The sequence below is a fragment of the Equus przewalskii genome, chromosome 24 (assembly GCF_037783145.1).
Source record: "Equus przewalskii isolate Varuska chromosome 24, EquPr2, whole genome shotgun sequence".
Classification (NCBI taxonomy): domain Eukaryota; kingdom Metazoa; phylum Chordata; class Mammalia; order Perissodactyla; family Equidae; genus Equus; species Equus przewalskii.
In genome coordinates this window covers 2,503,356-2,575,444 of record NC_091854.1, presented here as the reverse complement: position 1 = coordinate 2,575,444, position 72,089 = coordinate 2,503,356, and the positions used below count along the sequence as shown (strand labels likewise).

Sequence of the window (72,089 nt, the reverse complement as noted above, 5' to 3'; positions counted from 1 at the left end):
TCTCAAGAGGGTGAGGAGTCTCAGGACCAAAGGGGTGCACCCACCTGGAGCTTATTCCCTACCCACGTACCACGTTCTAGGTACTTGGGCCACCACATTTCTTTGCCCATATGGCTCTGAGCCTGCTTCTAAGACCAAACTGGTCTTCTTCTCTGTGTCTGTCCTCCCTGCGAGACTGTGCTGCCAGAATGCACACTCCCTGGGCCCAAAGGGTGGCAAAACAAAAGAATGGCATTGTGGGGGAGGAGGTTTTGATGGGATTTGGATTTACAAGTGGAGGAGTCCGCTATCCACACACATGCACAAACAGCAGATAGAGCCAGGGCTTGGAAGAGAAAGGGGTCGGGTCTTCTACAGACTGATTTTCTACTCTTGTCCTGCAAATGTTAGAGGCAGGTAAGCTCTTGCCATTACTTGCCATTAGCAGCCTCCTTTTCTGTAAGAAACACGTATCTGTCTGTTCCTCAGGACTGTGTAGATGGCTCTTTCTCACTAATAAGTTCTCTCCGGATTTTCTTATCTACTCCTTCTATACCTACATATCGATAATTCCAAGAGCTATATCTGTACCAGATTAGATTTGTTTCCCAGGTTTACAGAGATTTAGATCTCTTTGGGGCCCCTTTGGTACCTCAAGATTAACTTACTCAAAATGGAATGTGCTCCTACCACCTCCAAATCTGCTTTGCTCTCTCTGTTCTCTACCTTGCTAACCAGAAACCTAAAATGCTCATGAATGTCTCTCCATCTCCCCATTTTCTTTTATAAATATCCACTTAGTATCCTAATTCCATGCATTGTAACTTTTTAATATCTGTCAACTGTGTCCACTTTCCTAACCCCATGGGCTTTACCTTCATTGCCACTTACTAAATTCAGGAGTGAATCATTTAATCAGGTGGCTTCTGTAGGCTCTTAGCTGATGTTATTTCCAGCTCTCTCCCTTGAAAACTATTCTCCATACTGCCATGACTGATTAAAATCCATCAGTACTTCATCATTTCCTTCCAAATAAAATCTAAACTTATCATGATTCTATAAAATACTCTTTAGGATTGACCCTAGCCTGACTTTCCAAGCCATTTTCCCAGCTTGTACACCTGCTACTTTTCTTATACAGAACTGTTTGCAAGCACCATGATCTGGAAGGCCTCAAGACTCCACCCTCCTTTTTCTTGTTTCTTTCCTCCCTGCTAACATCTTCTGAAGCTTTGAACACAGCTGGTACATCCTCCATCCCTCCTGTCTGAGTTATGTTCTCCTCCCATGGTGCTTCCCTCTTTCATAGCCCACACCACACTATGATGGAAATGATTCTGCTGAATATCTCCCCCTCTAGGCTGTTATCTCCTGAAGGGCAGGGGTTCTATCCTGCTCATCTTTATATTCTCATAACCTAGTATAGTTCCTGTAATTGAATAGTACTCTATAATTGAGTAAGCAAAAGAATGAATGACAAACTTACAGTCTGGTGGTAAATTAAAACTTTAAATTGGGTAGACTTCCATTAGAATAAAAACCATGGCATTTTTATCTCTGTGACTTGAAGCAAATTCCTTAACTTAGTAGAGACTCAGTTTCTTTATTGCTAAAAACAGTTGATATGAAAATTATGTGAGTTAGTAAGGCTTAACTGATAGGTATGCCTTTCCCATTGATATGGATAAAAGGCAGAGAAAGTTAAAATTACTTCAGTGCTTTTGGATCTGTGAAATGGAATGGAATGTTGCTAATTCTATGAGAGCTGGGAACTCAGCAACTCAATTTTGATAATTTTCAAAATTACTCCAAAAACTTTATAGAGAGCTTTGTTCAGTGGTATCCTTGAAGTTGGTATATTTAAAGCAATTCTCTTACTTATTTACACTTAAACCTCTGATTTAGTTAGGTTTAAAATTATGAAGGTCAAAAATAAGAGAGTTGAATACTAATAGTGATAATGCCACTAAAAATAAGATTAAGGTAACATCTCTAATAAAAATGTTTTAAAATCACTTTGGGACACATTGAAAACTTATTTCCAATCATGTAGTAACTTTGCACAGTTGCAAATAGCAGCATTAGACAGATTTGCTTGGTGGTGAGTAATAGAAGGGAAAGGTAGTTCATACTGCTAGCAAAAGTTCCCTTCAGTGATAACTACAAATACGGTTATCATTTTTCGTGTTTGAAAAGGGTTACCTAGCACATTTAGATGATTCTAGTTTCCCAGCAGAGACATAGCAATCACTGTCAGTAGCATTTTCTTCAAATACAAAGGACAGCGATGTCTGTAATCATGTTTCTAAAAATTTCAGGTCCTGCTTGGATTTATTTGACTGCACACACTCAAAGGGAACTTCCTTTGATGTTTCTGTTCACCTCAAAGAAACATCTACTTAAATAAACCCTTTTCTAACAGTTCAGTTCTTGTGACTAATCTTGACCTTTGGCATGTAATCACAAAATCAAAGAACTTTGGAAATGAGGAAGAACCTCGTTGGGAACTTAGTGCTTATATGGATGAGGAAATTGAAGCCTAAGAATTTTATAGAACTTGCCTTAGGTTGCACAGTTGCTATAGCGTCAGGATCAAAACCCAGTTCTTTCGACTTTCAATTTGATATAACTGGGCTGACTCCGACTCTAAAATGTTTTGGAAGTTCTAAGTAAGTGGATGGAGAAAGTTGATATTTGTTTCAGTAGGAACTTAAAAAATACTCTGAACAGATGGATAAACCTTTCTAGGGACCAACAGTCCAAGTCAACAGGTTCAAGGCCAGTAGTAAACTTTAAAAAATTCTGGGCTAGAGGTGTTCTTCAATAGAGGCCAACCTGAGGAGAAAGGACAGGCACAATAGTTGGGCTTTTGATGGGTGGCAGATTTCAGCAGCACATTGGCTCCTGAATAGCTGCAAGGACACCAAAAGCCAATACCAGACTGAGAAAAGGAGCTAGGGCTGGGCTCCTATTCTAGTATGTATTGGCTTGATTTCCAGAAGCTAGAGGCCCAGCAGAAGATATTAGATGGATCAAAAAGATGTGATGGGTATTAACTTGGTGATCGCAGCCAAATAATCTAAGGTCGTCAAAGCTCTGTCCTGCTCTAGGCACGAAAGACGTGGGGGAAGCTGGGCAATTTCCTAATCCTGTAACAATGACTTTTGGAAGGAGCTCCCAATCTACTATTGGGCAGGATCTCCACAATATAGGAGCTGAGCAGAGCTAAACTCCAGGCCCTATCCCTGGCCAGACTGTGTAGGGAAAGACTAGGCAGCGGTGATAACATCCCAAATTCCTTCCTTTCTTCCAGACTGCCTCCATCCATGAAAAGTGTGCATACTGCTGTTGGTTTTCATCTTCTTTCGTATGTAAACACATGACACTCTTCTAAATTGCATGGCGCCTTTTTCAGAGAAAGGGATGGTATTTGGAGGTGGAGGCACACAATTCCCTCTGAATTAAATCCCATACACAGTAGCTCGGGCTGTAGATTTCATTTTAAACAATTCATTTTAGCACCTAATGATGTTCATTATTCACTATTGTAGTTTTTAGAAAGAAGTTGACCACCTTTGACGATGACTTGATTCCCCCAAACTGGAATACTATGAACCTTGAATCCCCTTATGGGTACCCTCCACCAATTAACATGGACTCAGAGTTGAGAATCTCTCTGGGGAATAAAGTCTACGCTGTGTTATTTGCTTGTGAACCCTAGAACCAAATATAACGTAACTTTCACAATCTAGTTACTTGGCCTAGTGGCTTTGAGTGAAAGTTTATTGCGCCATCACGGACATGTTTATGATCAGTTTTAGCCAGTGCGGGCTATAAAGGTACCTTTCCCTTGACATAGTCAGTTAATTTTAAAACGCCTTGGGCCAAAGCTCTCTGTGGGAAACAAGCTTCTAGAATCTCTAGGTAAAGTCTTTGTTTATGTCTCTTTTGTATTGTGCTATTTCACTCCATAAACAACAAATGTGGCTGACTTTTTCATAGAGATAGCTCTATGTCCTGATTTTCAAAGAATGTGGTACCTTGGATAAAAAGGAATCAAAAGGTGTTTCCTAACCTTTTGTTTGGCATCAACATGAACTTACTTTTTATTTGACAACCCTCTTAAAAAGTATCCTCCTCAGAGGTCATTTCATCATGACCATTTTTCTAAGTCACAGAAACAAAGAACCAGATCTTTAGAATTACTTACCATCTGGTGACTAGTTTCTCCTGAAATGCCTTCCACCCATCCATATTTTAATGTCTTTCTTTCAATCATGTGTAGTACCTCAGCCAAATATATTGGTTTATCAGTTATTTTCCCAGCTTCTCTAGGCAGCATTTGTTGTATGAATATTCATTCCCTTTCCCTCTAGATCTCCCTCTCTTGCTGATGACAGCTCGGCAGTTGCTGAATTACTAGGTCTATATTTTATAGGCAGCACAAGAGGTTCCTGGACTTAATGTACCCAGAGATGTAAGACCCTCCCTGTGTGAGAATCTGAAAGCTCATTTTATTGCTGTTGCTATAAACTGGCAAAACACCAGACACAGACACCAACCTGGCTTTAGAAACCAAATCGACAGCTGTAAACTAATGAGAAAAAACGTGTAAAACCCTTTTCTTAGTTAAAAACAAAAACCGGAAAACATATATATATATATATATATATGTAGCAAAGTTTGCACATACTCATGCTTATAAATACATAAACTACACACACTGCAACTGTGAATTTAAGCCCCAGAAATACGTTTGCACAACCCATGTGCACAATCACTGCCTCATATTTTTAGGAACAGGGTCAGTGCACAATTGTAAAGATAATTTCACCATTGGTTTTAGCTAACAGTCACCTGCTACCATTTCAGAGCTGAGTAATGAGCCTGTGCTGTGGCCTATTGTGGCCGTGGGGTTACATGGCAGGTTGTGGTGCTTTGGGTGTGTGATAAAATATGAGTGGACGGCTCAGTGTTCTAGTTCACCCCAGAGCTGCCAGTCACTCGTCAATCCCTCAGGTCTCATTTTTAGGACAAGTGGATAAATACAAGGAAACATTTAAAAAGGTGTTTTCTTTAAATAAAATAGAGTTGCTAACACAGATAAGCGAATTGGCAACACATTGGACTTGGCATCAAGCTAAACATTTCATTACAAGGTTTACACCTGACAAAGCTTTCATTTTGATTTTTGAGTTTCATGTCTTTAAAAGGAAAACTCAATCTGTATATTTCCACTTTTAAAAATGTAATATATATATTGGTTCTCTTCTCCTTTTCTTTTATTCTAAAAATATTTATTGAACTCCTACCGTATAGTCACCATTTCATCAGAAATAAATGGAAATACATTTAGAAAATCCTTTAAGATCTAGAGCTTATCAAATGTGAATGAGGCCTCTGATCCAACTGTCGTTTTACTTTCTGTTTAAGGGAAAAGCAAGGCGATTCCAGCTATTTCACCTCAGTGTCATTTTTAGTTGCCATGACCTTTTCTTTCTACTATTCTAAATCGGTGGCTTTTTGAAATATTAAAAGTATAATATTAAGATTGGCAATGTTTCTAGTAAAGAGTTTCTAAATTCAGCTGTACAAATGTGATTCACCAGAAAGAGGAAAAATGCCAGTTACCAAACAGAAGTTGTTGCTCATGTTCAAACCACACGCCTGAATGTTTGTGTTTATTAAACAGAAATCCAAACATCTAATTTTAGTTTCCAGAGAAAAATAAAAGAAGAACTTAACTTAAAAGTGGGTCAAACTTTCTAAATTAATTTTTTGAAAAATAACTCCACAAGAAATGCTTTTAAAATTCAGGAGGAATTAAAACAAAAGAGGCAGAGGCAATATCTAAATTTACAAATTACCAAATTTGAATTAAAAAGAAATATATCCTTGAAAGAAAATATTTCCTTTTTTCTATTTTTTCCTCACATATATTGCTCTACATTACACTGGAATTTTAAGATAAATTCAATGTTGGTGAAAGATCTGGAATAGAAACCCTAGATCTAAAGAAACAGAAATCTATCAACTACTCCATCACTTGGGAAAGTAAAGAGAGAGACTGGATGGGTCTACCAGTATCGAGGTCCCGTCTGCCCTCAGCCAATGTACTGAAATTGCAGCTTTCTCTAGCTCGCAACACCCTCTGAGGGAGGCAAAACTATAAATTAACGTCTCCACCTCAGTTCCAAAACGTTCACCCTGGAAACAGCTTTGCCTGGGCTTTTCCCCATCTTGCTGCCAACTCCTCTCCCATTCTACTGGATCAAATGCAATAAAGGGTTTATGTCCTTTAACATAAATATGACTCAGAACCTCCTTTGCCTCTTTCAGATTGCGACTACTGCTTTAGCAAATTTATTCTAAGGAAAAATTCTGAGCCTCCCGGAATACTATACAATTTTACATCTGTTTCTACTGTGATAGAAATTGCCATTTGCCCAAGTACTTTTTATATAAATGCCCTCAAATTTCTAAGATGGTACAGTATGTTCCACCCACTTTTGTGACAGATGGAAGAGACATTTGGAGTTGTAAAATGTCTGTATGAAGAGCAGAGTCTTCTAATGTTGTCATTTTACCTCAAAATAATGTAGTTTTCTCTACCCCAGTAAGGTGCTGAAGAATAAATCAATTTTTATTGAGCTATCCATTGCTTATAGCGCTTGTCCTTTTTTTACTTAGAAGCTCCTGTTCTGTTTCAATGTACTTTTGTCCTAAGGTACTTTCAGTTGTCTACTAATAATGTCTTTCTAGATTCTGCTTTAGCTAGGATCTCATTTCATGTCAACTCTATCTTCAATCTTGTTATTCTTTTAACATAACCCACATTTCTTGCTATTTGAAGATGTTTGCATTTGAGTATCACAGATTTACCCCAATCAGAACATGTCAAAGCACATTCACCATCTTCCTGACTATTCATACTTAAATAAATCTTTGCTACTTTTGACCCTTTATCATACTAGTATATGTATGTATATTTGTATATACACTAACATGCTATATATATATATGTATGAATTTGAATTTCCCTTTCTTCTGACTTCCAATATCTAATTAATACCAAATCCTGTAGATGTATTCCTTGCATTTTATCTGCTCTTTTCCCCATGTTTACAACTATGACTCTTATTGAGGCCCTAACTGTTTCAGACCTGGACAATTGCAAAATCTCCAAAGTATTCTTCATGATCCTTCCATGCCCAGGACACCACCTTCAGAATAATCTTTCTAACATAAAATTTTCCTTATGTTACTATGGTGCTCTAAAATATTCAATGGTTCTCCATTACTTAAAGAAGAAAATTCAAACTCTTTCTGCTGAAGCAATGGCTGCCTCTTCTCGCACCATTCTTCATGTCCATCTAAACTGAAAGTCATGTAGGGAAGGGGAAGAAACGTTAGAGTGGGAGTTAGGAGAACTGGATTATATTATTTACTCAGTTTCTACCTGGCATATAATCACGGTCAAATAATGTAATCTCTCTGATTCTCAGACTCATTTACAATATGAAGGGATAGGACCAAAAGTAATGATCACAGTACATGAAATTTCTCCTCAGTCTTAAATTCTAAGATCGTAAGATTTGGATTCTACTCACTATTCTTAGAGTATCTTATTTAACCTACTTTTCCAGTGTAGAATCCATGCTCTGCATACCTGGTACATCACCACTTCCTTCACCTGGAATGTCTTTCCTTTGTCTTATTTCTTATTTGAATAATGCTCTTCTTTTAGCGTCTGTCTTAAGTTCCAGTATACCCATATGAAAGCTTTCCAGATTATCACAATGAACTCACCATTTCCTGAACTTCACCATATTCTATAGCACTTATTTTTCTTATCATTGATTTTCAACCCCTGTATCAACCATAACACATATGACAGATAATATTTAACATGTTTCCCACTGTACATAATTTATAGTTGCTAATATCCTGGCCACTCCTTAGTACATCCCGACCATTACATTTCAGTATTTCAATACTGTTTATTATTCCCATTATCTGTATAGAATCCAAATGATTATTTCATAAATCTGCTGGTCACTAAGCATACTTGTTTTCATTTCCAACAAATTTGACCATGTTTTTTGGCCTCAGTCATACTCTTCTATCCAGTTGCACTGCTTTTGTTCTCTTCTTTTTGAGATGGGCTTAAATTCTCAATAGTCGACATGTATCACATCAGTAGTGACTGCTGGAGCTTTGTGTTAGGAAGCATTCTGGAGTTACCTCTGGGCTCAGCAGGAAAGAGTACCACAATGGATCAGCAGTTGTTCCTCTGGTGTGGAGGTGGGAAGTGGCACCATCATTGCCATCCTTGTACTAAGCCATGGCCTTCAGTGTTCTACTGCCCTAATATATGGCATTGTCTAGAAGGCAGTGGGATAAGGTAAAAAGGGCTTTGGAATTGCCATCATAAGAGTCTGGCTTAGTTAGAATATCGGCTCTACCATGACCATTGCATGACTTTGGCAACTAACGATCTCTGTGATCTTCAGTTTCCTGATTGTAAAATGGGGATTTCATACATAGTTTTAGCCATGCGGTAGGATTACTGAGCATCATTTAAAATAATATTTGTGAAACTATTCTGTAAACTGATGACATAAAAATATCAGACATTTCTATTTTTGCCTTCTATTGTCACCGAAAGTTTAGAAAACAAGGGATAATAGCATAATCTTATGTCTCAATAAAGCAATACTCGCATGTTGATACGTTTTCTTTCCCTTGCTTTCCCATATATCTTTTTACAACAGATAGTTATGGTTAAAATCATATTAAATATATTTTATCCTAGTTTTAATTTAACATTATATCATAAGTGGTTTCTCTATTTCCACATGATTTTTTACAAAAACCATCATTTTAATGATTGCATGATGTAATCATTTAGTGGATGTGACATAAATCTCTGAAACAGTCTTGCTGCTCCTATTAAAATTGTAAATATATCTCTTCTCTATTTTTTTCTTGCTTGTGAAATTAAGCTGGTTATTTGGTACAAATACATTCAGTCCGGGAATACCACCTTCATTTGTGGATTTCACATCCATTTATTAACCACTTACTACCAGGTACGGAGTTAGATTTTAGGGATATAGCGGTAGACAGAAAAGTTATGGCTTCTGTCCTTATAAAAATGTATAGTCTTATGGGGGAAGGCAGGACAGATATTCTAAAAGAGGATACAAATAATTATATAATTACAAACTATAAATAAATGAAAAAAAACATAGTGTTATGAGAAGAAACATTAAGAGAATTGAAGGGGGGGTATCCATTTTATTTATTTATTTATTTATTTATTTATTTATTTATTTTGGTTAGGAAGATTGGCCCTGAGCTAACATCCATGCCCATCTTCCTCTATTTTGTATGTGGGATGCCTGCCACAGCATGGCCTGATGAGTGGTGCTTAGGTCTGTGCCCAGGATCTGAATCTGTGAACCCCAGGCTGCCAAAGTAGAGTGCATGAACCCAACTGCTATGCCACCAGGCTGGTCCTGGGAGTATCCATTTTAAATTATGTGTTCAAGGAACACTTTTCTGAGAATGTGTCATTTCTGAAGACAGAACAATGAAAGAAGATAGAATACTGAAAACCTGAGAGAATATAATTCCAGACAAAGAGAACTGTATGTGCCAAGGCCTGAAGTGGGAACACAATTAGAGGGTTTAAGGAAAGTGGTCAGAGATGACGCTGAGGTGAGATCATGAATCGTGTTGGGCATCGTGCTATCATGGAATGTGGATTTTATTTTCTGTGTAATAAGAAGATTTGATAGGTTTTAAAGAGGCAGAGGGATGCCCAGCTTTGTCTAGCTGCTTTTCAGAGAAAGGCTGGAGATGTGCAAGAGTAAATGAAGGCAGAACAATTGAACTGATTGCAGGAGTCCAGTTGAGAGAAAACGGTGGCTTGTTCTAGAAAGTGGAAATAGAGATGGAAAGGAAAAGATGAATTCAAAATATCCTTTGGAGGTAGAATTGATAGAACTTACGTTAGAGTGGATGTAGTGGTAGAGAAAAGGGGGATTGCAAGAATGACTCGTATACAAGCTGTGGTGGCTTTATAGTGTATCAACTCGGCTAGGCCAAATTCAGTTCCCAGAATTCCCTTTGGTACGTGTTTCTGGTTAGGGTAGATTCTTGTGAGATTTGGAAAGCAGAAGGGAAGCAGCAGCCATTTTATAGCTCACACACGTTATGCTAATCTGCTGACTCACCTCCCTGGCATGAGGCAGGGGCTGGGCCTGCAAATGCTCAACTGTCCTCTGGATCCCCTCCTTCGGCTTCTGCAACTCTTGGGCCAAGTCCATAGTAACATGATGAAGGGCCCTGGCTTCTGCACGTCACCTGTACCAACAAAGTCAAAGGTAACAACAAATCATGAGTTTCACTCTGTTTTTGAGGGTTTCCAGCTTATGCCTGTGGCTTCCAGCTTACGCTTGATATCCCATGTTACATCCATCTTCCCTTGATGACTGCCTGCACTATGGACTTCAAGCCCTAATATCAGACACAAAGACAGCAGCCTTACAGAGACAGCTTAACCGGCTCTCACAATTGCATAAGGTTAAATCCCTTTATACGTAAACGTGTGTGAGATACACATATGTATACGGTTCTGCTTCTCGAATTGGACCCTGACTGAATCACGTAAGAAAATCCTTTTTTCATCTTTAAGCAAATTGCTTTGCTTCTGAAAAATTCCTGGGTGTTGAGGGGAACAAATGCACTTTTATTTGTAGAAAAAATTTCCTATGATAGTAATGCTTTAAAGATTTTAAGAACAAAGTGGGCTCCTACTAGAAGTGCCGGAAGAATAAGGTCAAGTTCATGAGCTTGTTGTACTCCTAGAAGTGCAGAAAATTTTATAACACTGGTATGTTAGCCAAACCTGTGCAAAATGATAAGAATAAAAGTAAAAGAAAAGAGAGAGGGGGTGGAAGGAAGGAAGGAGGGAAGGAGGAAAGAAAGAAGGCCTGGTGGCACAGCAATTAAGTGCACATGTTCCGCTTCGGGGGCCTGGGGTTCGCCAGTTCGGAATCCAGGTGCCGACATGGTACCACTTGGCAAGCCATGCTGTGGTAGGTGTCCCATGTATAAAGTAGAGGAAGATGGGCATGGATGTGAGCTCAGGGCCAGTCTTCCTCAGCAAAAACAGGAGTATTGGCAGATGTTAGCTCAGGGCTAATCTTCCTAAAAAAAAAATGATTAAAATAAAAAGGCAGCAATGATGAAAAAATCCTCAGATTTTAGTCAGATGATCTTACCAACCTATGACAATTTCAGGCAATGGATGTTGGCAAAATGAATGGAGCACAGGTTAGAAGCAGACCAAACTTACTCTCAATTCCATTGTTACTTTAGCAAATACATGCATGCACCACATCTGTGCTTAGATCGGATGGCAAAGCATTCATATTTTACAATCACAGGAGGACAGAAAGCATGCCCACCCATACTAATTGCAATGTCTGAGATTGATAATAATAAAAGTAAAGTCTTTTCATAGTCAAAAGGGCCAAAGAAATTGCTCCTTCATTCTAAAGTAGTTACAGCATCTAATATTTTAACGTCTTAATAGTGCATCAGCATAATGATATTTTAGCATCTTTGCGGTATATAGAACTGAAAGATTAAACATGAATCAGAAAATAGTATATACTGCTAACTTTAGTTCATCCATACAAACATCTATTGAGAACCTAAGTAGGCCAGGTACTGCACTGGAGACTAAGAGTTCAAACCTGAAGAAATTTGCTCCTGGTCCTCAAGTAGCTTACAGATTAGTGTTAGCTAACTGAGCTATTCACTGAGTAATCCTAAATTATCTACTCTTCTGCCTAAGTCTCATTAACCTGTCTTCAATTTCTCACTAGAATTTTGAAAAATAAATATGACTTGAAATTGGTTGTCAAGGCTCCCAGGGAAACTACAGCAGTCGTTGTAGATGCAGAGCAGGTCGCAGTCCCTGCTCACCTTAGAGATAGGAGTGGAGCTGGCTTGAGCCGGCTCTGACCAGCGCAAACTTGGTGAGCCAGCAGTTGAAAATAGCCATAATTAACAACTAAATTATATAAACTAAGAAATTAAAACAAGGAAAATAAATGCTCAGAAAGCATCACTTCCTAATTCTTTCACTACTTTTTACTACAGTTCTTGAGGGTATTCCTGTCTATTGTCCTTATGTGGTGAAAATACTATATGATGGTCTGTATGTTCCTAACTCCATGCTCATCATGTTGGTAACTTGAAATCAGTCACGCTGGGAATATTTACACTCAGATATGTGCCAATACTACAGATCAGTGGTTCTTTTCCTCAAAGGTCTGATTGATGAACATTTTCTAGAACATCCCTGAATGGGAATGTTGTGTGTCATTTCCAGAAAGAATCGTCGTGGCCAGTGTGCTTTCTTTTCCCTGCTGAGGCGATCATGCAAGTGAGTGTTGAGATGGAGCTTCCACCAGCCTGGATCTCTGAGTCACTAGGATGAGCGGAGCCTGCACCCTCCAACCCCAATCCACAGACCCACACTTGACTTGTGGCATGAAAAAGAAACAACTTCTTTTGCTTTTTTGTTACCATAGCTTGTTTTGATTGAAAAAAAAGTAAAATATTTCCAAAATTTTGCAGAAATGTGGTACCATTATGATAGTCTAACAGTCACTGCTCTGCCCATAATCAGCTTGTGCTCCATATGACTTATCTTCATTTTTGTTGACATTTGTCACGTACAAGGAGAAAACATTCGTCAAATAGTAACTCTTTCTGAAAGCTCTGTGTTTCTTTAAGTTTAACTCACTGGGTTGTTCCTTCAAGTGGACTCCTTTTATCTATTGATCTGACTGCAAACGACTTATTTCTTAAGTAGAACAAATAGAGTTTGAGTGTACTTATTTTCTTACTTCTTGGTTACACTTACATAAAAATCTTTCTCTTCATTATAAGGCTACAGATTAAGATAGACATGACCACCATGAGAAAAAATTTCAAAATTCTGACATGATCATAGCCCTCATACCTTATGTTGAAATTCGAGCACCAAAAGATTAAGACAGTCAGAAATACAGATGAAATAGAGAGGGGGAGAGAGAGAGGGAGAAAAAGAGAGAAATGCGCTTTTAAAGAAGTTGAGAGTAATAGTAACTCAGAGTTGCATCAGAGACAAGGTATATAAAGGTTTTCCAATTAGAGAGATTTTCAAGGAAGAAAAATGTTTTGTTTTTGGCTTGAATACAGAATTAAGCCATTTTAGTCAATATTCTTCAACCAAGAGACTTTCAAGATCTGGAATCTATCAATTAATATCATTACACAGATGGTGAAAATACAAGGATCCCAAAAGCATGAGTTCAAGGAGCCAGAACTGAAGCTGGTTGGCTGGGTAAGTGTCCCTTACGCACTGGTGTAGAAAAAGGCTGGGCCTGACTGAAAGGGTGGAGAAAATGGGAATGCTGCCTACAGTGTAATTCACTATTGGAACAGGTCTGCCATTCTCTCTCATAATCAACTGGGGTATGAAGACAATTATCTAATTTATTCAGGGAAAATTATTCCAAAATTACCTAGATAACTAAAATTATTATTATATAAATAAGTAAAAGTCAAAAATCGAATTATTTGAACTATTTAAAGTAAGAAAATGGAGCCTGACTTGGCACCGATTAAGCCGAGTCTCCTAAAGATGATCTTGATGAGCTTTCTGCATTGTTCAAACACATTGTTTTGTTATTGAATTCTACTTCTCTTTCTGTGGGTAAATGGTCTCTCTGCTCACTGGCTCCTTCACTTCTACATTCTGCCTCCAACGCTCAAATCTCCTCCAACCCAAGTAAATCTATTGGCACTGAGTCCTACAAAGAAATATTGTCTTCTTTGGCTGAGGTTTCATGTTTTGCCAAGAGGAATTGGACTCTTCTGGTATTTTCCAGTTCTAACTGGATTCAAGTAGTTAGTCATTAAGCTCTTGAACAGATTGACAGAATAGTCTGGAGTTGCGATTCCCAAAGTGCAATAACTAACAAGTTATTGCAAGCGGTCTGGTCAACCACTGGACATCAAACGATATCCACATATTGACAAAATGACCTCTAATACATATATATTGTGTTTCACATGTATGCTGATCCTCTTTGATAAAAAAATTAGAAATTTATTTTAAAATATTCCTGAATTTGCACTAATTTTTTGAACATTTAGTCACTCCAAAATAAAAATGTGACTTCCATTATACAGAACTGCTTAATTTTAAAATAGTGCCTGTTTCTTCTAATACAATTTTTATTTTTTAGTTAACAATATATGTTATATAATTATTAGAAAATTTGGTAATAAATAAGATATATCTATATATACACATACATATATAGTGTTTATTTAAAATATTCAAAAATGTTTAGAGACTCCTAGTGCTAGGCTATGATTTTTTCTGCTCCTGATTCATCAATAATTACTTTTCAAAACACTTCTATTTTCCAGAATTTGGTGAAATTCTGTCATCCTCTGATGCTTTTTTTTTCTCCGTGAGGTATTATGGATTTATATCTTTGTATCCTTTACAACAACTTTAGATAGACTTTTGTTAGGAAAAATAAATAAACAAATGTTCTCAAGCTACCCAGAAGTCTCTTTTTAAAAATTTTAATGTCAAGAAGGGGTCCTCATGCTTGGAAACATTGGAAACTACTGGGGAAGAAGAAAAGAGCCCTAAGGGAGAATCAGGAGACCTACGTTCTCCCCCGGCCTCTGCCACATCCAGCAGGATGACTGTGAACCAGCTGCCTGAACTTCCGGTGCCCCAGTGCACCTCTGTGACGTGAACACTCCTGCTGGATGGGGTGCAGGTCTCCTATTCGGTGGTACTGTGCTCTGCTCGATGAATAGAATAAAGATGAGCAGGCCTCCTATCTACATAAGATATCATTAAACTGGGAACAGGAGGAGAGGAAAGACTGGGTGCTAAGGCACTAAGGCCTAAGTTGAATGGAGAGAGAGAAAACAAGGTGCCGGAAGTAGAAAAGAGCCTTGAAGGTGACAGAGTCCTAAGTTGGAGCATAAATATTAGAGAAGCTTGTGTCAAGATCCGAGGAATACATCGACATGGTCTCTACGTGAAAGGAAAATTGACTTGGCAGGAAAGACAAGAAGGAGAAAAGATGGGAAACAAAGGCCAAGAAGTAGATGGTCGTGGTAATTAGAACAGGAAATAACTGAAGCCTGGCTGTGTACCCTGGCAGGAGAAGAGCTAAGAGGGATTGTGTTTCACTTAGAGCGATAGGCATCAATACAGCCATAACCCGTCATTATTTTTCTCTAAAATATACTGGCATGTTTCTAATAAAAAGAAATTATAAAAGAGTCCAGTCAGAGATAAGGCAAGGGGGTTGAAAAATATGAGTTCTGAATGAATGCAGATGAATCTGAAAAATAAAAAACAAAAAAGAAAACTGTGAAAAGGCCAAGGAAAAGAAATAAGATTTCAACTGCCTGGCTTTCTTCCTCGCATTTGTGCATCTAGATAAGGAGCTTTGTGGTGGTGGGAAGGCAATGAAGCTTTAATTGCCTATTAACTGGCTCCTTCTGTTTATATCTTTTCTCTACTCTGTCGCCTATCCCCTGACTTGGCCACTGCCGCCTATGCTAAATGGGTTCTGATCAGCTAAAAATCACGCAGTAATTTAAGCTGGAAATTTTAGTTAAATCCAGTCAATTCCTCAACATCTTTTCAAAAGGATGAAGGTTTTAATCAGTACAATACAAGCCATGGGGAATATGAGAGAGATCAGGTCAGAATGTGGGTCAGAAAAACTATAGAGGAAGTGCTAATGGGATAAGGACGCCTGAGCTTTTTATCTTATTAGCGCTTCCCATGTCAAATTAGCAAAATGGTTCAGGCACTAAAGTGTTGAGATAAAATGTTCATATGGTATGTGTTCCCCAGAAGGATTCTCTATGAGCCTCTTCTAAGGAGATTTAACTTTTCTTCTCTTTTCTTTTTTATCTTCAGAAGTAAACGTGATTATGTAAGCCAGACACATCTACTTTGTATCCCAATGACCTCTGCGGAAATAAAGCTTAATCAGCCCCGGCCACTGCGATACAAAATTCCAGGGGGCACCGTTCACAAAGAATATGATGTGAATGGTGCCCCCTGGAGTTGTGCAAAGTGGTGGGTCTTTATCCAGACAAGTTTTTTGGTTGTGACTACGAAGTAAAAAAATCGATTCCGGAAGCTGCACTTTGAAAATTGACTCATCACTTAGAGCAGTGGTATTTATTTAGATAGCAGGGGTGCGTATCAGTGTCATCTGAGTATCTTTTTCAATATTCACATGCCAGGGCCCTTTCCAATCCTATATTTTGCATCACATGGATGAGTAATTAGAATTCTACAGGATGTAGACAGCTATTTTTAAAATCCATTTGTTCAATAAATATATTTTAAGGACTTTTCATGTGTCAGCCACACTAGTCTTCTCTCAGTTAAATGATGTAACAGAAGTAAAGTACTTAGAACAGTGATAGCTATGAATATTACTATTACTATTTCTCAAACATACCAAGCTCCCTCTTGCCCCAAGACCTTTTTTTTTTTTACCCACTGTTTCCCTCTGTTTTAGGATGTTTCTCTCCCTTTCCACACCCTTTCCCCCACAGCTAAATTCTTCTTACCCTTCAGGGCTCAGCTTAGAAACCACTCTCTATTCTACCTAAAGTAATTTCTCTCCCCCTCTCTATTTTTATCTGTCTTAGCCCCACATTGATTTCCTACCTAGCACTTATCACCATTTGTCAGGATCTTATTGATTTGTTTACTTATTTATTGTCTGTTTCTCCCAGTGATGGGTGATCTACAAGGTGGAGAAAGTGTGTGCACATTGTAGGGTCTCAAACAATCTTTGTTAAAAGAATACATGAATAACTTATTGACCATAGCACCTTAATTTTCCCAAGAAAAATTCAGTATTCAGTTCACCTGGAATTCTACTCATTTTATTTCTGTGTTTTTGAGTCAAATTATGAAACTGATTTTGATGAGATACAAACATTAATATGTTTACTGATTTCCTTTCAAAATTGGGAGAGGTTTGAATTCAAGAGAAATGTGTTGGTATATCAGTGGCAATTTCCTAATTTGTCGTGGGCGTAGCCTCATAAGACTGAGTGGCAAGCTCTTCACAGCAAACACCCTGAAGTCTAAAGTCAAGATATGGAACGTTCAATTATTGTCTGTTCACATATTCTGGGTTCAATCACACAAGTACAGTTTTTACAAACTACAATATAAATATACGTGTGTTCTAAGTTTTTAGGAAGAAATTGTTTCTAGGGTGTTTCATCTACCAAATTTCATTGAACTAGACAATATCAAATGCAACAAATAAAGACTATTATGCCCTATGTAATATATAAAATGTATACAGCATTGCTTTGCTGCCACAAAAATCAATGCCATCTATACTGCTTTGAAATTTTACCACTGATTGATATTTAGACCACCTGGACCATCAAGGAAGTCAGCTAATGACAACTAAGCAATGCACTGATGATGTCTGGTACGTGCTGCAGTTTTTTTTTTCATGTTAGTTACCGGAATTCTGTAACTGTGTTGTGTCAATAGTTGATATAGTTCTCCACAAATAATATACTTCCATTGAAAATGTGAATTAACCATTGTTAGGAATGACACAATAAGATTATACAGTTTAATCAAGGCTCTTTAGTGGCAGGGAAGAGAAATTCCCCCAAGTTAGCTCAAAGAAATAATTTACTAGAAAGGCATAGTATTCTCAGAGAAATAAATTGTAACCAAACCTTTTGGGAACTAGAGCCATCAGGGACTAAGGCAACTACTCTCTCCATTTCCCTTCATCTCTTTCGTAGCCTATGTGGTCTATGTTCTCTCCTGCACCAGCTCCACTGTGTTGACTTCTCTCTAGAGAATGACATTGGTGCACCATTGCTGATAATGGCTGCCCCATATCTCACTTGACATGAGCTTTCATTTGGTGCTGTCCCCCTACCCCCATTATTTTCTGAATATGCAATTTATTGAAAGCAACTAATTAGTTGCTGGCACATGAATGGATTGGTTTCCCTCGGTCAGAAGTTTGACTCTGACTCAATCTGTAGTGGCCATGATGGCACTGTCACATGATGGACCTAGGGTTGTCTAATCCAGCCCCTTTGCAGAGAAATGGAGAGAGGAACTGATTGCAAGAGAAAGTTGCATGGGCAATCATATACCTTAAAATCAATCTTGTACATTTACCAGCACAAAAAAATGTCTGTGGAAATGAAAATAAGAGCATAAAATTTGAAGTAGCTTCTACAAAAATATAAAATAATGATTTTGGGAAAATGCATCTTGCTTCATGCATATTTTTTATTTAAATTCACACTATCTAGCTATATATAAGACTACTTTCATTATGTAACATGGCATTCTTTGAATTTATGTAGAGTAACAATTTTATTCTAAATAATCTTCCTCATTTTAATTTTTGCTCCCATGTACACACGGGCATGCATTTCTGGGGTAATATGAGGAACGTTCTTTCAATTCTGCTCTCTCTTTTCCAGCTTTCACAGGGTCTAAGTCTCCTCAGGCATAGTTTCCTCGACTTAAGTTTCACTGGATAGCTAAGAGCCATTCCCTCCTTGATTATCCTTGGTCCACAGTAAATACCTTTCTTTCTCTCTTTTTTCTTTTCCACCTTTTCCTTTTATCTTCCAAAAACCCATTATTATTTTCTCTAAACAACAATTCTCAGTTTCTTTTGTAGTTACACAACTGTTGTGAATATTAATGGTATCCTTCAAGGGGTATTATTTATAGCAGGAAATAAGGGTCTTTGATCAGTGTTTTTTCTTAAATAAAAACCTCAGCATTGTGGGTAGATTGTATTTCTCTTATCTTATGTTGGGCATTTCATTGCTCATTTCCATCTTTCCTTATATTACAGAGTTGGAGGCCGTTGGAGACTTTTAAGTTGTTCTCTTTAAAAAGCCCTTTTCCTCTTTATTATGTGATCTCTCTAATGCTGGCCCTGTGTATGGTGATGTCTGCCCTGGTTGGAAATCCTTTCGCTACACTCCCTAAAGGCAGCAAGTGATTCAGGGGGTAGTGTGTAATTTGTTTTGTACCATGGAATTCCTGCCATGCCTATATGTATTTAGACCACAGGCAAACCAATAAAGTTGTCATAGAAACAAAGCATTTCATGAATAAATCAATCCATAACAAACTTGTAAACTTCAAACAACCCACTGTGCCTTAAGAACACATCCGTTACATACACAAAATAATCATGTTTGTAATGAGCAATGCACAATATTATTCTTTCCCATACATGTGGTAGTGTTTGCCATCTTATAAATATTCCTTAATGTCTTTTTATGCAGCTTGTGGATTCCTACTGAGCTGGAATGAAATAAGTAACTCTAGCTGGCATGATGATACTAGAAAAGCAGACTTTTAAAAATGTAGCTCGTGGTGAACCCCAGTTCAAACAGTACACTTGGAATAGCTACTTGGATAACCAGAGGGTATTGAAACGATAGCTAAGCAGTTTCCTCATTTTGATCTGCTCTAGTCTTCTTTTTCACTTTTCAATTTTCTAGTTTGGCTCTTGGTACCCTGTTCTGCATATAATGGGTGTCTTTCGGGAATGTTGTTGACTGGCAGGGTGAGCAGGTTGAGGAGGGGAGCTATTTGAAAAGTGACGCTGAGTATTTTAAAAGAGGACAAATAGTCTCTATCGGAATTTATCATGACTGGGTTGGAGAAAGAGCTTTGAGGAGGAAAGGAGAATGTTACTGTGTGAAACATAAATTCCTTTGCAGATGGCAAAAAGACAAGGAAAAGGCAGACAGAGAGAAGGAGGTCAGTGTCATACAAGTCCTCTGGGGCTTGCTTTTTCTTCCTGAACATGAGAACTTTTCTTATTTTCACTCTGAGTGAAATTCTCTCTGGGGCTACTCTTAGGTCCTGCCTAACAGACATGGTAGAGATCACCTTGTTGAGGTATCTTCCTCTATTCCCATGGGTTCAGTTAAGGCCTTTGGCCATGCCTTCATTGTGATATCTCAGCCTAATTAGACATCTCCTGAATGCCTGTAATCAGGAGCCCTCTATCCATATTTTGGAGTATAGATGTGAATTTTATTTTCCAATAACTGTCTTCCACTGTACTATTTTAAATCTCACTTTTTGCCCTCTCATGACATCTGGAAAGATTTCATAACTTTTTAGCCATTATCAGTTATTAAAACTTAGTCCAATCTAGTTTATAACCATAATCCCATATTTAATTCAAAACTCTCCCCTCAACCATTTAAGTGAGGAGAGTGGCTTTAGTCAACTCTCTTTTCCTCTCCTACTCCAAGAGTTTATGTTGACTCCTGGGACATCTCTTTCCCTAAGGTCTACAGGGTCTGGGCAGGAAGACGGACAGGGAAGACTGAGATTTTCTTGAACTCCTGGGCAGACTCTTGCTCATTCTGGTCTCTGTGCTTCTGGTGGCCTCTATCAAGTGGTAGTCTTGCATAGGTAGTGTGCGTGGTTTCTGCGAGTCTTCAAACCCATCAACCACTTATGAAACCCTCATAAATGGGATGCAGGGGTTATAATGGATGGAATAGTGACCCCCTCCCCCAACTCTTGTCCACCATAACCTCTGAGTGTGACCTTATCTGGAAGCAGGGTCTTTGCAGATGTAACCAAGTTAAGATGAAGTCATACTGGATTAGGGTGGGCCCTAACCCAGTGACTGGTAACTTAGTAAGAAGAGGGAAATTTGGCCACAAAGACCTGGGAGAGAAGAATGCCATGTGAAGATGGAGGCAGAGATTGGAGTGATGCATCTACAAGCCCAGGAATGCCAAGGATTTTTGGCAACCACTCCCAGCTAGGAAGAGGCAAGGAAGGATTTTGCCCTAGAGCCTTCAGAGGGGAGCATGGCCTGCCAACACATTGATTTTGGACTTCTAGCCTCAAGAACTGTGAGAAAATAAATTTCTGTTGTTTTATGCCACCGAGTTTGTTGTACCTTGTTGTTGCAGGCCTGGCAAATGAATAATGGGGTGCACACCTCAAATTCCCTTTTTAGATGGAAAAAAAGAAGCAAGTGCCATTCAACATCCTTACAAACCTCCTGTTCAGTGTGTTACAGACTGATGTCATTCCCTTTCTCTAAATCCACTCTTCCATGTCTATCTCTATCTCAGGCCCTCGCATCTCCACCCTCTATGACTCCAGCCTCACCCTTGAAAGTCATCTTCTACTCTTCTCCTTCCTTTAGTCATCTCCCTCCCCACATTGTTAATTCTTCATTTCCTTCAGAGTGAACTCCAGGTTCTTGGGATTTATTGTGCCTTCATGGTTTGCCCTCTGGCTACCTCACTAGCCTCACCCGCAACCACCTCTGCACATGATACCTTGCTTCCTGTGTCAAACTCCCCATAGGTCTTCACCCACCCCAGCTAAGGGAACGATCTCCCTGCTTCTTCCCTGGGCCCCGATAGCACCGTCTGTAAGGTAATCCCTGACGTTTTCTGCTCTGTCTCACTAAACATTGAAGTCACTGGGGCAGGCACTTTGCCTCATTTGTCTCTGTTCCCCTTCATCCTGAACAGGCAGCCTGCTCTGTCTGGAGAAATGAAAGGAGAAATGCAGTATGAGTGGAAGTAGAGCCAAGGGGATAAAGCTCAAGAAAAAGAAGATAAAACTCAAGAAAGACAGAGTAGCCTGTCATAACGGGTCACTTCAACCCTCCTGGAATTTCCATTTTCCAGAAATGTTAAAGGGATTCATAGGAGGTATGCCATAAATACATGATAAATGACAGAACAAATGATAACATACAGAGATGGCTTACTGTCAGACCTACGCTAAGCACTTAACCTGCATCTCTTACTTTTAATCAGCACGACAGCCTCATGAGAAATATGTTTCCCTTTTAGTAACGAAGCAAATGGGGCTTTGAGACATTAAGTAAATTTTCCAGGGTCACACACTTAGTAAGTGGGAGAAATGGGATCTGAATCCAGGTGTATCTGAATCTGAAGATCATGATTTTAACCGCTAAGACTTGTCTCGTGTTGCACAGGTTCTGATCATCAAGGAATATTCTCCTTCAGCTGAGCAAGTGCGGCTGCTGAGTACAGTTTTCCCCTTATTGGCACAAGATCAAGCTAAAATTGGTAAGGAATATCTTCATTAAGGAATATTCTGCCCAAGTTTCATACCTCAGCAATTTATTTAAACTTTGCATCATGGAGAAGTGTGGTAAACATTTTTAGGATATTAAGGAGAAACTTTTAAACATCTATGATGTGTATTTCTTTAAGTGTAAAACAGAGTTATTATTGAAGGTTGCCATGAGGATTTAATGAAATAATGGAAAATGTTAATTTCTTAGGCTTTTCTCCATCTTCCTCTTGAAATAAAAAGTTCGAGAAATTTTAACTATGGCTTGCATATAGTGCCTTATAATTTATAAAAAGGCTTTCATATATACTTAATCTCACGTGAATAAAAAATTCATATTAAGATATATTTTATGTAAGATATTAGTAGTAATTCATCTGACCAGCATATGTGGAGTGCTGAAAAGATACAGCTTCTGAGGCTGGACCATTAGGTTGGGCTAGATATCCCAGGACAGTGGGTGCCGATTCCCCGATTCTGATCAGATACCGTGCTATGGCATCCACAGCCCCCCAGGGAGTGTTCAGCAGCTAGCTGTGCACCACTGGGCACATCAGGGTCAACCCCAATCCTCAGGGAAGCCTCATGGGCTGAGGATAGTATTAAAAATCTTTCTCTGATTTATAGTTGTCTTGGATTTAGGTTTCAAAGAGACTAACTTAGAGGTTAAACTCTAACAATTCACTGGGTCAAAAGCAAGATTGATATAGGATTCTTAACCTAAGTACATATGTGCATTTTTTTCTGAGTAGAATATCCATGAGTCAACAAATTTTCAAGGTGATTTATAATGGTTAGATTCTTATCAATTCCTGGGGCCCAAGGAGTCTGACCCAGTAAGATTCTCTCCTCCCTAGAAGCATTATGAAGCTCAGTTAACTCTGAAAACTTTTCAAAGCGTTTTTAGGCTTTGTACAATTGTCTTTATTGTACATTACTCTAGATTCATTTTGGGATGATAATTGTGGCTTTCGACTCCAGAATAAGGCTGCAGGTTTTGGCCAATGCAAAGCAGGCATTTAAGAATATGGAAATTCAGGCTGCTTTGAGGGTCTGTTCATAGAGACTCTTCCATCTTGAAATTGCCATACAGTCATCTTTCCCACTTGAATTTCTGTAAACATTAAGTTACAAACAAAGTTTACCTATTGATGAAGGGGGGTAAATCTTTATTCACTTATTATTCATCTGTTTTAGGGGAGGAAACGGTCCATTTGACGCATCTAAGACACAATCTTAGTTCGATCTTTGTAGCCCAAGAGACACAAGTTCACAATTTGTGTCTTCTACATACCAGCTGTTTGAATTGGGAGATAATGATAGTGGAGATAATAGTATCTAATTCTTAGAATTGCAGTGATGATTAAAAAACTACTTGGGTAATATTTAGCGCACAATTTTTTGGCTCCAAGCATTGTACTAAGAGCTTTACATAAAATATCTTAAACTAATCCTTGGAATAACCCATGTTAAAGGTGAGGAAATTAAGTCTCAGGTGAAGTAATGGCTTAAGGCCCCAAACATGGTAAGTAACAGAGCTGAAATACCTTGCAGACAGCACATTCTTAAAAAAATTAGCCCTCATCCTCTCATCAGTGATAAATAAGTGAAAAGCAATAGGATATATTGGAGCATATGAGGACGCCATTTGGTGTAAAACTAATTTGGCCTGACCTTGTTTTTCCAAAAGAGTCTGACATGGCCTGTTAAGCATGCATTGTACATCTGCTTTAAACATTTACAACGTCCCAAAGACAAGAATGATGCCTTTAAAGAGGGATGTAGCTTCCCCCATATCGGCATTTCCTTAAGTATTAGTATCTCTTCCTGGAAACTAAGGATTAATCACAGACCTGCTGTGCATACCTTGTGACTGCTGACCTGCTGACCACTGACATGCTGTGTCTGCTAAGCATCTCGTGACAGCAGTACAAGAGGTAATGCTGTCATATGTGATGTATGCTCTTTGTTCCAAGATGGTATATTACCACTCTGTACACCCCACTTCTTTGGTGCCCGTCCTTCCTTGGGGAAGGAAAGCCCCAGGCTATAGTCCTCAGACCTGGCTCATAATAAACTCACCCCAACTTTGATCTGTAGATTGATTATGGATTATTTGCATCGACATCAGTTTCTAGGTGAAATAGAAGCCCTGTGGTACAAAGTTTGATTCTTGTTTCTCTTGGCTCCACCCAACCAGCAGCTAAGCTGATGCTTGGGGCCTCACCCCACTGCTTCCCCTCTTTCCAGCTCTCTATCAGAAAGGTGGATAACTTACTGAAAGGCAAATGCAGACATTATCTGGTAATTAGGCTCGTTAATTTTATAGGAAATTCTTTAATTTTCTATGGGGCCATGTTCTTGAAATGCATTATCTCCCTTTTATGACTTCACTTGCCTTAGTGTCAGTAGAGATTAAAGGTAACATGCCCTGCTGGGAACAAACACAATTTTCCAGCAGCTGCATTTTGTTTTCCTTAATAATTAACAATTGCTGCTGACTAACCCTTGCAGCATAAAATGCCCACCTTCTCACAAAAGAGTGGGCATTGGTTTGAGGAACTCACAAGGGATATCAGAAAAAGAAGTGTGATTAAAGCATTAAAGATTTAAAGGTTGACATTAGGATGAAAGGTGGAATTACAGTAAATATAACGCTGTTTAACATTAAATGGAATGTGTTGTACTTGAAACAGTTGTTCACTTAAACATTAATTATTAAGGGAACCTGACAACTCATTTTTAATTCGCAACTAAAGACACAATTTCTTAAGATATAAATACAACAAAGGAGCTCAGAGGGTTGGAGCTTCTTTATCTTTAATGATTCTGCATTTTTTTCTTGATGTAATCTATTAAAAAATTACAATGGAATGTGCCTAAATTGTATAAACCAGGCATAGTTTGTGGTGAGCTGATATTACGCCACTGGACTGAGAGATTAAGAAATAAGTTAGGTCATATTGGAAATTGTTTCACGTATTCCTCTTTATTTTGATTTGAGGGTTTTCTTGGAGATACACAATTTAAAAGGCATTTGAGGCAAACTTTATACTTTATGTTTCAAATCAATTTTCTTCATGGGGAGGGCATGCATGTTCATCCTTTGCCTTTTAATGAGAGACAAAGAACAGATAATAGTGCAATCAAATATGCATTGCCCAGATTTCTATGTGAAATTGATAGCTATTCAAATTGGATTTTAAATCTACTGTCCATTAGAATCCGCGTACTGTTTGGTGATTAAAGCTTTGGAGGAACTTCTTGATGGCCAAGTGACATTGTACAAATGTACTTGCAAAGAGAGAGGAAAGATGGCTCACTGAGGGAATTTATGGTGGGGGCAGGGGGGAATTCAAAAAGGGAATTTCAGTTACTCTTTCCGGTTAAATGCAAGAAAAGCCAATAGCGCCAGTGTGTGATTGGGATTTATTTTCCACCTCAAAGAATGTCTATGGATTGGTATTAGAATTCTCAGTTTAGAAGGGTTTGGATACCTTTATTCTATGACCGGAAGCTGTAAAATATTTGGATTATCATTAAAAATCTTTGAATTTTATCTATTTAAAAATAAGTGAAGAATGAAAAGAACTAACAATAAATTATTGACAAGTATGTCATTTCCTCAGTGCATGTTTCTTTTCTTTCTTCTTGATTGGGTCTCTTCCTTATAGTTCATTCTCTCCATCTGTACTGGAAAGGAAACATCACTGATGTATGATAGCTCAGTGTATTTAGCATATCATCACACACTGTGTCAGTAAGCTTAGGCCAAATTACACTTCAGTAACAAAAGACCTCAAAATGTAGAGGCTCACATTAATGAAGGTGCAGTTCTCAGCTGTGTTAAATCTTCACTGAGTTTGGCTTCAGCTCTTCACTCTGGGACTCAGGCTCCAGGAGTATCTCCAATCTGGGATAGTATCAGTATCAAGGCAGAGGGCAAAGGAAGAGGGCAGAATCAGCTGATGGTTCTTAAAGCTTCTGTTCAAAAGTGTCATGTGTCACTTCTGCTCAAACTTCATTGGTCCATCAAGTCACAAGGCCAATTCTGATGTTATTGGAGTAGAGACGAATAATCTACTGCAGAAAAGGCACCTGATTTTGGAAACAATAATAAAAATGTTTCCTCTCCACATACACATATCCTGAAATTTTTCTATAATTATATCACTTGAGATATATTAACGAACATTTCTGAGGGGATTTAGGTTGGCAGCTTGCATCCATCCTCCCTCTTAGAATCTTAAAAAGAGAATGATCATGCTGATTTTATAGTATAAAAGTATTCAATAAGAATGATTTTTTATTTAGAAAAATCAAGCCTCACTCAGTGTGCTAGGGTTTCTGAGAAAACAGAATTCTGTCAACTGACCCAGCCCTCAGGGATATGGATCAGAAAAATTGCACAGGTCCTATCAATTGTAGCATGTGTTTATACTACCGCCCTGAAATGCACATCTAGAATTAAACATGCCCTGTGGCTATTAGGTTGGCTGTATTTCCCAGTGTGAGAGTAAGATGAAACAGTTACTGCAAAATATAAGGTCATTACCCTATATGGATAAAGAGGTAACTGCCCCTGAAATGAGTTATAAAACCTTCATTCTACAAAATAGGAAAATAAAGCATATTTATGATGACAGAGAATAATTTTTAGAATATCTCTTGAATAGTGTTGTAGAGTTTGCAAAGTGCTTTTACAGAAATCATCATTTGAAGTATGCAGGATATGTATTATTAGGCTCATTTTCTGTGCAAGAAAACTCAGGTTCAGTGAGGTTAAGTAACTTGCCTAAGGAAATGACAGACCTGGGATTCAAACTCAGACTTACTACTCTAAGTCCAATATTCTTTCTACCAACATCAACTGCCTCCCAATACACAATGCCATATCCTACTCACTTTCTTTGTGGGGGGAAGAATGAGGACAAAATTGGAAAATATGTTACAATGGAAAGGAATATGGACTTGACCTTAGTCCTGGTTGTACTACTTAAGTAGATGTTACATTTTTAGAAAAGTCACTTCAGCTTTCTATGCCTCAGTTTCTTCACCTGAAAAATCAGGGAGTTGGATTATATTTTTCCTCAAGATCTTGTCTTAATAGGACTATTTTATAAATTTAAAAACTTACAGTGTCTTGTCATTCACACTGCCCCTCAGCACCCAGATACCTACCAAATTAGGTAAAAGAATATATTTTCTCTAGAACACTACCTAAAAACCACCCTGACACTGTAGTGACTGGCTTTGTTTTTATTGTAAGCATCAGAAACTTAAACTAGTTAAGTAGAAAAAAAGGATGCATTGAGTCATATAACTGGGAAGTCTGAGTTCACCCGTATTTCAGACATGACCAAAAGCAAAGATTCAGAAAATGTTGTCAGCTCTTGCTCTCCTCTGCTCTCTCTCTTTCTCTCTTTCTTACTCTCTCGTGTTCTGTTCTGTCCCTCTCATCTCTATTTGTCTCTCAACACCTTTAGTCTTTCGCATGGTTAGCTATCTTTTTTTCATTTGTTGATATATGGGGAATGTGGTCACTGGTAGCTCCAGAGATATCTTTCCAGCTTCTAGAACATAACATGGAAGACCTCTTCTCCTTGGGTCCAAATCAAAAGAGCTTTGGGAAAGACTCTGATTGGCCTGGCTTGGACTACATGCTCTCCACTACACTAATTCCTGGCAAAATGAATGTAAACTGTGATTTACCAAGCTTGTGTCACTTGCCCAGCCCCATGGTTGGGAATTTGGCATGCCCACTAGAATCACACAAAGATGAGGAAAGGCAGTTCCCCAAAGAAAGTGGATGCTGTTATCAGAAGAATGGGTGAAGGGCATGGTTAGAAAAGCACAATAAATGTTCACTGCACATTGTAAACGTATATCTGAGATGTCTCACTCACAATTGGATTCCCAAATGAATGGAAAAGAACTCGATAATGAGGCACCAGATTTTAAGCTCCAAGATACAAGAGTAGAAACATTATCATGCATTAGATCCATCATCACACTACCCAATCCCTCCAACATACTAAAGAACATATGGAAATAATCCATTCTTGACAGCATTCTTAAATTTAGGAATTTATCACAACATACTCAAATTTCCCTTAGGAACCTATAAGAAAGACCTCAAATACACACATACTCTTAAGAGTGTTTCCCAAAGCATGTTTTGGAGTTGTTATGAGAAAAGGAGTTCTGTGGCTAACTTCTGTTGGCAAATGATCCTGAATATATCCATCCGTGGAGAATCATGATGTATTTTAGCATTTTTAAAGTCACAGTAAAGAGATTTTGTTTAAACCAGCATTTCCCAAACACATTTGATTGCAGAATACCCCAACCACACACATACAACAAACAAAGAATGGAAGAAAGAGAAGAAATAGAACACATAATGATATCTTGTGGAAGTTCTTTGGATTGAATTTTGGAAAACAGTGACCTAAATCATTATTGAAGATACATATTTGTCTTCCATTCCCTGTTGTGACAGGCAATTCTTCTAGGTCTTCCCTGCTGTTTAGAGTTAACACTTCTTTCAAATTTCATGAGGAGCAAGCCAGCTTTAAGCTACTTCTGCACAACAAATATGTCAGAATTTACCAAATCCACAACCTTTTTGATATCATAAATACAGAGCTTGGGATTTAGAGGCAAGCACAAAAACATAAATTCATTAGTTTGTTAAAAACTTGGTTATTGCAAACTTATTGCAAAGGAATTATTTGTGTGCAAGAGAACATCTTGAGCATTTGGAATCTAGAGATGAACAAGACAGATACAGCCTCCTTTGGATTATATAAACATTAGCATGTCTTTTTATCTTTCTGAGCTTCACTTTCCTCACATGTAAAATTTAAATAATATTACTCTCCTCTCAGAGCTGTTGTAAAAAGTACATGATAAAGTGGTCATGAACACTGAACTTAATAGTTATTAAATATGTTTAAATTAACTTCTTTCCTTAGAATTCTTTTTTTCCCAGGCTGAATTTCTAATTCATAAGATTTATTGAAGAAGAGGACAGTGTCAAGATGGCACTGTAAGTGGACTCTGAACTCACCTCCTCCCATGGACACAACCAATTTACAACTACTCTTGGAACAATTACCCCTGAGAGAGAACTGAAAACTGGATAAAAAGAACCCCACAACAAGGGACAGTGCTGATTGAGGTGGAAGAGGCAGAAATTCCTTTCTGGAGAGAAAAAAAACCACTTTTGCAAGTTGTGGTGTCTCACAGCTGGCTAGGAGCAATCCTAAGGTATGCAGCCTGCCCTGGAAGAGCAGGGTATCTGAATGGGGGAGCGTTACCTCTACAAGCAGCTTTTGGACTCAGCACAACTGAGATGAGTGTCAAAATATCTTGCTATGCTGGCTACCAACAGCAATGGAGAATATCCCCAGAAAAGCTATTGGACATAAGGGAAAAAAAGCTGGCTCTTAAAGGGCCTATGCACAAATTCATCCATTTTGGAAAGCAATCTAAATCACCATAAAGAAAGGTATACAGTCCTTTGGGGAAAGGAGACTCACTTGATAGGCTCTGGGTGCATCTGGGGTGGGGTGAAGCCTCTCCAGGGACTGAGACATTGGCGGAAGCCACTATTGTGACCTAGTATAGGAGTGCTGTCACAGATGCTGGCAGATGCCATTGGAGGTCCTCCCCTGGCCTGTTAGCCCAGGGTCTGCCATACTCAGTAGAGCACTGATTTAATCCAGCTCAGACAGGGAAGGCAGCCCACCCTAGGGACTGGCCCCACCCAAGAGCAAGCCCTCAGGTAACTTGTGGACCTGCATAGGTGTGGTGCCTAGAACCTCTGCAGCCAGGTGAGGGGGTCTACCCTCTGCAGGGCAGGGTATGTGTGAGGAGTGGGTAGAGTGTGTGGGGTGTTGGTGGAGTGTGTGAGGCCTCTGTAGTAGGGCAACTGGGTCCACTTCAGTGGGCCAGGGCACACTCATGGGGCAGGACTGTGTTGACAGGGTGTGTGGCCTTCTGGGTGGAGGGGCTTATCAGCTGCAGCAGACTTGTACTTCTCAAACAGCCACATAGGGTGTCAGCTCCACCTTCCAAAGCCTGAAACAATTGGGCACTCCCATGCCTGGGGCCAGCCCCACTCAGCTGCAGTCCTAAGAGAGCTGACAATGACCTTGCAGGCTGGAGGCCTACAGCAACTATAAGCTCCTGAATCTACCAACCAGCCACACTGGGGGCCTACTCATTAACAGAAAAACTGCAACAGGAATGTGGCATTAGACCTTGCAGCCAACTGTGCTGGGGCTCCCCATCCTCCATAAAGTGACTGAAGGGTCGATAGCAGCCACACTCCAGCTGAGCATTACAACCAGCTGGCTGGGAGTAAGGCCTAGCCTCCCTGGGCACCTATAGCAAGAGCAACCCTGCTACAACAGGGAGAAGCATATACCCACAGAGGGGACACTCCTGGAACATGTGGAACTGGTGACAAGAGGGAAGCACACTCCTAGGCCTCATAAAGCATCTCTTACATAAGGCCACCTCTCCCAGATCAGGAGATGTAGCTGACCTACCTAACACATAGATATAAGCACAGAGAAAGAGTCAAAATGAAGAGATAAAGGAACATGTTCCAAGTAAGGGAACAAGACAAAACCCCAGAAAAGAACTAACAGAACAGAAATAAACAATCTACTGACAAAGCGTTCAAACAAAAAGTCATAAGGATGCTCTCTGATCTTGGGAGAAGAATGGATGAACTCAGTGAGAGCATCAACAAAGAATTGGAAAATATATAAAAGAACGAATCAGGAATGAAGAATACAATACTGGAAATGAAAAATTCACTAGAGGGACTCAATAGCAGAGTCAATAATACAGAAGAATGGATCAGTGAGCTGGATGAAACACTAAAGGAAATCACCCAAGCTGAATAGATAAAAGAAAAAAGAATTAAAAAGAATGAGGACAGTCTAAGGGAGCTCTGGGACAATATCAAGTGCACTAACATCCATACTGTAGGTGTCCCAGAAGGAGAAGAGAGAGTCAACGGGGCAGAGAATCTATTTGAAGAAATAATAGCTGAAAGCATTCCTACCCTAAGGAAGGAAACAGACATCCAGGTACAGGAATTAGAGAGCACCAAACAAGATAAACCCAATGAGGCTCACATTGACATACATTATAATTAAAATATCAAGAATTAAAGATAAAAAGAGAATCCTAAAAACCACAAGAGAAAGGCAACAAGTGACATACAAAGGAAACCCATAGGGCTATCAGCTGATTTCTCAGCAGAAACCTTATAGGCTGGAAGGGAGTGGCATGATATATTTTAAGTGCTGAAAGGAGAAAACCTGCAACTAAGAATACTCTACCCAGCAAGGTTATCCTTCAGAATGGAAGGAGAGAGAAAGAGTTTCCTAGACAAGCAACAACCGAAGGAGACTATCACCAAGAAACCAGCACTACAAGAAATGCTAGAGAGAATTATTTAAGTGGGAAAGAGAAGACCACAAAGAGAGATAAGAAAATTATCACACACAAAAAAAACACACACACAATAAAATCACTCATTAAGGCAAACATACAGTAAAGGTAGCAGATCAACCATTTATGAAGATAATATGAAGGTCAAAAGACAAAAATACTAAAATTATCTATTTCTATGATAACAGGGTAACAGATGCACAAAAAAAGAGGTGAGATATGATATCAAAAAATGGGAGGAGGGAAGTAAAAGCATAGAGCTTTTAGCAAGAGTTCAAACTAAAGAGATCTTCTACATAATATAGATTGCTATATACGTAGGTTATTATATATGAACCTCATGATAATCACAAACCAGAAACCTATAATAAACACACAAAAAATTAAGAGAAAGGAACTCAAACATAATACTAAAGAAAGCCATCAAACCACAGGGGAAGAGAGTAAGAGAAGAAGAAAGGAACAGAGAACTACTAAAACACCCATAAAAATGTAACAAAATGGTAATAAGTACATACTTATCAATAGCTACTTTAAATTTGAATGGACTAAATGCTCCAATCAAAAGGCGTAGGGTGGGTGTTTAGATAAAAAACAAGACCCATATATATGCTACATACAAGAGACACACTTCAGACTAAAGACACTCACAAACTGAAAGTGAAGGGATGGGAAAAGATACTCCATGCAAATGCCAATGAAAAGAAAGCTGGGGTATCAAAACTTGCATCAGACAATATAGACTTTAAAACAATGCCTATAACAAGAGACAAAGAAGGGCACTACATAATGAAAAAGGGACCAATCCAACAAGAGGATATAACACTTGTGAATATCTATGCCCTTAACATAGGAGCACCGAAATATATAAAGCAATTGTTAGCAGACATAAAAGGAGATATAGACAGTAACACAATAATAGCAGGGGATTTTAACATTACACTTACACCAATGGATGGATCATCCAAACAGAAGATCAATAAAGAAACATTGGCCTTAAATGGCACATTAGACCAGATGGACTTAGTAGATATATACAGAACATTCCATCCAAAAACTGCAGAATACACATTCTTTTCAAATGCACATGGAACATTCTCCAGGATAGATCACATATTAGGCCACAAAACAAGTCTCAATAAATTTAAGAAGATTGAAATAATATCAAGCATGTTTTCTGACCACAATGGTATGAAACTGAAAATGAACTATAGGAAGAAAATCAAGAAAGCCACAAATATGTGGAAATTAAACAAAATGGTCTTGAACAATGATTAGATAAATGAAGAAATCAAAGGAGAAATCAAAAAATACCTGGAGACAAATGAAAATGAAAATACAACATGCCAAAATTTGTGAGATACAGCACAAGTGGTTCTCAGAGGGAAGTTTATGGCATTACAGGCCTACCTCAACAAACAAGAAAAATCTCAGATAAATAACCTAACAGTGCACCTAAAGGAACTGGAAAAAGAAGAATAAACCAAGTTCAAAGTCAGTAGAAGGAAGGAAATAATAAAAATCAGAGCCGAAATAAATGAAAGAGACTAAAAAAAAAATAGAAAAAAAAAATCAGTGAAATCAAGAACTGGTTCTTTGAAAAGATAAGCAAAATTGACAAACCTTTAGCTAGACTCACCAAGAAAAAAATAGAGACAGCTCTAATAAATAAAATCAGAAATGAAAGAGCAGAAATTAAAATGGACACCTCAGAAATACAAAAAAGTTGTAAGATAATACTACAAAAAGCTATACACCAAAAAATTGTATAATCTAGAAGAAATGGATAAATTCTTAGAATCATACAACCTTCCAAAACTGAACCAAGAAGAAATAGAGAATTTGAATAGACCAATCGCCAGTAAGAAGGTCAAAACAGTAATCAAAAACCTCCCCCAAAATAAGAGTCCAAGACCAGACTGTTTTCCTGGTGAATTCTACCAAACATTCAAAGAAGACTTAAAACCTATCCTCAAACTTTTCCAAAAAATTGAAAAGGAGGGGAAACTTCCTAACTCATTGTATGAAGCCAACAATATCCTGATACCAAAACCAAACAAGGACAGCCCAAAAAAAGAAAATTATAGGCCAATATCACTGATGAACATCACTGCAAAAATCCTCAACAAAACACTAGCAAATTGAATGCAACAATACATTAAAAAGATCGTACACTATTATTGAGTGGGATTTATTCCAGGGATACAGGAATGGTTCAACATCCACAAATCAATCAACGTGATACACCACATTAACAAAATGAAGAATAAAAATCACGTGATCGTCTCAATAGATGCAGAGAAAGCATTTGACAAGATACAGCATCCATTTATGATAAAAACTGAATAAAATGGGTATAGAAGGAAAGTACCTCAACATAATAAAGGTCACTTATGACAAACCCACCCCAATATCATTCTCAGTGGAGAAAAAAATGGAAGTTATCCCTCTAAGAACAGGAACCAGACGAGGATGACCACTTTCACCATTCTTATTTAACATAGTATTGGAAGTCCTAGCCAGAGAAATCAGGCAAGAAAAAGAAATAAAAGGGCTCCAAATTGGAAATGAAGAAGTGAAACTGTCACTGTTTGCAGATGACATGATTTTGTAAATAGAAATCCCTAAAATATGCACCAAAAAACTTTTAGAAATAATAAATGAATACAGTCAAGTTGCAGGATACAAAATCAATATATGAAAATCAGCTTCTTTCTATACGTTAACAATGAAGTAGCAAAAAGAGAAATTAAGAATACAATCCCATTTACAATTGCAACAAAAAGAATAAAATACCTAGGAATAAACTTGACCAAAGAGGTGAAAGATCTGTACATTTAACACTGTAAAACATTGTTGAAAGAAATTAAAGAAGACACAAAGAAATGGAAAGATATTCCATGCTCTTGGATCAGAAGAATTAATGTAGTTAAAATGTCCACACTTCCTAAAGCAATCTATAGATTCAATGCAATCTCTATCAAAGTTCCAACAACAGTTTTCACAGAATAGAACAAAGAATCCTAAAATTTATATGGAACAACAAAAGACCTCAAATAGCCAAAAGAATCCTGAGAAACAAAGAACAAAACTGGAAGTATCACACTCCCTGATTTCAAAATATACTACAAAGCTATGGGAAGCAAAACAGCATGGTACTGGCACAAAAACAGACACATAGATCAATGGAATAGAATCAAGATCCTAGAAATAAACCCATATGTCTACAGACAGCTAATTTTTGACAAGGGAGCCAAGAACATAGACTGGAGAAAAGAAAATCTCTTTCATTTGGTGTTGGGAAAACTGGACAGCCACATGTCAAAGAATGAAAGTAGATCATTATCTTACACCATACACAAAAACTAACTCAAAATTGATTAAAGACTTGAATGTAAAACCTGAAACCGTGAAACTTGTAGAAGAAAACATAGGCAGTACGCTCTTCGACAATGGTCTTAGCAGCATATTTTCAAGTACCATGTTTGACTGGGCAAGAGAAATGATAGAAAGAATAAACAAATGGGACTATGTGAAACTAAAATCATCTTCACAGCAATGGAAACCACTAACAAAATGAAAAGACAACCTAAAAATTGGGAGAAGATATTTCAAACCATATATCTCATAAGTGGTTAATATCCAAAATATATAAAGAGCTCATACATTTCAACAACAAAGAAACTAGCAACCCAGTTGGAAAATGGGCAAGAGATCTGAACAGACATTTCTCCAAAGAAGATATACAGAGGGCCTAAAGGTACATGAGAGATATTCAACTAACTATCAGGGAAATGCGAATCAAAACTACAATGAGATATCACCTCACTCTCATCAGAATGGCTATAATTAAGACAGGAAATAACAAGTGTTGGAGAGGATGTGGAGAAAAGTGAACTCTCATACACTGCTGGCAGGAGTGCAAACCGCTGCAGACACTATGGAAAACAGTAAGGAGATTCCTCAAAAAATTAAGAATAGAACTACCGTATGATCCAGCTATTCCACTGCTGGGTATTTCTCCAAAGAACATGAAAATGTGAATGTGTAAAGAGGCATGCACCTCTATGTTCACTGCAGCATTATTCACAATAGCCAAGACTTGGAAGGAACCTAGGTGCCCATCAAGGGACCAATGGATAAAGAAGATGTGGTATATACACACAATGGAATACTAATCAGCCATAAAATTGATGAAATCTGGCCATTTGTGACAACATGGATGGATGTTGAGAGTATTATGCTGAAGAAATAAGTCAGAGGGAGAAAGTCAAGTACTGTACAGTGTCACTCATAGGTAGTAGATAAAAACAACAATAAACAGTCACGTAGAGATAGAGATTAGGTTGGTGGTTACCAGAGGGGAATAGGGAGGGAGGAGGGTGAAAGGGGTAATTAGGCACATGTGTGTGGTGATGGATTGTAATTAGTCTTTGGGTGGTGAACATGATGTAATCTACACAGAAATTGAAATGTAATGATGTACACCTGAAATTTATATAATGTTATAAACTGATGTTACCACAATAAAAAGAAAAACAGATTTATTTAGCAGTTATTGAATGCAAGACAGTATTCTAGGTGCTGGGGGTGAAGGAATTAACCAAAACAATAAAAAGAATAAGTGACAGTCTTGAGTAGATCAGTGCCTACAAAAATCTTAGACAAGAAAATAACCATTTATATAAAGATAAACAGTAAAAGGTAGCAAATGGCAAGCGCCAAATGGGGGCCCCAGACATTAACTACTTGAGAAGCTCAGAAGGGGAGGGACCACTGCAGGGATGGTGAGTTCAAATAAGGCTTTACGGAGTTGTTGCACCTTTGAAGGAAGCAAAGAGTAGGAGGAAGAACAGATTAGGAGAGGAAGATGGCAGAAGCAAAGGCATGGAGGTGGGAGCAATTGGGTATTTTCAAGGGACAGTGAGCAAATGAATATGATCATGGTGGCTGAATTTGGGCAGCACAAGGTAGAGTAGAAAGCTGTGTGTGTAGATTAAGGCCAGGGAGTGAAATTCTTTGAATGCCAGACTGAGACCTGTGTCCTTTATCTCATTAAGCAACAGAAGACATTACAGATTTTTAGGGCAGGAAAGTGGCATAACAAAGCTAGTATTTCCAGTTCAACAACGGGGCAGTTGTGTGCAAGGACTTAGGCTCAGAAGGCAAATTTTAACATTTCAAACCTTCTGGCTAATATAGTCCTAAGAGCGTTCTAGGGAACACATATCTACCAGAAATTTCGATTGTCCCTGGACATTCAACATTGTCCCCATACAGTGCCAAAAAGGTGCTTGTCAGCCCTGATCTTGTCAATGAGAGCAGCAACTTCCCTCACCTAAGAGGTGAGTGGAGCCCCACTGATTTCCCTTTCTGCCTTCTGCACGAAAGCTCAGGATCTTTGCACGGGTGCTCTGACGTTCCCCAGACTCCTCTCTTCCTTCCCCTGATAGCATGAGGTGCCCATTCTTTAATAAAAGGGACATACTGTTTGACATCGTCAGAGGAAATTCTTCAGTTTACTTAATGAAACCATCTACCCTTTGAGACATTGCTCATTTTGAAGCACAGACCACCAAATGTTGCTCCTAGGATCTAATTCCTAAAGTTGCAGAAGACGAGTGTCATGTCCTCCTTTCACCTCATGTTATCCCTCCCGGTAGAAGAGATTCTCATTGCATTGCCAAGATTTGGAAATAGTGTAATGACTCCCTGGTAGCCAGACATCATCAGAGGCTCTGAGACTTTTGCTAAGCTTATGAGGTTGCAATAAGGAAAATAATTAGATTTAAAATAAAAAAGACATCTACTAGCCTTCTTTTCCAAATTCCAGAAATGGCTAAGAGCCTTGAAAAAACACCCCATTGCATTCTAGGCCAGTCCCAGCAGTGTCCTGATGATGGCTATTTTTGAACTAGTGATGCGTGTAAGGAAAAATCTGCTTTGAATGTGGATGAGTAAACAACTCAGTATACAGAAATTTGAATTACTAAAGAAACAATTTCTACATATTTCACCTTTCTTCCCATATTGTCACCCCAAACCATATGGTTAAGAAAACAATCTGAATCTGAATACAGATAAGCTAAATATTCTAAACACATACCAAAAAGAAAGAAAGAAAAGAGATACTTTAACTAAAAAGTCTTTCTCCAAATTAGGCAATTTCATAAGATTTGTTGCTTTTCTGTTTTTGTTTCTGTTCATTTGTTTTCTTCATGTACCACAAGCTCTCTGTTTGGAGGAAAACTGTTAAATGGTAGCACCAAGTGCTGACCCCATCCTCCTTTTTGACATAATTTGAAGCAATGATCCCATCACATAAAGGAAAGCAAATAACCTTGTCTTCTCAAGTTCTCTGGGACGAGACAGGTAATGGGAGGCCCTGGTCCATTCTTGAGAGATCTGATCTGTTCAGAGGGAGACCATGGGACCACTTTCTCACATCTGATGGAAAGCATAGTACAGGGAAAAGACACAGGCTTTGTATCCAGATAAACTGAAATTTAAATCCTGGCTCTGATTCTTATTAGCTATGCGAGCTTAGAAAAGTTACCTAATTTCCCTGAACATCAGTTTGACCATGTGCAAAAATGTGACTGACATGTAATTATGAAGATTAAAGATTATATATATCAAATATGCATAGCTCAGATCTTGACACATTACATGTCCAACAAATGGTTTGTATTTCTTTTTTGAATTATTTTTGGTTTTGTCAATTAAGAGCATCTGTCTGTCTGTCTGTCTGTCTGTCCTTCCGTCCATCCATCCACTGATGGATCCATCCATTCATCTATCCATCCAGGAAATAGGAGAGACATATAATATTAATACTGAATCTTTGCCCTGTTCCATGTCCCCTAATTAGTATGTTTTCTACATATGGATAATTGAAATTAAGCATGTTATTTTTTCCTTCTGTAATAAAAATAAAGTATAGGCTTTTTAAAGCTTAGCTATAAGCCTTAAGACCTTCACTGAAATTGACTTGAGTTTTTGAGGCATGTTGATAAATAAAAGAAAAAAATATGCACATACACTCTAGGTAAAATGTGCTTAAAATTGAATTTGTCAAACTTGTAATTCCCATTGTTTCTTTCTTGTACTGCCGTATAAGCAGATTTTACATAGGATTATTTGTCTACACAATGTGTCCTTATTAAATTTAATTGACAACTGAGGAAAAGAAATGTGGGTACTAATTTGAGGGAATGAGCACTTAAGTAAATAAGACTCAAATGAAACAAGCCCCCCCCAAAAAAAATTTCCAAAAAACCCACAGTCAAAACAAGATTATTAAAGTACAAAATGTACTTTGGTTATTTACTTTGACCAGCATTGTTTGGGTTTAATTATTTATGATAATAGTATACTTACAAATGTACTGTAGGCTATTTTGTAGAGTAATGAAGTTTTAGTAATATGAGCAGGCGATGCATTCTCTGCTTGCAAATCTTTTCTGAGAAGCTAGATGTAATATCTAACTTTTTAAATTGATAATTGTGTTTGAAACTTAGTAAAGTTTGAGTGTACACTAGTTTGCCACTTTCATATCTCAATATGCTGTATTTATTTTATGCTAGCACGTTTGTGCATATGAGTTACGATTAACTAAACAGAAGGAAATCTATCTCAAGGTGTACAGACTCTTGTGATAAAAGGCCCTACTAGTCCATAGATTCATGTTTGTGCTCATGTTTCCTGTTACTGAATAGCATAGTTTATTGTTTCTATGATCACTCTGTATCTGGGGAGGAGGTGGGGGAAATGGACGACTATGATTACTCTTTCTCTCAGGCTCCATTAGTACCCCGTCATACTTGGATAAAGTGCTGGGTATCCGTGGGTATGCGTTAAATAATATTCATAATATCTTTAGGGAAACAACTTAATCTTGATAATGTAATAGTTTTTATCATTAAATTATCATTAGAGAATGTTTACTAATGTTACTATTACCTATATTCCATTGATTCCTCATGAACAAAAGGTATACTAAGGCTTCATAGGTTTTCCTCCTTCTAGTGGAGTTCTCACTTCACACATCTCACCAATCCATCAGTGCAGATTCCAGTTCTGAGATCTTTTTTGTTTCTATCAAGTTTAATATTCACCATTCTCTAGGTATAGTAGGAGGGGCTTGAAGCTTTCCCCGGAAACGTGTAAGCCAAAGGGATAAGGGAAGCAGGTGAGCAGAAGCCATATTGCTGACCTTTTTCCACCACTGGGAGATAATGCCATAAAGAAAAAATAAATAAGCTAGGGAGTTCTAGTGTGTAACTTTATTGAGGAATTCCATGATTTACTGTTCAATATAGTAGGGCTTATCGCGTAACTTAGCTGTGGAACTCCCTGATTTACTGTGAAGCACAGTGGTGCTTATCATGTAACTGTTATATGAGAGTCTTGGCAAAGACATGGTTAGGGTTTTGCGGAGACCATTAAGAATGACTGACGTGCTTTTCTCAAATGGACCACAGCAGACTGACTAGCAAACACAATTTTTATTCTCAGCATGTGAAATTTCAGGATTTCAAATTTATTCAGTACAGATGTTAAGGGTAACTTACTTGCCTACTTTATCTTTCTCTCATCATTTTATATCTAAGCTTCTGTTTTATAGTAAATTGCTATATGAAGTTTACTGTTTTATGATTCTGGTATCCATTTTGCAGAATTTCAACTCTTTTTAAAAGAAACATTATAGCTAATGAAGTAGTGTATTAAAACACATAAAGCATGGGACATTTCCATCTCATGTCAGCCCCATGTCTAAGTCATCCTCTTGCCATTAGGATGAGATCAAAGCCCTATAGCCAGTGTCGCTGGGCCCTGAAAGGTATGTCCCTATCTCCTTCTTGTGATGGGAAGACCACTAAGTGGAAATGGGAATATCCTCCAAACAAGGACCACATCCCCAAATATTATAATGTACTGATTTTAGCTATTTGTGAGAAGCTAGAATTAAACAGGGACAATTGAAAAAGTCTTAAGCAGTTTATGTCAAAAGATACCATGCCCATTCAGAGAGTTATCTATGACTTGATTGTAAATTTCTTGAGGATGGGGACTGTGTCTTATTCTTTTTGGAATCCCCCATGTTTAGTACAGTGTATGGCACCCAGTGAGTGCTCAGTAATTCTGAAACATAAATAAGGTTGAACTACTTGGACTTTTTTCCAATTCACTGTACTCATTTATGCCTCCATTTCTTTGCTTACACCATTGTCTCTGCCTGTACTTTATGTTCCTTTCTTCATCAACTGGCTGACTCCCATCCCCATTCTAAGACTGGGATTGGAACAATTTGTTCCTCCCCCTCCTTTCTTTGCTCCTACAGGATCCAGTGCAGATCTTTATCACCTATCAAACTAAATTCTAATCAGTTTTACAAGCCTAGCAACTTTTTTCACTCTTTTGACTGACTAAACCTAGTACCTAATTTAATTTCTGCCACAAATTGGATAGTCAGTTTTTTTTTAATTGAATGAGTGAGTGGAGTTAATGAATCATGGTCAATGGCCCCATCTGTTGTGGCAATGAATGACAAAAATACTAGAACTCTTTTAAGAAAATCTTTCCTTTAATCAACAGAAGGTCATAGAATAGCATAAAAAATGGACTACAAATGAAATAATGAAAAACCTGAGCATAATGATGTATGATAGGCATCATAGCATGATGGATCAAAACAGGGATTTGGAAGCAAGATTGCCTGGGTCCAAATCCTGATTTCTAACTAGCTGTGAGATCTTAGACAGGTTTCTAAACCTCTTTGCACCTGAATTCCGTCATCTGTAAAATGCAGATTATAATCATACTTGCGTTGTGAAATTATCATGAAGATTATATTAAATAGATCTGAAGTGCTAAGCAAAGTGCCTAATATAGAAAATATTATGTAAGTACCAACTATAATAATAATATGTACTCTTAACAATAGAAAAGTTTCTAATACATAGAAAGCATTAGGAACTACTTACTGTAATGATATTATTATTATTATTATTATTACGTACTCTTCCCAATCTCTTTTTAGAAATTTGTTTAGTCATTATGAGTGTCCTCATTTATGATTTAATTTCCACCCTATTTTCCACACGGACATTATTGACTTAAAGTCCCACTCATTAGAGATATAGAGGAAACTAGACATATGTGATATTTAGGAAGGGAAGATGGAATCTGATAAGCTGAATAGTTAATCGAATTCTTTAAGCTTGAAGATTTTAGCCTGGAATTCACTAAATTTTACAGACAGTGATTTTATTCTTATTTCTCTGCCTGGAAAATCTGTTTTCCTTCTATTCTTTTCTTGATCCAGATTATAGAATCATAGAAAATGACTTTACTGTAGCTTCTGCCTTGAGGCAATTTGCCAGTTTTATAGTGGGAAGCTAGTGTTGGGACACTGCCTGTTACTCTATATGAGAATGAATCAACGGTGAGTCCATTGAAAATCGCAATTTATGAGAACTCCGAATTCCTTCAATGAAATGGAGTCCAAGAAAATAAGTATCTATAATGGATTGTATGTATTCTAGCACTTACAAGTTTGCTAAAATAACGCATATAATTTATTAACTTTTCTTAACTACAACTGTTCTGAGTACCTTTTCCAAGGTTGGGTCTATCATCATGATGCTGGCAACCTTAGTTGACTCTAAGTCCACATTTCCAGATATGCAGAATGAGATAAGACACATATCTCCTCTTCTGCTCTAATTTATTAACATCAGTGGGCTCCACTGCGTAGCCCTGGGACCTCCTCCTTCAACACTCAGTCTCTTGGTGATCTCATCCAATCGTATGGATGTAAATACCTTCTATAGCTTGGAAATTCCCAGATGTAATCTCCAGTTGTTCTTCCTTGAACTTCAGATTTGTATATCAAATTGTTAGCCTACATCTTCACTTTGATGATTAATTAGCATCTCAACTTAATAGATGTTGAGTTCAAAATAGAACTTTTTATATCACCCCTCAAACCTGATTGAACCAGCTTTCCCCTATCCCTCAATGGCAACACTATCTTTCAGTTGCTAAGACCAAAACTCCTAGTCATTTTGATTCTTCTGTTTCCTTCATGCCCACATCTAAACTCTCAGCAAATTGTTCTGGCTCTGCTTTTAAAGTGTACCCAGAATCCAACCACATCTCACCACAACCTATGCTGGCAACCTGATCTACGTTACCTTTATTGCCTGCCTGAATTATTTTAATAGCCTCCTAACTGGTCTACAGGCTTCCACCTTTTCTTGCTTTGCTGTATTTTCAACTTGGTAGCCAGATCGATTCGGTTAAAATGTACGGCAGAACTTGCCAATTTCCTGCTCTAAACCTTAAAATGAACTTTTTACTCTAGAGTCAAGCCCAGGCCCTTATATAGGTATAAGACCTTATGATCCACCCTCCCTCCATTCATAAACTTATCTCTTATAAATCTGCTTCTTATTTACTCTGCCACACAAGACCTCTTTGCTTCTTGTACATACCAGCGCCATTACCTGACACACTCTTGCCTGGATAGCTCATGGCTCTCTTCCTAATCACCTTCAGATCTATTCAAATAGCACCTTTTCAATAATCTTACCTGACTATCCCATTGAAATCACTTCCCACATTGTCTCTCCCTTTTCCCTCCACTTTATTTTTCTTCATGGCATTTATCTCTTTTAATTATACTATACAACTTAGTATAGATTTTGCTTAGTTTCTGACCTAACTTTACTAAGATACAAGCTTCATGAGGGATGTGACTTTTGTCTATTTTATTCATTACTTTATCTCCAATACCTAGAATAGTGTCTAGTCATATCATAAGCATACGATAAATAAACCTGTGGTTTAATCAATCAATAAAAATAAATCAAACAATAGCATAACATTATAGATAAAATTGCATATTTATCATATTCTTTTGGTGATAATATTTAAACAATATTGTAGATAACCAACTGTCCACCAGAATCTCTGTTTTCCTGTCCATGATATAGAATCTATGCTATAAACTCTACACTGTAAAGTTGTTGCTGAAAAGCAGCTACCCAACCAGGGACTATAATTTCCAGCCCCCTTTGGATCAAGGTATGGCCAAGTGATGAGTTCTTATCAATGGAATTTATATGAGTCTCTTCTAGTCAGGGATTTTAAGAGGCAGGTGTGCCTTCTCATTCCCTTTCCTCTTTTTCCTCCTTCCTACATAGGACCACTGCATAGAGTAAGAAATACACTTTTAAAGTAGTGTTAGATTATTTTCAGTTTCAGTTCACTACAATTTATGTAGCTGGGGATGGCTATGTATAATGTGAGAAGGTTTTAGTTTGAAGCTTAGGGGCATTTATCTTCTTTTTGAAGGGGTAATGGAAAAGAAATAGACAAAGAAGAGAAATTTTAGGACCAATGATGAGATAATGGGAGGTATGGTATATGGCTGCCCAAAGCAGCACCTCTTTCCTGGTTATGAGTTTTTACTCATCTCATGTCTGTCTTGAAGACATACAAAAAAAGAAGAGAGATAACAAGTGTATGATCTGAAAATTGGTGTCTCTGTGTTAGGCAACCATTGCTGAGAGATAAAACCAAGAAAACCAATTAGATCTCTAAGCTTTAGAGAAAAAGGTCTTGTCCAAAGATTTAATATTTCTAACTTTAGCCCCTAGTGCCTTCCTTTTCTTATTGATCTCTGATAGTCCCTGACTCACTTTCTTTAACAGTCACCCTAGCAACCCTATATCCCCACAGATCTAAGAATTCTCTTTATGTTTTACACATAACTTAGTTGGGCAAAACAAGGCAGCTGGGATTCCTAACATGAAGAGATTTTCTTTTATAAGGGCTAGTTCCACTCCTTAGAACAAAGATATTGGACTCAGGATGGAGGTCAATAAAAATTGTAACCTACTTGTAAAATCGCTATTCCTCTTTGGTGTTTCCAAACAGCTTGCTGTACTCCTAGGTATTATGAGGTGCCCTGGTGAAAATGTTTCTGCCATCTTCATCAGATTTTGTCCATTGTATAAGCCATGAAATTTGTCAAGTTATTCTCAGTTTTAAGAAATGAGAAAAGGGAAAATCGCGAGTTGGAGTAAGGAAGTGGGAGGAAGGATTTCAACTAAGTCTGTAAGTCATTTTTAGTAATTTCAAAATAATATCCAGGAGACTTTAAGCAGAAATTGATGAGGCAGTTGAAATACTCTGGGTAATATAATATTCTGTAACAGCAAATAACGGAATGAAGTGAAATATTATTCCATAGAGCTTAATTTATGAGGTGAAAACTTAAAATACAAGTGAAATGTCTGAAAATATGAAAGCTCAGATGAGACTAGAAAAAAAGTATACATACTATGTACATTCTCTATAATTACAATCCCAAGATGATTTATTATTGTTTTGTTTCTGAGAATTGATAAATTGTGTAAAGCTGGTGCAGCCTGAGCCGTTTCTACTTAATTGATACCCTGTCCTATTTGCTTCTCAATTAGTTGTTTAGTAATTGTGAGGATACAATTTGATGTCTAAATTAACTATGGAGTTCTTTGTATCCTCCATTCGTTCTTTGTGTCATTTCCGTAGTAAATCCCACTAGGATTTGAGTTAGAAAAAATCAGGACCTGAACATTTTATTTCTTAGCTAGTCAAGTTATGCCCCTCAAATTTAATTTGTATTATTTTTTTGAGGGGGGGTGCCTTTGGAACTATAGAGTCTGGCATATGTAGATGGAAAAAGTTGGAAAAAAAGGAAATGGGGAAAAAAATAGAAAAGTAGAGAAGAGGAGAGGAAAGGTTTCATTGAAAGTCTCTGATTCCAGATAAACCTGGACTCAAATCCAGTTAATGAGCTGATTGATCTTGGTAAGTTACTTGTCATATGTAAGCCATAATTTGTCATAATGAACTGGATCGTAATATACTGTGAATATAAAATTAGATAATGTATGTTAAGTGCTTGTTATAGTGCTTTACAATCAATTTAAATTATTGCTATTTCCACTATTATTGTAGTGAAAAGTAAAATAGAGAAAAATATTTTGCACCATTCATATATAGATGCATGGTACCAAATTTAAAAAGACAAGAAGCAGAATGTTCTTTCTCCACACTCTTCTTTCTCCTATATTCTCTACATTGCACACTCTCCTTCTTTTTTTACTCAAAATCCCAAACACTGTGAAAACACGGCTCTAAAGGTCATTGCAGTTCATTCCTGCTTTTTGAATTACATATACATCCATTAAATTGCCAAAATTATATTTCATCTTTTTAATATACACCTTCTTCTCAACTTTCGAATCCTTAACAAATTCCCAGATTATTGCATCTTCTTGATGCTATCTTGATTTTACTCAGTTTAAAATGTTGTGGTTGGAATTGCCCTGAGTTCCCTGCAGATATATAATTTCTTTATTCAAAATTATCCAGTGATCCATCATGTAAAGTCAAAACTTCTCATGAGGACACTAAGACTCTCAAAACGTATGTTTGATTTTAGTTTTTTCTTCCTTCTTTCAAGGTCATTGTGGTTAATTAGTTTATTTAGCTTGCTTCCATGGGTGGAGAACCTTAGGTTGCTGTTCTTCTTTCTTCCCTTAACTACTTCATTTTCCTCTACTACTTTACATCAATCTTCTGTAATAACCATGACCTTTGCGCCCCTTCTCCAGACTAGACAGAATCTCTTGTTAATGTTGAAACTTCATAATACTCCTCTTGTGAAATCATGCTCAAGTTCTTTTTTAAAAAAATTCTATCAAAGTTTTCCATCTGGTCAATCTTGTATTCTACAGACCTGAGTAATATAGTGTAGCAGATACAGTAGTACTTACTAAATATTGCACGTGCTCCCTACTTTTCCCAGCATCCCTTGTAATTAGGTTGAAGTTGGATGATGAATTCTGGGTAGGAGTGGAAATGATGTAGATCTGAGGTACTTGGAGGCAAGCCCTGGAAGCCACTTGTTGGGGTAGCAGCATCACAAGATAGAGCATCAATGTCATCTTCAGTCCCTTAGCAGCCCCTAGCCCACCCAACCCCAACCAGAGCTGTACATAGAGTGAGAAATATCTGATTTTTGAGAAAAGTGGCTGAGATATCTGAGTAAATATACTTCCCCAGCATATTCCAGAGTACCTTGACTAATGTCCCTGGCTAATTAGATCCAGTAGTAATTAACTTAATAGGATTAAGCCAGCAATACAGGTGATAGCATGGATTAACTGATTATAGGTCTCCATTTCTCACACAGTACAATTGTTTCCAGAAATGGTGACTTTCCTTATGAGCAGGATCAGAAGAAATATTAATAAAAGTGATGATAATTGTATAGAAATTTCTGGCATTTTATCACCATGCACAGCACATTGTTTCCAATAATAAAATAGTGCCATTGATGGCTTTTGAACATTTGCAATTTTAAAGTAAACAACACATGCGTTGGTTAGTGTCAGTCCCAGCTACTTGTTAATACATTAATATATTTTGTATTAGGTTTTTTTTCATGCCATACTTTAGAATTTTTCACATTTGACCTAAGTTCTAAATAAAAATGTGTGATTTGCAGATGCTATAGTACCATTTTTATCTTTTAGTGTGCTGTCTACTTTTTACTTTGGAAAAAAAATGAAATCAACTCTCTTTTCTTTGATTCTTCAAGCTTAATTGGAATAGAGCGCTCATGCTCAAATTAAGGGGCTTTCACTTAACTATTCTTCCTCATTTAAGGAAAAAAAGCCTTGTTAGCTAAGCTAAGACATGGTATTTGTGAATCCATAACTAGGAAAGCGTCCATCACACAGCTGCAAAGCACAATAGGTATTTTGGTAAAGTTATGTCTGTCTTAAGGATCTGCAGTATGAGAAAAGAAGATGCAAAAATAGGACTCACTAAATAAAAACCAGCCTTTGGCTAGCTAACTTCACCTTTCCTTTGTTTCTTACCTTTCACAAGTACTAATGAGCTATTAGAACTTTGGTCAATGTGAAAAACATCACAAAATATTAAAAACTATAGCCCGTGTTAAGTAATTCTGTCCACCAGATCCACAAAATATATCTGGTTCTCATAGAAATATTTAATTATCCTAGGAAGGGATATATCTGAAACTCAGAGTAATTGTATGATTTTGATGAGGTGTCTAATTATATCTCAGGGCAATTTTGTATTGCTTTCTATCCGGTAACACATATTTTGGAAAATTCGGAAAGGAAATGCTCTGGTTATGATTTTAAAAGTTAGGCATTTATTGCAAACATGAAGGAGACAAAGAATCTGCTGTAAACCTGGTCAAGTTGCTTACTGGATTATCTGTCTCTAAGTGAAACTGTTCCGAAGCAGAAATGCTTATGGTTATCTTGCAATGGAAAGAGTTTGGACTTGTAAATAGACACACCAGCTTCTTGACTCTTGGATAGTCACCCTGTCCTGATACCTAAGTGCCATCCTTGACACCTTGGTCTTCTTTATACCTCATATATAATCCATTCTATCTCTTACGTATTTTAAAAATTTATGCACATCTTTCTACGACAGTCACCTGCTTGTCTGACTGGATGCTGGCAATAGTTCCTTGGCTGATAAAAAGTATCCCTTCTGACTTTCCTCTGATCCCCTCTTTAAATTGTAGTCAAAACAAGTATCATTGCATCACAACACACTTTAAAACTCCTCAACGGCTTTTGATTTCTTTTAGAATAAAGTAAAAATACCTTAATGAGCCTAAAAGGAGAATCTGGCCCCCCTGCCTATGTCTAGCTTTGCCTCTACTCAGGCTTCCTCTCATTCTCTTCACTCCAGCCATATTGGCCATTTTAAAGGATCTTCTATTCTCCCCATACTTCCTTATACCACAAGACCTTTGTACATGCTGTTACCTCTGTCTGGAATTCTATCCTCTCCTGCTATTCCTATGATTCCAATCAACCACATTACATTTCCTCTAATCAAGTCTCACTCATGCCTCAGAACCCAGTTTAGTCATTGCTTTTACATCACACATATTGCACACTATATCTATCTTGCATGCCATTAATCACAGTTGCAATTTCTTATTTCTTCTTATGGACAACTGACTAATGTATGTCTTCTAATTAAACCCTATATTACATGAGGGTGATTCCTGCCTGCTTTTTCACTTATATTGGCACATAGTAGGTAGTAAATAAATATATATTGAATGAATGAATGAATCTTTAGAAATAAATCTCAGCTTGCTTACCTGTAAACCTTTCAAGTCTATTGTAAGGACAAAATGAAATATTGTTCATAAAGTGCCTAACATGGTGCCTGGGATACCATACGATCTTTATAAATTATAGCTATGACAACATAAAAATAAGATGACCATATGCAACTTCCTCTTCTCTTAAGTAGCGGCAAAGAGCCAGTAATAGAGAGAAAATGATTGAGCTCTTTCCTTTCTGTTGATTTTTAGTGAGCTAATAGATCGACTCTCTTTTATCCAATAAAGGTTCCACGGTAGAGAGAAGGGAGGGCAAGTGGAAATAAAATGATCAGCTTTTCTAATGATAAAACAGATACAGGAGAATGCAGGTTAATTTCAAGACCTCCCAAGAGTCCACCTCAGGATGAGCTGACATTCCCACTTGTCAGAGTCAGCACCAGACAACCGCAGGCCTTCCAGCGTCTTCAGGAGCAGGGCCTCTATCATCATGTTTACTGCATGGCACCGAGCAGACAAGAGAACATACTTTCTGCAGATTGGCAGACCACAAAAAACGTGGGGCTGTGGCTGAGCCGCTCGTGCTCAGTTCCTTCATCCAAATTTACCTGTCAGATAAAGCGTGCCTCTTTCCGTGGAGATGAGTAAGTGAGAAACTTGGGAGAAAGGCAAAAACTATGACTTTAATGGAAACCCTGCCACATGAAAAGAGACATCAGGAGGAATGGAGACTAAGTATTAGATTTCTTGCTTCAATTATTTTATATTAGATACAAATGTTGTGCAGCTTCTTGGAATCTCTCAACTGTCTCTTTCTTTCCCTATCTTTTTTTATTGCTACGTCTACACCAAGTTGTCTCTCAACTTTCAAGGGGCCAGATGACACAATTCAGAATCTCAGGAGAATTAGCTCCCAGTGGGTTAAACCTTGACTATTGGAAAGTGAATAATGGGCAGGGAACAGGCAAATAATATTTCTTTCCTTTCTCGCATTGAGGATGGCTCTGAGATGCAATTTCTCCTTGTCAGTTCTTTGCAGAAATGCCTCATAATGAAAAACTAATGCATGTTGAGCAATAATGGTGCATCAATTCACATTGCTTTGATGTTTTCCTTGTCTCATTTCCCCATTTTTTCTTCACCCTCAACACTCTTAGTTACTACCTTCCAATCCAAGCATCAGTCCTTTAATCCTTGCCCTGGGCTTTACTTCCTGCAAGACCCTTTCTAAAACAGGTATGTTATTTGAAATGAAATTTTATAGTACAGTTCTTTTTAAAAATCTTTATATATGAACAAGAGACAGCTAGTTGTTTCCCCACTATCTGTTCTCCCTTCTTCCATGCTAGTAAGACTTTAGCTGAGTGCAATTGTCAAACTCCTTTTAAATTAACAGTAGCCATGTGACAAAGTTCTGGCTAATGGAATGTGAACAGAAATGATGATTATAACTGTTGATTCCTATACTTAAAAAGAAAAAGAGAGGTCTGTCATCCCCCTTTTTTCCTCTCCCCATTTGCTGGAATTTGAAGATGATGAACGAGTTGGATCAGTTCTCTTAGATCAGAAGGTGGAAGCCCTGTGTTCAGGGTGGTAGAGCAAGACGGAAGAGATCTGGTCTCAACTCCATAGAGTGAGCCATCGATCAGACCCGGACTGTTAAAGTTCAGACTGCTAAGTGAAAGAAGTAAACTTTTATTTTTGCTTAAATCATAGTTATTTTGGTCACATTGGAGCAGCCTGACCTGTAGCCAATCTTAGACGTATACATTATATTTCTTTTTAAACTGCTTATTAAGGCAAGCAATTAGAGATAAAAAAAACATGCTTCATTTTCTTTTTTTAAAGAATTCTGATCTATGGAGATGAGTAGGAGCATTCAGAAGAGGTTCAAGCAATGTTACGTTATTTCTTGGGACGAATTTGGAGAAATTGCTCAAAGTTCTTGCTCAAGAAACATTTCCAAGCCAGTTTGACATGCTGCGGATAGAAGATTGAGCACATGGACCAGGTCCTATGAGACTGGGACTGTGTAAACTTGGGACTGTAATTTTTCAGGGCTTCATAATTAACACTGCAGTAAGTCCATAAGCTGTGAAAATGTGATGCTGTTTTCACCGTGGAGAAAAGCATTTGTCATGGTTTCAGTGGTATGGGTACAACTGAGAAGGCATGAAGAGCAAATCAAGGAAGAGGAAAATCTCATCCGTTGGGATGAAACAATATGCTCATGTGCTGAATGCTGAAAGCAGTATTCATAGGGAGTAGTCAGAAAAGGATCTTTAATTTTCTCTATCAGGAACCCTTTAGACGTCCTCAGTGTGGTTTGTCCTCATCTTGCCACAAGGTAGAAACTTGGGCAATCTCATAAGTTTTCCGGTCACATCCGGGTAATAAAAAGCCCTACCGTCCCTTTAAATATATTCTCAATTCAGTAATTGCAAAGTGTCTAGTCATATATTAATAAACGCTTCAATCCCAATCCCCTTGTCCCCAACCCGGGCCTGGCTAATTGGGCTGCAGACCTTCCGGGAAGAGGGTATGGTTGTCCTCCTCCCTTCTTCTTGCTCTCCTGGGCCCTTCTCACGAGCTGCTCTCTTCCCAAACATGGTTTTGAAGAGAGGATCAGGAAAATACTTTATGTTTGAGAGGCACTATCCTAGGATGACTTCACAGTCTCTGGACTCGGCTGATGTCTAATCCTAACTCTTTCTCTTATGGAGGCTTTTGTGGTTTCACTGGAGGCTGCTCTAGTGCCCTCCCCAGTTGTGACTCTAGAGATCGCCACTGCTTCTCCTAGGGAAGGCTGTCCCCAGTCCACCTTTAGCAACTGTCTCTGATGATGCATATGACAGCTTCTTGCTCCTGGGGCTACCTTGTCCTGGAAAGCCACTTACTAAAGCAGGGGCCCTTTTAGTACAACCACCGAGGGTTAGTCTCCAGGATTTACCCTAATATAGTAAGGAATGCTTCTTCGCCCTTATCTTACTCTAGGATCAAATGTTTTAAAAGAATATAATAAATTCAATAGCTCTTTATTGAATGAATGAATGAATAAATAAAAAGCTTGTTCTTCTAAATTACAATCTTCCTGAACTCTGACCTTCTATAATACAATTTCTTTTTTCATCCATAAGTCTATTAGCCTTTCTCCTAGTCTGTTCCTAGGACCAATAAACCATCAACGAAGCTTCAAGGATATGATCAGCATGTGCTTTTTTGGTATCAACTTTCTAGATGTTTTAAAAAATACAAAAGACGCCTATGTAGTGGTTTACTAGCATAATTAATCTACAATTTAACTTTGCAGCCAAGATTAACCAGAAAAGATAATTTAAGAAGAATGCTATATATAAAATATGTAGAACTCACTGTATACACAATAACCTTCACAAGACACAAGTGAGGGGGCTGCTGTTTCTTCCCAAGAATGCTAATTTTATCTTTTGTCAGTTGCCTTGCTCCCTTACTCGTACCCCAACTTTATACTTATTTGTTAATTATACTACATTCAGGTAGGGAAGGAGAATCAAAGAGGAAGAAAAAGAAGAAAGAGGAGAAGAAGAAGAAGGAAGAGAGGGAGAGGGAGGGGGAGGAGGAGGAGGAGGGGGAGGAGGAGGAGGAGGAGGAGAAGTGGTCACATGCCACTGCTCATTTAAAAGGAGTTTGGGAAATGTGCTCAGCTGGAGCCTCCTTAGCAGAGAGGAAGCAGAGAACAAGAAAGGAGAGGAGGAAATGAGGAATGCATGACAGAGGACTATTTATCGCTATTTACTGCTTATCAGAACCAGGCATAGTGTGTGTGTGTGTATATGTGTGTGTGTGTGCAAATTAAAATTTCCAAAATAAGAATACAGTGCTGTTCCTTTTCTGCTTCCACCATCTGTAAACATGGAGTGAGATTCATTTTTAAGAACTTTCAAATGAAAATGGTTGAGTGAGAGAGTAATTAATGCCCAAAATGCATTCCCTGATCACAATTACGAGAAGAACATCATGGAAAATGTTTTGCTTGTGTAATTTTCCTTTTTTTTTCCCCTTTGAAATAGTAATCATTGTTGCGAACTGTGGCTCCTGTAAGTACAATGTGCTTTTGTCTCACAGGGCAGCCAGTCCCCCATTAACACAGTGGCTTGTTTCCTACCACTAGCTGGGGGCAGAAAAAAGGTGATTAGGCAGTGGCCACCTCTCTGTCCATGTTCAGTAACTTTTTTCTTCCCGATTCCTTACACCTTCTACTACAACTCATGTAGTTAAAGTTTAGGGCTCCCTGGAGTTTGGGTATTCATAACACCTCCAAACATATTTAGAAAGTTAGTAAGGAACATGGTGGAGAAACTACTCAAAATTTCCCTTTGAGAAAAATGTAATTTATGTTTACCCATTTGTCCTTGTCCATTTAAGGTCATTGTTATTGAATTATTACATTCAGCCTGTAACCATAATACAACTGCATGCTCCATGTGAAAGAATTCAGAATGGCACTAAAATAACTTAGATGTCAAACTAACATGAGGATGCATTTAGAGATTAGAAGTGCAAGGGGTGGCCTATTGCTCTTTCTTCCTTGATACTACAGAAGGCTTTGAAATGTGGCTTAGTGCACAATTTTGCCAACATTGTCTAAGGAATTTCCTGAAGGAAAAGTATTTATTATATGTTTCTACAAACAATATCAAGGTGATTTCATAAGCTGTTCTCCTAACGCTAACTGAGCAGAGAGTTGTTTGATTTTTACATAAATATTTTCATGGTTAGCTCCTCTCCTCCTCCCATTTTCCACTCTGTATCAAAGATGGGCAAGAGTTTTCCCAGGATTCGCTGAATTGCAATTCAATGCCACATTAGGGAACTTTCATTTATGTTTAATATTTTCACTCCCATTTGCTAGAAGTAGTGAGTCACTCAGAGTTACACAGCAATTAGTGGTAAAGTTAAAAGGAGTCTAGAGGTCCAAAATATTTTCACTCCTTTAGCAATTTCTTCTTCCAGAAACAAAAAGTCATTTAAAGTAGAAGACTTCTCTGATCAAACTGTTAGGGAAGAAGAGATGGAGAAAGCAACTGGAAGAAAGTGCTTAGGTTTGGAATTTCATTTTCTTTTGTGTTTTGGGCTTGGGGCTTTGAAGAATCAGGTTGGCCTGCAAAGGTGGAGGTTTGATGAAAACACGCCCTCCAGGAGATCCCCAACTCTCCAACACCAGGGAGATGTTTGGAAGACAGGCGTAAGTAGGGAAGGTATTGAAATGTGGGTGAATGTGGATAAAGCAGTAACTAGTAAAGAGATTTGACTTTCCTTGGCCTGAGTGGCAGGCAGGAAGTGACTACTTTATTGCAAGTTACTTCAAAAAAAATTGTGGTCGAGTTGATTCCCACTCCTAGTGACCCTGTGTACAGCAGAGTGGAACCCAGCCTGGTCTTTTTGCTCCATCCTCTCACCTTCTGGAGCTATACCAGACAATGTTCCACTGCTATTCACAGGGTTTTTAAGGCAAATTGTTTTGAAAGTGGGTGACTAGGTCCTTCTTCTTAGTCTGGAAGCTCCACTGAAACCTGTCCCCCATCGGTGACCCTAATGGTATTTGAAATACCGGTGGCCTAGCTTTCAGCATCATGCAACACACAGCCACCACAGTATGACACCTGACAGATACGTGATGTGGTTCCCTGATGTGGAAATGAACCAGGCCTGGCAGTGAGAGTGCCGAATCTTCACCACTAGACCACCACAGCTGGTTCAAGGTACAACTGTATGCCATAGTATGAACCAAGAGCATGCTGCTAACAGCTTCTGCTGGTGTTTCAAGAAAGAGGAAGAGGTATATACATAGTAGAGCGCATCTCCCATGAATTATTTCCTTTTAATTTGCTAGGGAAGCATACACATTTATAGGGGTAGCTAGCCTCCTGAGTAGAGAATAGCATGAAAAAATTTTTCACCTTCCTATGCTGGTTTCTCCAAGTGCCAGATGAAAGTGTCACAGTACCCATTTTTTTCTTCATCATATACACATACACATAGACACACATGAACACACACACACACACAATTTCCCTTACAGTAAGATGGATACTTCTCAGCAGTTTCTGACCCCTAACTTGGATCTGCCAGTTGGTGTCCTTGGTTGTAGCAGGAGAAACTGATTCTGGCTACCTTAAGCAAAAGTGAATATTCTTGAGGGATACCAGAAGCTCACAGGATCTATAGAAAGGCTAGAAACTAGACCTGGGAGTGTATGAGCGAGGCAGTGTTTTCAGCAGCTGTGAAGCTGAGATTGTGGGAATGGTCTCAGAGCAAAACTGTACAACCAAGGCCTGTTGCTGGAATGCTGGAATGAATGGACTCCACCATCTTTCCATTCACGTGTCATGTACTCATGCTTCGCATTCTAAGCCAGAACTGTTTAATTGACCTAGATTGGGTCAAGTGTCTGCCTCTGGGTTAAGGCCGGACTGGACAGGACACCTGATTTCAGCCGCACTAGAATCTGTCCACTGGAGGGAGGTTATTCCCCAGCAAAGAAATGAAAGTGCTGATACGAAGGAGAAAGGGAAGCCAGGAAACTGAACATCAGTGATGTTCCACTACACTGGGCAAAGGAGGAAAAGCAGGAGCGAGGGAGCAGGGCCCGAATCACCATCAGGGACACCATGTCTCCAATGCTGCCATCCCTGCTGCCAGGGTGAGTGGCTTTCCCAGTGGAGTGCTTGTGACTTGTAGAGACATCTTTTATTTGGGAGCCTTGGGAACTGTTAAGCTTCTCGTTCCATTGCTCTGAGCCTTTCAGCCCTGCAGTCTGCATGTTCTGTGGAGACTTCCTCAGCAATCACCTCACAGGGGAGGGCCATAGAGTGTGGATGAGGCAGGAGAACCTGATTGTATGATGGCTTCTTTCTTTCTAAACCTTTTCTGAAGCAGAGGAAGACAAATGGACTCCTCACTGCTGAAATAGTCTGAGATCCTAGTATTAAAAATTGTAAGTAATAGCAAGATGCTATGAAGATTTCATTAAGATCTGTTTAGGAGAAAGAGTAATGTGCTATTTGTGAGAAAGTACGGCCGTTCGAAGAAGGAAAAGGAACATAACTGGCAAGGCTTTAAAACCAAAATGGAGACTCTTTCAGCAACATTTGTTGTATAATTTATGTTGCAGACATTTTGAGCTACCTAATTGAACCATTTCAAAATGTCATGTAATCAATGATATCTGAGCGGTGTGGAGATACAGAACATGTGCACACATTTGGCAAAACTTGTCAAAGTCCTAACCTATATTTCTGGAGGAAAAATAGGATTTCTATACTGGAAGTTTGAACTTTACTCCACGTCCCACTTTGTGAAATTTACTTTCTGATGAGGAGGATTATAGATTAATGTTTTCAATCCCTGTCTCACTTAAGACTTTGGAACTATATGTCTCTCTCTTTGTGGTGATTGTTGTGGCAATCTTCTCCTCCTCTTCATCTTCTCTTTAAGTCACAGTGTACATCTTCCAAGCCGGCCCAAAATTGCCTTTGTATTTGAGCCTCTATCTTCCCGCTCTTTCTGTTTCCCCATCCCCAGAATCTATCTGAAGTTGACTTCTTAAGTGGAATTCTTCACTGATGGTTTAGAAGCAGCTTATCCCAGAAACTGTGTGAGTGATATACACTTTCTTACTGAGGCCCTCCACTTGAACTCCCAGAGGCTAGAAATGCCATAAAATGCTAACAGTCTGACAGAGGGGAAGGAGTTAATTATTGGGCAAGGTTGGACCTAGCCACATCTCATTAAAATGTCTGGTAATACATTCAGGGCATCAAGGAAGAAATGAAAAGAAAACATCAGAAGGCTAAAGATGAAAGGAGAGCAATACAATAATAACAGAGGGCTTCTAATTTCTCAACTGTAATAATTTTTTTCTTTAAATAACCCACCTCTCTTCCGTTTTTAAGGTTGCTTTGTTGAAGAGCTATTAGTGTGCTGAACCACAAGTCACTCACTGACAACAGTAATCAGAGCGGAATCAAGAAACACGATGCCAGATTGGGTCTCAGTCACACTGGTGCCTTATTTCCCAAGCATTGGACAAAGAAGAGATATTACTTCAAAGTGGATAAAGAGAAAGGTGCGAACTAGTTGGAATACGCGTACAAACACATGTATAAATACATTCACATACACAGTTAAAAAATGAGCAGAGTAGGCACAACCTGTGGGTTTTGGTGTTTTTTAACAACTGATCTGTCTAAGTTTCTACTAATTCTATGAATAGACAATCTGTTGACGAGCAGAGTGGGGATAGAAAGCATATCATAATAAGGGAAGAACATGCAGAAACCCATCAAGATGAAAGGCAGGAGAATATTCAGGGAAGAGTAAATTGTCCAGGCAAATTGCAACACAGGAGACTCGCAGGGAGCACAGCAGAAAGTGAAAGATAATGCGCAGAAGAAAAGTGAAATCTGTAAAAGAAAATAATCAGGGAATATCAGGGAGAAATTATTATTAACCTACCTCATGGTGCTGTTGTAAAGATTTATATATACACGCAATTAGAATATCGCTATATATATTCACATGAAGCTCTTTAAAAAATGAGACACACTCTGGTGCTGGCCTGGTGGCCGAGTGGTTGAGTTCGCATGCTCCGCTCCTGGGTGCGGACATGGCACGGCTCATTGGGCCAAGCTGGGGCAGCGTCCCACATGCCACAACTAGAGGGACCCACAACGAAGAATATACAGCTATGTAATGGGGGGCTTTGGGGAGAAAAAGGAAAAAAATAAAATCTTCAAAAAGAAAAGTGAGACACTCTATAAATATTAGGTAGTATTAGAATTACTAAGTAGGGAGGCAATAGTGATCCATTAGAAGTTTTTTTAAAACAGGAAACGTTATAATGAAAGGGGACGGGTGCAATAATAAGAATTTTAATAAAAAGAAGTGGATGCAATAAGGAGTAGATTACTGTAGAAGATTACTACAGAGTTTTAATCCAGATCAGGCAAAACTATAGTCCATGGGTCAAATCCACCCATTGCCTATTTTTGTAAATAACTCTTTATTGGAACATGCCAATGCCCATTTGTTTAGCGATTATCTATGGCTGCTTTTGCACTACAATGGAAGAGTCAAGTAGTTGCAACAGAGAATATATGGCCTGCAAAGTCTAAAATATTTACTGTCTTGCCCGTTACAAAAAAGTCTGCTGATCTCTGTTCTAGAGATCAGAATAATAAAATAGCTAACACTTATGAAACACTTACCGTACGTCAGGCATCGTTCTAACCCGTTACATGGTTTAAGTCCTTGAACAGCCCTGTTAGAAAGATCTTGTTAGGAAGATCCTTTATTATACCCATTTAACAGAAGGGCTAAGTAACTTGTCAAGATGTTAGTGGCAGAATCTGAGATTACCAAATTTAGCAAATGAAAATATAGGTCACCTGGTTTAATTTGAATTTCAGATAAACAATATATAATTTCTTAGTATGAGTACATCCCATACAATATTTGGATATACTTAAAGTTTCTTATTGTTTATCTAAAATTCAAATTTAACTGGGCATCCCATGTTTTATCCAGAACTCCAATCCAATCCAACTGGCTACAGAGTCCATCCTTAGCAAATACTATACTGCCTCTCTCTTAAAAGGATGATGGGCTTATTTTAACAGGAATGGGGTGTCTCACAGGACACAGGATATGTTTTCTAGCTAGTGAGGGACAGAGTTAGTCTGTAATTTGAGAGGCAGAATTGGCTTTTTTCCCAGGAACATCTTAAAGATGTAGTTTGACTTTGGAAAGAGAAGATTAAATCAGATCTGGATGAGTTTTTTTAGGATATTGTCCAAATTTAGGTTCTAGTGCTCAGAGAGCAATTAGGAGTGGACATTTAGATTGGGTCCCCTGAATGCAAATGGTAGTGGAAACTGGAAATAAACGCCATCCCTGAGAAGTTCAGAGGCGAGTATTGGCTTAAATCAGGCCCGAAAGATTCTTCCAGATCTTCTCTTAACAGTGCTAGGCTGCTAGTACTTAACAGAGCTTTCAAAATCCATTTCATTTCCATAGTGAAGGCCCAGCCAAAATTGCACCGTCATTTCTCATCAGTACTTAAGAAAAAACTAACAGAAAAGAGAAACTCAATGCTTTCTCACAGACTCAAGAGTCCTGAAATTGTAGGCCTGACTATGCTGAAAAATAACATTTCTGACTAGGAATGCAGGGCCTGCATATCCTTTCTGTTCTTAGAGACATGGCCACAGATGTGGGAAGCAGGATACTGAAAAGTGCCATCCATCAGGAGCAATAAAATTCAGCATGGACAACAACTCACAATGGAGTTAGGGGTGTGGTGTGTTACTGTTGGATCCGTAAGACTGCTCTAATGGATTATTTTGCACAAAGGAGCCTGGATAAGGCAAATGTTAGGTATCGTTATTAAAGTTGTTACAGGCAATAGTCTATGAGTCCAATTATACACAGGCAATGTCTCAGTCACTGATTTTGCTAATTGCTGTCCCTCAGACTTGGAATTCACTTTTATCCCAGTTGCGTATTTTTTCAATGAAAAGATGAGATTTCTATGGAAGAGACTGAAATGCTGGCTGCTTCATGACATAATTGGTTACATTTTGAGCAAGTTATTGACTTTGAGGATATAGCAAATATAAAAGAAAAAGTGTAACAGCTATATGAAATTACAGATTCATGCTTTATAACCTGCCTCTGTAACCTGTACTTTGTGTTTCAGGTAACAATCAATGATTTCTGACAATTTAGCAAAGATTTATTGAGTACCTACTGTGTGCCAGGCGTGTGCTAGGTAAGACTCATTTCTAATCACCAGGCATTCACAGTCTAAAACCAGAGACAGAAATTTACGCAAAAGTCATTGGATGTGATCCATCCTATAATGGAGCCACAGCAGGAGCCCAAAGGACAGAATGGCCAACGCTTCTTGAGGAGGTCGAGACATTTCATAAAGAAGGTGCTGATCAAGCTGACTCTTCCTATTTATGAAGGAATTTATCAGATGAAAAAGGAAGGGAGAATGAGGACAGAAACTCATTCTAGCATTAGGGAAACACATTGAAGGGAGAAAGAAAAATGAGGACAAAGAATTAGAAAGAGAATAGACTAGAGCAGAAGTGGACAAACTATAGTTTGCAAGCCAAATCTAGCCCACTGCCTGTTTTTGTACGTAAAGTTTTATTGGCACACAGCCAAGCTCATCCGTTTAGGTCCTGTCTATGATGACTTTTACACTACAATGGCAGAGTTGAGTAGTTGCAGTAGACACCGTATGGCTCACAAATGCTAAAATATTTATAATCTGGCCTTCTACAGAAAAATGTTCCTGACCTCTGGACTATAGCATCAGCCCATATACAAATAAAAAAATTACTTTGAGGATAAAGCTAAAATTTTGATGTGTTCAGTAAGTCAATCAAATTCATTGTGTGTCTCCTAAGTGCTAAGCAAAACGTTACCACGAATATGAATAAATGACTTAATCCCAAACCTTGAGTAACACCAGGGTAGAAGGAGAGAAAGACATTGAATAAATGGTGCATAATGGCTATGAGCAGGGACAGTACACAAAAGACAAAGTGATTATCTCTTCCTAGGACCTCTGCTTTAGAAAACGGGCCAGGCGCAACAAGTGGGGCCTTGAAGGATGAGCAGGAGTTTTTAACACAGGCAAACAGGATTCGCTCTATTTCTAAAATATAACTTCAAGTGAAACGTTCTGATTTTTTTTTTTTACATTAGCACTTATCTCACTCTTTTAAAATATCATTTGCATTATCTTGAAAGCCCTGAAACATGTGGTACAGAATCGGCTTATGTAGTTCTTTTGGCTGTGGCCTTTCTCCAACATATATTATTTGGCTCAAAGTTGTATACTTCGATCACAGAGAAGTCAACAGTATGACTTCAGAGGTTTGAGTGTTGCTAATTGCCCACAAAGGAGGCCTTTTGCTCCCACTGCTCCCAGTCATAAAAAGACATAATAATCTGACACATCTGGAACAGTTGGCAGGGTATACTTGATCTTTAAGTCTTAGAAACGTCTTTGTGTGATGGCAAGAATTCGTTGTGCTGGTTTCAACAAGAATCTTGTCACAGAAGTCTCCTGGTGCAACTCCTGGAATTTACTTAGCAAAAAGATCCTCCAAAGGCAGGCACTAAGGACAGAGGCGCAGAGGCAGTTGTCCGAGGCCACATGAAAAGGCGAGGCAGAGACTGAAACAATATGTAGGCTTCTTAGCTGTGAATCAGTTTCCTTAAGCACTAGTCCATGATCTGAATCTCCACAATAAGGAAGAGTATTTCTTCACCATGTATTAAATTTGGTTCCAATTACCCTAACAAACTAATGCAGCCTCATAGAGATGTATCTAAAATGTACCACGTTAGACACCCCAGAAGCTAAAGAGTCTCTCATAAATACGTACACACACTGCAGAAAAAAGAGTTTCAATAAAGCACAAATACTTTAGTGGCATATATATCCTTATTTCTATTGGTTTATTGGGTGTTATATTATTCTATGTAACTTTAAAAAGCAAATATTTCAGGGGGCTGGCCCCATGGCCAAGTGGTTGAGTTTGCGTGCTCCACTACAGCGGCCCAGGGTTTCGCTGGTTCGAATCCTGGGCGCAGAATGGCACTGCTCATCAGGCCAAGCTGAGGCGGCATCCCACATGCCACAACTGGAAGGAGCCACAACTAGAAAAATACGCAACTATGTACTGGGAGGCTTTGGGGAGAAAAAGGAAAAATTTTAAAAAAAATTTTAAAAAAGCAAATATTTCAAATGCTCATGATCAGGCTCATACATATATACATTTTAAGAATGATGTTACACTGTTCAATTCATACATACATTGTTTTTTCAGTGAAATAAATATCCAGATCACCTGGGCTGAGAACTTACTGTGGGATCTTTAAATAATGACCTGGGTTACTGAATTACTTCTAATTCCTTTCACAAATATTGTACTTCGCTGTTTTTGCTTTTTCAGTAATACTTTAAAAATCACTTACATGATTCAAAAATAAGGTGTGATCTTGCTATTTAGATTTTTCTTATTCACGGTATGCTCAGTGAAATCATAGGATACAGCTATTATGTTGCCATGCCTTAGAAATTAATGGGGCATGCCCATTTAGTAATAGCAGGAGGTAACACATAGGAAGAGGCTAAGAACTCACTTGATCCACGTTCTTGGGAAAATGATAGTTTATCCTGACTCTGACCTCTATCTTACCTCTTGGGATAGGCTTCATTAGACTGCTTCTGTGTCAGCTGGGCAAAACCCCACCAGAGTTACCTTGGTGCAGACCATGTGGCTGGCACCATTGCTAAGTCAACCTTGGGAAGACTCATGGCCAACTGATCTTGAGAGTGCTTTTAATAATTAATTCCTTCAACAATATTTTTTGACTGCCTAATCTGTGACAGACGCTGTCCTAGAAACTGGAGAAATAGTGGGGATACTGAGGAACTGGGACAGAAGTCTCTCCCCTCGTAAAGTATAGATTCTTGGGTTTTTTTTAGTTATTTATTTTTAAATTTTATTTATTTTTTAAGGAAGATTAGCCCTGAGCTAAAATCTGCTGCCAATCCTCCTCTTTTTGCTGAGGAAGACTGGCCCTGAGCTAACATCCGTGCCCATCTTCCTTTACTTTATATGTGGGACACCTACCACAGCATGGCTTGCCAAGCGGTGCCATGTCAGCACCCAGGATCCAAACCAGCGAACCCCGGGTTGCTGAAACAGAATGTGTGCACTTAACCGTGGCACCACCGGGCCAGCCCCATAGATTCTTGTTAAGTCTAAATTGCAATCTTTGTTTCTATTTAATCATAATGGAAATGTTGAGAGTGTGAAATACAAAATGAAGAAATGAGGAAAGGATAGTAATCAATCATGAGAATTTATTTGGAAAGTGGAAAATGAAAAAGCATGATTTCCAGAATAGCAACCAAACCAGAAAACGTGAACTATAAAAAGGTTTAGTAAACCAAGTTTGGCTTAAATGTCACACAATATCAGCAAATAAATAAAACCTGAGCCTCTTTAAAGAAAAGGTACAGGACTGTTTATAAAACAGTATACAAAAGAAATGTAAACATTTACATATGGAGCTGATTTTAAGAAATATATGTAAATGAAAAAATAAATTTAGTAATATATAGGTAATAATTATAGTTTATATTATGACATTTATTTGGTTATGAATAAAATGTATAGTACATCATATATTTTTACCTCATAGATTCAGTGTCGGAAGAATTCACTCATGGCAAAGCTTAGACATGAGGAATACAAGGCAATCAAAAGAATAAGGTCACTTGAAATAGAATGACACTGTACGAGTATTATTCCCTTCCTGTAGACTCCTGGGTCTCCTTAGCACCATTGTTGTTGTCATAGTTGTCCTTTCATTTTGTGTTCAAAACAAGTTCCCCCAGAGTGGCCCTCAAAGAAGAGCTCCCCTGTAGGGTTCCTTTGTGTTAACTTGCGTATTAGAAAGTGGATATTTCTACTCAAAGGGCCAAGCCGCTTTCCACTTTCTCAGTATAAAGCTCCAAGTGCGCTTTCATTTCTTCCAAACTCTCATCCCCCAAATCAGCCCTCTTGCTTCAGCCAAATGTCCCACACCCCAGCAGGGAGCACCAGGCACCCGTAGTGGGTGTTTGGGTACTTCCCAGATTCTCGTTGCCATCTTTTCCTTCTGTAAGATGAACACTTTTGCTGAATTGAATTTGGAAAAATAGCATATTTTTACTTTCAATTTATGGTTTGATTTCACTGCCTTTAGCCAAGACAAACACTTCCAAAGCCATCTTAACTTTTGAAGGAGGGTCTTTTTTGTTTTTCCATAGGTTTAACCAAGTAAAATATATATGGTTATAATAGTTTAAAGAAACTGGAGTTCTGTCGGACAAAGCCTGAGTTTTCTGAACTCTGAAATCAGGGCCATTGTGTCTGGGGTCCTCTGGCCTGAAGATGACAATAGAGAAAGACAATCCTGGTGAGAATTTACTTCCTCAGTCCTGAGCCAGAATGGGGCATTTAGGGAGCAGAGAGCAGCTTTTGTCACACAGTACGCCTCATCAGAATCACCTCAGGAAACTTCTTTACAGAACTCCAATATTTGTCATTGGTATAGTTCCCAGAGATTTTGGTATATTGATATTAGGTGCTTTAGGTGGATTTGTGGAAATATTTTTGTAATGTCCAGGTATCATGATTTGAAAAAAATTCATTTGAATGCAATCATCTTAAGACCACTGTGTTTGCAAGCAGAACCCCTATTTCAATAGAATAATTTTTCTTTCTTTATTCCCTTAAAGGTTTGCAGAAATAGAAAAACCATGTGAGATGTCTTGATGCAATTTCTTCAAATATTGAGGTCTCAAATTTAGGAGACAATATAAAAGGAAGAAAAGGTGGAATATATTGTGCTGATTAGGTAACAAATTGAAAAACCATGGGGCATTTCTGCTTTGGAGAATGAAGCTGTAGCCGTGGGAAATAAAACCCTATGTAAATCACTGATGAAATTAATACATTTTAAAGGTTATCAGAGCAAAACTGCTGAATTCTGTAGTTTGTCATCAGTAAACTAAATGCGAAATCACTAATTTAATGTGTATGAATTACCAGTTGACTTCTAATGTATGGAATAATAAGAACTAATGCTGCTTTAGGAGCTGGAAATGAGATTTTTTATTTTCAAAAGAGAAAAAGCCAGGAAATAAAGTTGATTCAGAACCCAAACAACCTTTTAGTCATAGTAATTTGTTGACTTGTAACAAAAGCATTCTTTCTGGGTTTTATTTACAATATTTTTGTTCAAATCTAACTCAGATGAAATGTAGGGAGGCAGCTGACTTCCTCTCAAACCAGTCTGGTTCCGACCCAAGAGCAGAGGATTCCAAGCCAGGGCAATGTGGGCACGCTGCAGTTTGCCCAAGAGGACCACTTGCACTCTAGTTTCTCATCCTTAAACTCGATTGAGAGGAATGAAAGGTTGTCTTGTTTTTCCATGTTTTTCACTCAGCATGAAATTCTGAGTGGTATGAAACTGACTTAACAAAAGAGACTTCTGTGGCCATATCTGGGACAGCAGAATAAATTCAAATTCTAGAGCCTTAGCAAAAATCAGAATTATAGAATGTTAGAACCACAAGGAGCTTAAGAGATTGTTTTCGTCCAACTACTCATTTTGAAAACAGAGACTCAGAGAGATGAGACATCGGAGGCTGTGTAGCTAGTTAGGAGCAGAGCCTGAACTGAAGGCTGTGGTTTGAAGCCAGGCCTCCTGACTTTTAATTAATTGCAAAATTAAGAGATCTCCATTGGAAAGAGATCCTTTTCTTCATGCACTTAATATTTCCTTACATACACACACACACTCATTCCTACTTCTGGGGGTTGGTTGGGTAGTATTTACAATGATGATCTCCTACCAAGGGTGACTGGGAAGAAACATCCTGTGTAACAAAGGCTGCTTTCTCCTGGAGTCATAGTTTTCCCCAAATGCATCCCTTGAGATAAGATGTGTTCCATATCTTCTTTCACTGGGGGGCTTCACCCTCAGAGAAATGAACTACAAAGTACCTTGCCGCTGCAAGATATACCTGAACAGCTCAGGAAAGTAACCTTATTCATCTCACTGGTAAAAGAAGGAAGGGATAAAAATCCAAGAGGGCTGAACAAGGATGAATAGTAATTGTATAAACTATTTCCATAATAAACTGGTTTAAAAAGTGATGGTGAATTCGTTTACAATAGATTGATCCAAGGGTCATTTGGGTTCCTAGCAGGTGGTGGGAAGCCCTGGACTTACCTGGTCACTTCTCTGCTGCATGGCTCTTTTTTCTTTTCACCCTTTGCCAATTGATTCTTGGCTGCCAGAAACATACAGTGATTTCCTTTCCTATTGAGCTTATATAAGCACAGTTCGACACGTGACAGAGTTAGCGAAATATGAGTCAGAAAGGACCATAGTGAACTCAGAATTAAACTGTCCCCTTTTCATAGGTGCGGAAACTGAGGCTCAGTGACCAAGGTAAGGTTCCCTAGCTTGATAAAAACAAGCAGGGATTAGAACCCAGATTTCCTTGTGCTTTAAACCCATCTGGCTGCAGGAATGGTATGTTGAGTGGCATGCAGGTTCTGGGGCCTGGGGGTCTACGATGAAATCCCAGCTCTGACTCTTATAAATATTATCCTGGTAAAGTTACTTAGTTTCTCTGCACTACAGTTTCATCATTTGTATCACAGGAATAAAATAGTCTCTATCATATTGGGCTGTTGTGAAGATTGATAGATTTAGCTCAGTGCCTGTCTCAGCATAGTAAGAGTGCAATTAATGTTAGGTCTTAGGAAGAGGAAATTCTGGAACAACAGTAGAGAATGTTGGAAAGGAAACCTCTAGTCAAGAGTCATCCACCCATAAAAGAATCTTTCCTAGACTTCTATCATATTTCTAATATGATAATAATAATAACAACAATGTATTAAGTAACTTGATTTCTCTAACATTAAAATTCATTATCTTAAACAGAAGTATACATTGCTACTACCCAGATCATTTATTCAGTCAACAAACATTCACTAAACATCTTCTATATGCCAGTCTACATTGAGCACCAGAGAATCAAAGGTGCATAATCTATGGTATCTCTGTTCTCAAAATTATTCACAATCTTTTAGGAAAATAAGTCCCAAAGGAAAAAAATATCATAATAGTGTGTGTGGCAAGTGCAATGTTAGGATGTAATGAGAACAGCCAGTAAGGGTACTGAGTCCATATTGCGGGAAGAGAGTTGGATGAGGTTATGTTTCTCAGAAAGGATGATCCAAGCCTTGCAGCATGAGTAGGCATAAGTCAGGAGAAGAAGTCGGGGGAGGGGGACATTCCAAGCAGCGAACAGAGCATGTCCGGAGGAAGAATGGCATAAAGTCATACCGCACATTGGGGGAAGTACAGGCAGCTCAATGTGGCTCAAATTCAAGGTTTGAAAGGAGGAAAGGAGCGACGTACAACAAATGGAAGTCAAGTCCAGATCATGAAGGGCCTTGAGTGTGAAGCTAGGGATTTCTAATCTTCTTCTGAAGGCATTGGCAAGTCACTGAAGGATTTGTATACAAAAGGATGACTTGATCAGATACTTATTTAAGAAAGATAATTCTGGATGTTGAGTGAAGCATTGCTTGGAAAGAGTGATGACTGAAAGAATGGAGAAAAGCTAAGAGAAAAGAAAAAGTAAATGAAGGCAGGAATGGTAAGAATGGAAGAGGGGTTAGTCAGGTGACCTCAAGATGTCAAAATGGGCTGGTGGTGAGGCAGAGAGAGGAGGAGTCAAGGATGACTATTAGTTTTCTGATTTGAGGTTCTTAGGTTAATGAAAGTACCACCCACACACACACACAAAATGAAATCCCATAGGAGAAGAAGGTTTTGGGAATAGAAGGGTGGGAAAGATGTTGAATGTAACGTTGCACATGTTGAATTTAAAGACCCTATGAGCCATTTGCATTAAAATATCCTATAGAGGGGCTGGCTCCGTAGCCAAGTGGTTAAGTTCGAGCGCTCTGCTGCGGAGGCCCAGGGTTCGGATCCTGGGCGCCGACATGGCACTGCTCATCAGGCCACGTTGAGGCGGTGTCCCACATCCCACAACTAGAAGGGCCTGCAGCTAAGATATACAACTATGTACGGGGGGGTTGGGGGAGATAAAGCAGAAAAAAAATTAAAATAAAATAAAAAATAAAATATCCTATAGATACTATGGAACCCACAAGAGGGGCTGAATGGTAAACATAAATTTGGGAGTTGTCAGGATTTGGATAGAGAGCCAGTCACATTCTGTGTACCTCTGTGGATCAGTAAGTCTATGGTTCTCTGTTCAGGCCTTCTGATGGTCCTCCCAGGAAAATCATGTAGCACCAACTGCTGCAGGGAGAGGTTTCCATCAACTTCATAGAGATTATTAAATTCTGCATTATTATTATGAAGACCATTTCATCATGGCGATGAGCGCATTGTGCCAGATCAAACAGCTGGGTCCACTAGGGTGGCTGCTCCTCATTCCTCGTGTCTCTCACAGGCAGGACTGATACTGCCTCACCTCATGCAGTGCACTTCTGCTCTCCTACTCAGGTTCCTACTTTACCTCTGAAGAGCAAGACATCATAGGATGGCATGGCTCCCACACAGGCACAGGTTCTCCTGCCCTGACCCCTGGGTTGTGGGCTACAGATCAACAGAGAAAGACTACTCCCAGTTCATACCCAGGCCCTGTGCTTCCTAATGTGGAGGCTGCCTCTCAATCTTGGCATCTGGCTTTCCTGGTTTGATAAGCAGAATAATGTCCCCTCCCCAAAGAGGTCCGTGTTCCAATCCCCAGGACTGTGAATATGTCACCTTATATGGCAAAGGGGAATTAAGGTTGCCAATTATCTTGGATTCTCTGGGTGAACCCAAGGTAATCGGAGGAGGGGACCACATGAGCCAAGGAATGTGGGCAGCTTCTAGGAGCTGGAAAGGCAAGAAAATGGATTCTCCCCAAGAGACTCCAGAAATGAACACAGCCCTGATGACAGACTGATTTTGAATCAGTGAGAGCTGTGTTAGACTTCTAACTTACACAACCGTTAGATAATAAATTTGTATTTTTTAGGTCACTGTTTGTAATAATTTGTCAGAGCAGTCATAGAAAACTAACACAACAGACAACACTCAAAAGGGCTGGGTGGCACAACTCAGTGTGGAGCTGTTGATGCCCCATGGGGCAGACTTTGGCCAATGTGGGAAGGGAGCCAGTGGATAAATTCTTTTCTTTGCCCTTCACAGCCTGTTCTCACAAGGATTTTATAAGGTCTTTTTGAAGCAAATGATGAGACGGAGAAATCAGGCATGTTTTACACAAAGCTACAGGCAGCTATACTGTTGTATTTGTTCTTACTCTTTACTCACTTCCCGTTTTGCTCACCATGATTCTCTGAGATTGTGCTTTCTAAGAAAGTGGTAATGTGTAAGGATTTGTCTCACTCAGGCTGTTTTCTAAGGAACCTGGGAGGGTAGTGTCTACTACCATGCAATTGAGTGAGTCCAGCCAGAAAGCACGTGCAGAGTGATCAGGAGAAGGATCAAGGGATGGATTCCGGGGGAACCAACATTTAAGAAGCAGATGGCACATGAGGAGCCTGAAGGAAGACAAGTTCAGGGCAGAGGGAGAGAAGTAGAATTAGGAACAGTTAGGGTTTTAAACCCAAGGGAAGAGAAAGCCTGAGCTAAGAGGAGCGGCCAATGGAATTAGAGGTGCACCGGTGGTCAGTGAGCTCAAAGAAAAACTGAGTTCTAGAATTAACACCTGGGAGGTCAATGCTGACCATGGCCAAAGGGAGAGACAAGCTGGATTACTGGGGATTAAGAAATGAATCAGAAGAGGTGAAATACAAGCAGCAGGTGTAGACAGATCTGTAAGTGCATCGGTTATAAAAGAAGAGAGCACTGTAGCTAGAAAACGATATTGGGTGGAAGGCAGGATTTTTAATTTCGATTGCCTTTTGTTTTTGTCTTAAGATTGGAGAAACCTGAGCATGTTTATATCCTAAAGGAAATGAGGCAGCAGGGAGGGCAGCTCAAAGATTCACACAATAGACAGGGAAGCTGCAGACATACACCTACTAACAGAGCGAGGCATTTTTCTGTTATTTCCCTTGAATGCTGTCACAAATGCAGAAATGTGTTTCCCTCCCCCAAATCCAGCATCAGAAATTTGGCCATCGTGTCTGTTTGAAGAGGCTGGCAGCTCTGTTTCTAAGTGAGTCAGACAGGACAGCAATATGAGTTGGGCCCCTGCGGGCTATTCTGGAGCAGAATGCAGTCGGTGGACTTGCTCCTTTAGCCTCCTGGATTCAAACAAAGTCAGACCTCAGCACCCAGTGCAGTGAGTTAAAACCAGCAGAAGTCAAGGTGCACCTCTGCTTCAGGAATGGAAAGGATTCTTGTTTGTGAACTCTTCCGAATTCTCCTGTGGGTTCTCCCCGAGAAACGTAGTCACAATGTGTGATGAACACTAGGCTAAGGCAACTGAGGAACTTTCTTTCCATTAATGCTCTCCAAAACTTACACACACACACACATATACACACACACACACACGTCCTGAACAAAAATCAAATGAATAGAAAGATTGTACAATTCTCACTTTTTAAGAATCACAGATTTTTAGTGCTTGGAGGACATTTTTAGAATGACAGTACAATACTCTCATTTTACAGTTGAAGAAATTGAGGCATAATAAAAACTTATAAAAATAACAGCATACAGATAAGAAATTCTAGTTATAATGCGCTCTCACATAAATTAACTCATCTGATCCTCAGAGAGACTTTGGAAGAAAGGGAACAAAACAAAACCCAAACAGAAAGATTGAAATTGTACCTTCAATACATTTTGTTTTCAAGCCTCACACTTCCATAAAATAGGAGTATTTATCTCCCTCTTCCTCGTGTTACAGGTTGAATATGTTGTTTCCATTTTACAGGTAAGGAAATGAGGTTAAAAGATGCAAAAGGATATACTTGATACCAGACAAATATCCTGGTTCTAAAACTCACGTCAGAATCTACAATAGACCTCAAGGTGCTTCGATTCCAGAGACTTTTCTCATTTTATATTTTTATAACATTTTATGCCTATCAAGGTAGTTTCACTTACGTGATTTAATTAATCATTATGACAGCTTTGTATGATGGATGAAACCACAAAGAGACTGAAAGATGAAGGACTTGTTGAAAGTCTCAAAAGTAGTTCACGATATGCTAGTCCTAAAGCAACAGCTGTGCTCTGAAGTTTCTTTCCCCACGACGGTTGTCCTCAATCCTGCCTGCAACGTGGAATGGTCTGAGGAGATTTTTAAAAAATCTAAGTGCCTGGGCCCCGCCCTAGACGAATTGAATCAGCATCTTTGGTGGAATGGGCCCTGAGTGTGTGTATTTTTTAAATCTTTCCAGGTGACTCTTACAGCCTATGCTGAGAATCGCTGCCATATATCATACATTTAAAGTTCCTAATTTCTGTTCCACATAGCCTGATTTCCTCTTCTGCGATAATAGCTGACATTTTGGCAGCATTCTGGAGGGGATGTGAGATTCGTTGCATTTTAGCTCTCCACTGAACAGAAACAGCGCTACTGTGTTTACAAGCATCTCGTAATACGGGTTACCAAAGTCCTATTGAATTGCCCACTCTAACAGCAAAAACAAATAAATAAATAAAATATCTTCAACCCTATGCTACTCTAAGGCAGTCAAACACTCTCTATTCACACTGGGTGACAAACATCACATTGCATGGGTAAAATAGAGAGGAATAAATACTAGAAACATAATACCTTTGTTTTAATTGCTGACGGTGGCTACAGCGTGAGCAGAAACTCCATTCCAGGAAGAGACTCAGAACGCAGATGAGCACAGAGCTTGCTGTCTCTTATGCCGGAGCCCCCCGTGTATTATTGCTGGTATCCATGTGTAACAGATAGTATTGTGCACTGAGCTGGAAGATAATAAATAGATGTGAGATGATGATTTACAGAAGGGTGCTTAGAATTCCTTGAACCAGCAGGAGAAGAAAACAGTGCTGCTACAAGGTTGTACTGTCAAACTCAAAATCTTTTTTTCCCTTTCTCTCCAGAGGGCAATTTCTCCAAGACATAACTTGCTTTCTGCCTTATCATCTGGAAATTCGGTGGTTAATTACTAAAATGCCTGATCCACAAATCTCTAACTGTCATATTTTTTTCTTCCTTTTGGTTGACTTTCTTAAAAGAATTTCTCATTTTTAATGAAATAGCTCTCATTAAAACTGCCTGTACTTTAGGAGTTTCTGTACAACTCTTTCTGCTTCCTTGTAAAATCTTCCCTTATTGAAGCTCCTGTGGCTTAATGAAATTGTATGTCTAACTGAAATCTGTATGATTTGAGATCTTAACAATAACAACAAAAAAACACCTGGAATGGAAACTGAAAATGCCAGTGAATTCTTTGCGTGATTTCGTATGACACCATTGTTTTATTTCATATGTTTCTCCTTGACAAAGAAAGAAACAATTCCAGAGAAAGTGATGGTGATAGATATATTAAAGTGATTAATGACATTGTTAGCTTGATGGCTCATCTGTATCAAATGAAAAATAGATTA

General features: G+C 38.5%; 1 long non-coding RNA gene across 1 annotated transcript; it reads left to right on the top strand.

Annotated features, from left to right (window-relative positions):
- The first annotated feature begins 12,784 nt into the window (after nucleotides 1-12,784).
- Nucleotides 12,785-64,649, top strand: LOC139079105 (uncharacterized). The gene is made up of 6 exons (XR_011532415.1): nucleotides 12,785-13,387; nucleotides 21,640-21,822; nucleotides 22,113-22,206; nucleotides 56,804-56,976; nucleotides 59,608-59,679; nucleotides 64,225-64,649. It is a non-coding gene; the product is annotated as an uncharacterized lncRNA (long non-coding RNA).
- The last annotated feature ends 7,440 nt before the right edge of the window (nucleotides 64,650-72,089 follow it).